This window comes from Pistacia vera, unplaced genomic scaffold (assembly GCF_008641045.1).
Source record: "Pistacia vera cultivar Batoury unplaced genomic scaffold, PisVer_v2 Contig689, whole genome shotgun sequence".
Classification (NCBI taxonomy): domain Eukaryota; kingdom Viridiplantae; phylum Streptophyta; class Magnoliopsida; order Sapindales; family Anacardiaceae; genus Pistacia; species Pistacia vera.
In genome coordinates this window covers 57,653-120,409 of record NW_022196544.1, presented here as the reverse complement: position 1 = coordinate 120,409, position 62,757 = coordinate 57,653, and the positions used below count along the sequence as shown (strand labels likewise).

General features: G+C 35.5%; 3 protein-coding genes and 1 pseudogene across 9 annotated transcripts; all 4 read left to right on the top strand.

Annotated features, from left to right (window-relative positions):
• The first annotated feature begins 16,293 nt into the window (after positions 1–16,293).
• Positions 16,294–38,959, top strand: LOC116113702. Of its 6 annotated transcripts, none has more exons than XM_031399863.1 (21): positions 16,294–16,410; positions 16,596–16,643; positions 17,135–17,299; positions 17,441–17,531; positions 17,616–17,693; positions 17,805–17,864; positions 17,990–18,094; positions 19,678–19,788; positions 21,732–21,773; positions 23,719–23,781; positions 23,901–24,055; positions 26,338–26,471; positions 26,542–26,648; positions 26,752–26,794; positions 26,886–26,977; positions 27,513–27,561; positions 28,270–28,340; positions 35,106–35,225; positions 35,760–35,845; positions 37,804–37,849; positions 38,691–38,959. In XM_031399863.1, exons 3-21 carry the CDS (start codon positions 17,235–17,237, stop codon positions 38,721–38,723), a joined length of 1,551 nt encoding a protein of 516 aa, XP_031255723.1. In that variant the 5' UTR covers positions 16,294–16,410; positions 16,596–16,643; positions 17,135–17,234; the 3' UTR covers positions 38,724–38,959. The 6 variants fall into 6 exon arrangements, with proteins under 6 accessions (XP_031255723.1, XP_031255725.1, XP_031255720.1 ...); XM_031399865.1 differs by having other exon boundaries at positions 17,132–17,299; positions 17,441–17,525; XM_031399860.1 differs by having other exon boundaries at positions 17,132–17,299.
• A 1,009-nt stretch (positions 38,960–39,968) lies between these two features.
• Positions 39,969–42,158, top strand: LOC116113706 (RING-H2 finger protein ATL52-like). Of its 2 annotated transcripts, XM_031399868.1 has the most exons (2): positions 39,969–40,946; positions 42,106–42,158. In XM_031399868.1, exons 1-2 carry the CDS (start codon positions 40,030–40,032, stop codon positions 42,143–42,145), a joined length of 957 nt encoding a protein of 318 aa, XP_031255728.1. In that variant the 5' UTR covers positions 39,969–40,029; the 3' UTR covers positions 42,146–42,158. The 2 variants fall into 2 exon arrangements, with proteins under 2 accessions (XP_031255728.1, XP_031255729.1); XM_031399869.1 differs by lacking the exon at positions 42,106–42,158 and having other exon boundaries at positions 39,969–41,131.
• A 26-nt stretch (positions 42,159–42,184) lies between these two features.
• LOC116113705 (non-specific phospholipase C3-like) lies at positions 42,185–44,638 on the top strand. Its single transcript, XM_031399867.1, has 4 exons — positions 42,185–42,839; positions 43,171–43,580; positions 43,655–43,825; positions 43,933–44,638. The coding sequence occupies exons 1-4, from the start codon at positions 42,199–42,201 to the stop codon at positions 44,271–44,273; spliced, it is 1,563 nt and encodes a 520-aa protein (XP_031255727.1). The 5' UTR covers positions 42,185–42,198; the 3' UTR covers positions 44,274–44,638.
• Positions 44,639–46,694: 2,056 nt separating this feature from the next.
• On the top strand, positions 46,695–62,625 carry LOC116113698 (annotated as a pseudogene).
• Positions 62,626–62,757: the final 132 nt, after the last annotated feature.

Genomic DNA, 62,757 nt, shown 5'->3' with positions numbered 1-62,757 from the left:
CAACCAATCAATATTAATAATTTAATGCAATGGCGTAGATGTTCGTGCACCTCAGACTCAAAAGGGAGGATTCAAATATATATATATATCTCCAACCATGGCCTATCATGACCACAGGATGGGATTCAGACTTATCCACAGAAGATTCATCTTACAAGATTATTCATGCAAGAGTAAGTCAATAATAGATGCAAGGTGTCTAAACATCTCTTAATAATGTAAAATAGATCAATAATAGATGTAATGTGTAATGTTAAGTGTAAAGGAGATTCCTTTTTTAATAAGGAAGAACCTCCTAATAGTAGTATAATAGTATTTCTCAAGATCTATATAAGGGATCCTTAGGAATGTAAAAGGGCATACTGAAATGAATGTATCCTTTATACTCCTCCTTTTGTAATAAAAGCTTTTTTTATATGTTTTTGGAACTAGATCGAGCCTCTATTACTCAAAGTAGTTGAACATGAACACCACAAAGATGATATCTATGATTTTTGGGAGGCTTGCTTCACGGCTCTGATTCGGTTAGCAAGTGGTAATTGTCTAAAAGCTTTCTGGAGAAGTTATGAAATTCTGGAAACCCAACCATATGTAATGCCATTTGAACTAAAGAATGCTCTATCAAAAAACTCATTCAATCTCATTACCAAAGTCAAAGATTGAAGCAGACTTTAAATCAGGTGGAAAAAACATCTTTAAATCAACATTGTAAAGAACAACCCCAACAGTTTTGGTGCCCTGATACAAATAAATCTTGTGTTTGCTCAAAACAAAACCGTTCAAGGAAGCCTTGGAAGCCTTACAAAGGGAAGAAATACAGATTTGGCAAAAAATGAAAAACACAAGATGTTTTCTTTGTAGGGAAAAATGACATTTCCCTATGCAATGCAAACAGAAGAAAAGAATTCCTCATCACTTTTTATAGCTTATAGTTGAACTAGGGTTCCATGATGTAGAATATATATATATATTGAAGAATGACACAGCAGAGAGAGGAAGTGCAGCAAGAGATTTGGAGTAAAATATGCGGCGTGCCCAGCCAGTGTATTACTCAACAATATATACATGAGTTACATGAAGAAAACCTAGAAGAGTTTACACACAATAGGACACTAACACATTACAAAGTGATGGACAAAAAGGACACCAACACCTTACAAAGTAATAGACAAATATACCCTATTTATTCAATACTCCCCCGTAATTGAAGCGGCAAGTCACGAAGCTGCAATTGAAAACAGAGTGATTGAAAATGCTCCCGAGAAAGACCTTTAGTGAAGAGGTCAGCAAGCTGAGCAGTGGTAGGAACATGACGAAAGTAAAGAGAACCACGGGCAACTGGCTCCCGAATAAAATGAAGGTCTATGTCAATGTGGCGAGTCCTAGCATGAAAAACAAAGTTGGTAGCCATATGCAGAGCAGACTGATTATCACAGAGCATAAGCGGAGAGGACAACAATGGAATGCCAAGCTTGCAAAAAAGATAGCAAAACCAATGAATATCAGCAGTCACATGGGTGAGAGCACGATACTCGGATTCAACACTAGAACGAGAGAAGTTAGACTGTTTCTTAACGGTCCATGAAATGAGATTTCTACTAAGAAACACATAGTCACCCATGGGTGACCGGCGAGTAGAGATGTTAGAAGCCCAATTCGCGTCAAAATATGCAACCAAGTTTAGGCTAGAGTCACGGTGGAAGGTAAGGCCACAGGTTAGAGAGCCTTTGATATACCAAAAAATGTGTTTAACTTAGCTCATATCCTGATTGGTAGGTGATTGCACCGGTTGAGCAACTTGATTCACAACAAAAGCAATTTCCGGCCGAGTGAGAGTAAGGTACTAAAGGCCACCAACCATGTTGCGGTACATCGTAGTATTAGGGAAAGAATCATCATCGTCGGACACTGTGAGCTTAGAGGCACAGATCGGAGTGGCATAGGGAGCGCATGAGTCCATCTAAAACCACTAAAGTATATCCACCATATAACGTCGTTCAGTAAGATACAGCGTACGAGGATGCTAAGTGACCTCCATCCCAAGGAAAAAACCAAGGTCGCCCAAGTCACGACAAGCAAATGTGGAACACAAAATGGTGACAAAATCAGCGATATTAGATGAGGAGGAGCCAGTAATAATGAGATCATCCACATAGGCAAGCAATATCAAGACCGAGGAGGTAGAGTGCCGAATAAACAATGACGAGCCAAAATGGTTGTTAACGAAATCTTGATCCACAAAGGAGTGCAGGTGGTGAAACCATGCTCGAGGTGCCTGTTTAAGACCATAGATAGCCTTCGCCAGGGGGCATACATGATGAGGACTATGTGGATGAATAAAGCCAAGGGGTTGAGCCATGAAAACCTCTTCCAAGAGATAACTCTAAAGAAAGGCATTCTTGACATCTAGTTGACGAAGAGGCCATCCAAGCATTATGGCAAGTGCAAGGATGGTGCGAATGGTCGTAGGCTTGACCATGGGGCTAAAAGTGTCACTGAAATCCACACCAGGTTGTTGATGAAAACCTTTGGCAACGAGACAAGCCTTGTATTGTTCAACAGAACCATCGGCACAACACTTGACTTTATAGACCCATAAGCACCCGACAACATTTTGACGAGGGGAGAGAGGAACAAGAACCCATATCTTGTTCCGGAGAAGAGCATTGTTCTCATCTAACATGGCTTGTCTCCAGTGTGGAATGGACTAAGCTTGTATGAAGGAGGTAGGCTCACACAACTGTGGATCAGAGGTGGCGACAACCAGAACATGTGGTAGCTTATGAGGAGAAGAAACCATGATAGAGTTTACGCTGCGGAACTTCTGTCAGAGAGGAAGAGTCGAAGAGTCAGCATCTGATGAACCACGGGAAGCCGGGGATGAGGCAAAGGGACCCGATGAGGAAGTAAACAACACTGGTGAAGATGGAATGTCAATAGGAGGCGGACTGGCGGGCCGTGGTGTGACCGGTGGAGAAGAAGTAGTAGAGGGGCCAAGAGGATCAATGGGCACTGGACCAAGAATGTTGGAGAGTTGCCGAGAGACGGAGTGTACAGACAAAGGACGAAAAACCGATTGAGGAACAAGAGTTGTCGGCTTGTCAGTAGAAATGGTCGCAGCAGGAAAAGTTGTCTTATGGAAAACCACATGCCAAGAAATGTACACCTTGCTAGTAGGTATGTGAAGGCAACGGTAACCACGGTGAGAGGAATCGTATCCAATGAAGGTACACACAAGAGATCGTGGAGCCAACTTGTGAGGAGATATGGTGTAAATAGCGGGAAGCAAGCACAACCGAAAGTCCGTAAGACAGTATAATCCGGCGGACGACGGAAAAGAAGCTCATAAGGAGAGCAGCCCCCAGAGAAGCGACGTTGGTAACCTGTTAATAAAAAAATAGCAATAGAAAAGGTCTCTACCCAAAAGGATGGGGGCAGGTTAGTATGGAATAACAGACAACGACCTTTTTCCACAATATCCCGATGCTTGCGCTCAACCACACCATTCTGGGCAAGGGTATAAAGACCCTAGACATCAGGATGTAGCAACTCTAACGGAGAGCGTGCAGTGTAAGTTCGCTTGGAAAAAGGCTGACGACAACCTTTGCCAAGAGGACAGACATCACATGTGGACAGGAGTGGCTGAGACCCACGAACAGGAACCTTAAGAGACGCGAGAACAGACTTGAGAACAGAAGTGGATGGATGACCAAGACGACGATGCCAGACAGCCGGAGACACACGAATCGACGAGAGAGCGGTGATGGCAGGCGAAGTTAGGTGATATAGGCCATTATGGCTGCGGCTAGAGTGGAGGATTTTGCCTAATCGTTTGTCCTTAATAACAAAACCATTGGCATTAAGAACAATTTCAGAGTCAGTATTCGAGGTAAACTTATGAATGGACAATAAATTTCTATGAAGACTTGGAACACACAAAACATTTGACAGAGTTAAGGGAGACGCAGATAATGACCCAGAAAGAGAAACCAAACCTGTATGAGTAATGGGAAGGGACGCACCATTGCCAACAACAACAGACAAAGAACCAGTGTGGGGCTGAGCATCGGTCATGGAAGAAAGGTGTGGTGTCATGTGATGAGTGGCGCCAGAGTCAAGACACCAGTTATACTCAGAAAAGTAGTAAATGGACATAGCAGCAAGTGGCTCGGTAGCAGAAGCAGCAGTATAGGCGAAGTTGCCGCGTTGCGGACAGACACGAGTAGAGTGACCAAGGCGGTCACAAATTTGGCAAGCTCCCTGTGGGAGGACACCAGCTAGGGCAGGAAGTAACGGCGGCTGGAAGGAAGGTGGTGGCCGTGGGCATGAAGCGACCATGACTACTGCGGCCGCGTGAGCCACCGCGATTGCGCCAATTGGAGGAACCCGAGGGCTAATTTTGGTGCTGAGATGCGGCCATAGCCATGGCAGGAGCAGAAGCATATGAATGTTTCTTAATCAACAATTCCTCCTGAAGAAGCAAGTCGAACAGATCGTCAAAAGTGGTGGTAGGACGAAAGTGAAGTGAAGTAATGAATTCCTTATATTCAGGCTCTAGACCATCCACCACATTGTCAACCAACTCAGAATCGGGAAGAGAAGAACCTACAGCAGCCAAGGAGTCAGAGATGGATTTCGCTGAGAGCAGATAGTCGATCATCTGAGTGTTAGATTGCTTCGGAAGAGAACGAAGCTGATCCCGCAGACTTCAAAGATGAATCTTCGAAAAAAGAGCAATTCGCTTGTCAAGAAGAGACCAAGCTTCTGCGGCAGTGTTACATGGGAGCAACATATTCTGAATTGATGGAGAAACCATGGCTTTTATCCAACTGAGCACAAGGCAATCGGTTTTCAGCCACCTATTGTGCGCTGGATTCATAGTTTCATTTTCCAGGAGTGAAGGAGGAGCTGTAGCCGTGCCATCCACTGTATGCCGCAAGTCGTGGAGAGTGAGAATATTCAGAAATTGTGATCGCCAGGCACGGTAATGAGAGCACTCCATTGGGATAGGAAAATGATTGGCAATGTTGAAGGTAAGCGGGAGAGAGACTATGGAAGCAGATGACTCGGACTGAGTCGTTGTGGAAGAAGTAGTCATCTGATGAAGCCGAGAGAAGAAGAAAGTGTTATTGGAGGCGCTGAAAATTACTCCTGCAGCTGCTAAAAAAGAGATGCTTGATACTGTGAATAAGAGACGAGAGAAAAAAGAAAAAGGAGGGTTACACAACAGGATTTTTCTGCTCTAATACCATGAAGAATGACACAGTAGAGAGAGGAAGTGCAGCAAGAGATTTGGAGTAAAATATGCGGCGTGCCTAGCCAGTGTATTACTCAACAATATATACATGAGTTACATGAAGAAAACCTAGAAGAGTTTATTTACATACAATAGGACACAACGCCTTACAAGTGATAGACAAATAGGACACTAACACCTTACAAAGTAATAGACAAATATACCCTATTTATTCAATATATATATATATATATATATATATAACCATTGTGTATATGTTTTTGTCATGTATCGATACGGCATCGGTGAATAGTTTTGTTTGGTGATCACAATTGTGTCTGTACGCATTGTATCGACTACATCTAGTTGGTGTGACATTCTCTGGCCTAGATCATATTTGGACTGTCCGATGCCTCCTAGGTTGTCGTTTAACAATTGGGGAAAGTATAATCCTATTCTTGACTTCATCTAGGACAACCCAATCATCCTCTTCACCCACTGGATAAACAGATTCTACAAATGAATGCCCAAGGTTTTTATTGATGTACTTGTCCGAACAGTGTCTGTAATAGTCACTGACGTTATTTTCTCTTAAAACATGTTTGCATGAAAGCTTATCAAGCTCATAATCAATGACTTTTGACCACAATAAACCTCAGAAATTCATATACTGTATATCGGCATAACCTGCAAGGTGGTAGATTGTCCAATCATTTCCATCATCAACTGCACGGGGGCGGGTGGGCTTTGCCCTCGAGTTTTAAAAAAAATTTATTAATATATAGACGACAAAATTGCTATTAATATATATATTTAAGACCATTTTTGAATTTTTAAAAAATGAAAAATTATTATATATATATCTAGTTCCATAAAAAACTTATTATTAATATATATATTTAAAGTCCACATCATATTAAAAGTTTAAAACTCTCTCTACTCTTCTTCCGGCTCCACATGCTTTTTATGATTTAATCCCAAAAATTATTTACTCTATCATTCTCTCTTTCTCTTTCTCATGTTATTCGATCTTAAAACTTTTGAAAACTGAAATTGTTGAAGCTTTCACTATTTAAGGTGTCACAATTAGCTTTGTTTTCGGTTTTGTCAGTTTTATGTGTATGTATTGCTAATTTCAAATTTAGTTTATTTTAGGGAATCATTTTTTTTTTTTTAAGTTTTTTATTCTAATTTGAGGGGAAAAGACATGGATCTTGTGAGTTTATTTTGGGTTTTGTGTCTAAGAATGAACTTGTTTTCCCAAATTAAAACTTTAACTATATTTTAAAAGACATTATTCTTTACCCTTTATCCACCACTTTCCTACATTTCAAACGTCACAATTTTGCTACTCAAAATAAATAAAAAAATTTGAGTTATTATCTATGTTTATATCAAGAAAATTCTTTTTTTTTTTTTATTAATTCATATTTAAAGTCAATGCAATGTTGAATTGATTTAAGTTTTAGTTGACTTTAGCTTATGTTAGGTCTCGTCAAAGTCATGAAATTTATATTATAATCTTTGGAAGCCAAAAATAAAAAAAAAAAGGTTTCGCTTAAGGTTTACTTAACACATTTACTCAAAATTTTGCTTCTCATGAATTTATTCAAGTAAGAAAGTATTGCGTTATTGTATTCTTTTCTCTCAGGTTCTTGATATTGTATTATTTTCTTTGCTTAAGATTTGATGATTTTTTAAAGTTTTTACTAGTCGTTTAGCAAATAATGACAGGGCCACGAAGGCCCCCCCTTGACAAAAATCTTGGATCTGGCACTGTATTCAACTCGTGCGCCCAGGGTGTTAATAAATGATTCACCTCAATGAATTTTCTTCGTCGCTCATAAAACCACCTTTCTGTAATAGCCCTAAACAATTCTGCAAGCAAATAGATCAGGAAGCTCCTAGCATCTCTCAAGACGAAATTCATCGACTTTGCAATGTTGGTCGTCATAACGTTATACCTCAAAGATGCACACTGTGACTATGCCCATCGTTCATTTCTAATATCTTATTCCAAATATCGCGCGCGATCCAGATTTAGTGCCCTAATCTTACGAAATAGGTTTTGGAATGATGCAACGCTATATGTATCTTGGCTGCCTTAAAGTACGACTTAAACATCGCTTCTTGTCTCTTCTATTTATCCCGCATGTTCATGGATATCTAGTGGATACACGAAACATGTACTATGTAGGGAAACACATTAGTGACTACTTTATCAATGGTTGACTGTTTGTATGACACATTAACAAGTTCTTCAACTTTTCCAATGGCACCTTTCAGCTTTGTCAAAATCAATCCAAGATTCCTCAGATTTTCCATCACCAACCATAAAAACTAAAGGGAAAATCTGCTCGTTTCCATGCCACAAACAACAACCCTAAATACTTTGCTTTAAGATGTGTAGCATCTATGACAGTTACAAGTCTTATGTATTGAAACCCTCTAATTCCAGCATCCATAGCCATAAAGAAGATCTTAAATCGATAATCTATCAACAACCACATTTGTGACTGTCTTAGGATTATTACCCTCAAGCATGTGACATATGATGGTAGCTTGGCGAATAAGTCTTCATGTGTTCCCTTAAGAAGATTGACGGCATACTCTTTAGCTTTCCATGTTTTATTATACGATATACTAATCTTCAAGTCTTCACAGACATCATCTTGGAAGGCCTCAAACCATAGTTTTGATCGACTCTTTGAAACTTAATGAGTGAATTTAGTGTCACAACTCTAGCAAAAACATTACTATTGTTATGGAGAAGTTGCTGTCTAGCATAAGTACGCATAGATACGAATTGTTTTACTTTAAAATTTAATTTATGTATCATCCTCATTGCTCGAACTCATCATTTGTAGTTGCTAGGATCCTTGCATACGACCTTAAATCAGTCCCTGGTGGACCAAGACACCTTATAGTCAAAGTTATGTCGTAATCCCTAATCCATCTTTTATCTCTTGCTTTGTATTGAATACAAGCCCAACCAAATATCACAATCTTCAATGCTAGACACAATATCTAAAGCCACTTCAGATAATCTTGGAATAGAAACCCCAAGTATGACACCATTGTATAGGCCCGTGGCAGATGGTCTATGATAATCCTACGTTTCATAGTGTTTTAGCATCATATATATTTCAATAGGATTTAGAGTACTTTTTATTCATTTTGAGCTAAATTGAATAGTAATTCCTTGTTTTGTTCACTTTGCAATCCCGAAGGGTTCTTGAAGTAAAAATAATGATTTGAAGCTTTTCAATTTAGAAATGATCCAGAAATTGAAATTTGAGAAGTTCTGAGGATGAAGGGAAGTGTTCTTATAGAATTTTTTTTTTTTTTTTTTTTATTAATAAAGAAGACTAAAGAAATGAAGATTCAAGTGATTAAGTCAAGAAAGGGCATTTTTGAAAGAAGAATAAGAAAGCATGCTTTCACCATGGTTGGAATTTGGGGTTTGTAATTTTTGACTTTCGCCACGGCAAAAATAAATCCTTGCTACGGCAAAATGCACTTTTTAGGGAAAAAAAAATGAAACAACATATTGTTTGGACTGCAGGGTTTTTCAACCACAAAAAGAAACACTATATAAAGGACAAAAGAGGAAATTTGAGGGAGTTCACTCACTTGGGAGGCAAGGAAACGTGAAGAGAAGAAGAAGGAGCAAAGATTCAACATCTTAGAGAGAGAATTTCATCATCCTTTACTTTTGTTTTCCATGATGAACTCAATTTTGTTTTGTTTGTATAGTTTTATTTTCACGTCTATGAGGAAGTAATTGTTTATCTAAGGTTTTGATGTAGCCTTGATACTATTACTCAATGTATATGATTTAATATACTCTTGTGTTCTAATTTCTTTGATTAAGTGTTTATTTATATGTTTATTGCATCTTTTGCATGATTGGCCACCATACAATTGATAGGATGGTTCATGATGAGATTGAGAAGTAATTCATGATCTTTGCATCTTGTGATAAACACCATAGGTTGCGCAAAAATTAGAGATAGACAAATGCGGTCTATGTGACCCATATAGAATCTCATTTAGCTTAATAAACTTCAAACTATTAAACTTCAATTTTTAGGTGCGAAAGGTTAATTGGAATAAGTGGGGTAGCGTAACCTGAGAAGGAGTGCTAAACAATATAGGGGATTCGGTATTCAATCAAGAAATTAGGAGTTTGAGTAGAAAAACCTACGTATTCGATAAGAATATCTTGGTTAAATCAAACACCCTAGAGTTTTGAATCATTTGTGAATCTGTATTGATATTGGATCTTGCTTTAAATTCATTTTTAAGTGTTTATAATTAGTAAATTTTTAGTGAATTGTCAATTTTGCATCTCTCCAATTGTTATTGCTTCAATTAAGACTAATTTAGATAAACTGGTAATTAATACATAGTCCTCATAGGAACAATACTCTTCATCATCACTTTATTACTTAATGCGACTATTGTACTTGCTAATATGCATATGAAGTCACGCATCAGTCTAACTCTAGTACCGATGCTCTATGGAGAACATGTTGGTGGATTAGGTGTTGGAGCAAGTATATTTTGTTGGAACATGAATATTGTTTGTTGGCGCTTCCTTTTCGATAGGGACAATTTGTATTAGCATTATTGTTCCAACATCTTGACCATTCTCCATATCTTTCATCATTGTATTAAGGTCATCCAATGTCGGCGTGTTTTCATACTCTTCTACACCCCATGTTTACATCTAGATGAAAATGTTGTGTGTAACTGGGTGCCACATGCTCTCCAACCCCACGTACCTCATTTGATGGATTAACTCCCACTTGGTTTAGTATTGAATCTTGTTGTGTATCCGACAACCCAGTGTTGATACAGTTGCTATCATAAATGAAGAATAACGGTGCATCAACCAATGACACATCTCATCGACTCTTTCAGTTGCTTGTTAATGAAGAATGCAAGATCATTGTCTTTCTCGAGCAGTATGGGATACTCTTTGGCGACTTGCACGTATTTCACAATCAAAGACAAATTATATCGACTTCTATTGATATGTAGTTCCTTATATAACAACTTCAGAAAGTCTTCATAATTCACTTCTCTAAGTATTCTAAGCGTTTTTGTGTTGAATTCTACATATATATGTGTCTTATTGCTCAAGGTCTCCCAACGTCTTTCATACTTCACAAGAACACAAGCCAAGTTCCTCATTTTCCTAAAAAACCAAGAAAAAAAGTTAAGGGTTACTCAAAACACAATTCCATAACGATCAAATTCTAGAAAAATAAAATACAAAAAAAAAAAAAAAAAAAAAAAAAAAAAAAAAAAAAAAAAAAAAAAAAAAAAAAAAAACCAATAGTGACCAATAGGGAGTGTTGTTCCTTTGGATAGAAGGCATGTTGACTGACAGTGACTGACACACTTCTATCGGTCACCTGTCAATCAATAAAGGGTTATTGACAGACAGGTGATTGATAGAAGGGTGTTGGTCACTCTTCATCTTAAACCTCTATATCGAGTTTCAACTAACTCTGACTGACAAGATATTCCTACCTTATTTTTCATGAAAAACGTCCAAAACCATCCATTTGCATCGTGTCCATTTAACACTAAGTTCATACCACATACAAAAACAACAATCTAACCCAAAAAGCCTTGATTTACTTGTTTAGGACACATACATTTTAAATCTATCAAAAAATGTGATTATTAACAACTTCCAAATGACATAACATACATTTTTCTTTTCTTTGGAGCTTTTAATAGAACAGTGTATTCAAAACAATAACACCTCCTCGGAATCAAAAGAATAAGATTTGTAAGTGATTATTAGAGATTGAGCATTTGAAGCTTGGAATTTGGTTGAAGGATTAATAAAATAACTATGAGGGCAATTTTGTCTTGAAAATTAAGGGAAATTGTTGTTGGATTAGTTAGGGTTGTTAAAAAAAGTCGAAAACTGTGTCAGTAACCGAATCGAAAAAAAATTAGTTTTTAACGAAACCGGTTCGGTTTCGATTCAAGAATTTTCCTAAACCAGTTTTTCAATTTGGTTACTGGTGATTCTTGAAATCGGTTAATCGAAACTGGTTTAAAAAACTAGTTAGCTGTAAAAAGGGTAAAATGTAATGCCCTAAAAACCAAAATCCCAAAATTCGTTCTCAAACTCTCATCTCAACTCAAGTCTCTCACTCTCAACGCCTCTTGCTTGCAAAACTCTCAAGCTGTTGTTGTCACTCTCACTGTGTCTCCTTTGTCTCTCAAGTCTCTCAACGGGCGACGCCTCTTGCTTTCATGTGACTTGCTCTTGCTCTTGTTCTCTTGCTGCTTGCCTGCTTCGGCTCCATCACCTTTAGTCTCTCACTCTGTCTGCTCCGTCAATCGATGCGAATAATGTATTCATTTATTCTGTTGCTGCTTGCCTGCTTTCGTTGAACTGTTGGAGGAGTCATTCTATGAATATAAGGTCAAGCAAGGGTCGATCCCACAGGGAATGACTCGATTAATTTCTATATTCTAAAACAATAAAAACAACAGAAATGCAAATAAACTCTAAACAAAACCTGACAACAGTAATGAAAGGGGGTTTGTAATCAAGGCAAACAAAAGTAAAATAGAATAAAATATCGGGTTAAACAATCGCTCTCGTTCAAAATCCACCTAAACATGCATTGGACATAAAGTAACCGTAACACTGTTCTATCTCATCATTATGAAACTACTGACCCTAAGAAACAACAAGCTCTTGTACCCGAATTCTCCCTTAGTTTGTCACTACCGAAACAAGCTCTTCGAGTAGATACTAACCCTTGAACAACCTAGAACAAGCTCTCTAAATTTAATTCAATGGCAGCCTTAAATTAGGAGAATAGATCAATCTAAGCAACATCACGCAAGCTCGGATTATTAACTTAGGTTATGTTATCAAGACAATAGACCGAAAACTTGTCCATAATCAGCTATCATCATGTGTCACTCATTGATAGAAAAAGGACAATTACAGATCACAATTCCTAATTCTACAGATAAAATTCCGATGAAATAATTCAGCAGGTCATTACTAAATCACCCAAACAGAAATTTATAAACAATTAAAACATAACACAAACAATTCCAATAAAAACGAGATTAAGACACATGTTACTGAAGTTAGGCTACACCAATGACATGAAATTAGGCTTCAAAATCCCCTTGAACTGAAGAAGAAAAAATCCCTCACTCTTACGTAGAAGATAAAAACTTAGAAAAATACTCTACTGCTGTTCTCCCCGTTAAACCTAATAACCCATGAATAAAACTTTTTTTCTCCTATTCTACCCCAGGAATCACGGAAAATCTTTCCTAGACGTTTCCTAAAAGATAGACTTCCAGATTTGACAAATCTTATCAGATATGGATTCCAAATTTGTCTCCAGCTTGCACGAGGATTCTCGCAATGTAAAAGATCTTTTCTGGGCTCAGTCACTTCATAAACATTGTAATCCCAGATGTGTAGATGAACTTGGCTTTTGAATCACCCGCTTTCGATATCTGATGCTCCAGTTAGGCCCGTTCGAGATTCAATGCTCAGCCAGGAAATCCTACCGCGACTAGATTCCGGTCCGGTTTTGTAATGACTACTGAAACCCAAACGAACTCGGATTTTCGCCCATAATACCTTCCTGGAAAGCTTTATTTGTCAACTTTACTTCTTCTGAGGACTTTTGCAATAGAGAAGTCGGCCTCCATGAAAAACCTGAAAAATGCAGCACTGGTCAGAATAACGAAAAATCTGGAAAATCTGAAATTTCCTAATCTTTTCTCAATTATTTCCTAAAGTCTATCCAACTATGCCAAACTCACAAATAAACTCAATACTCAAATAGGCATAAAACATGACAAAAACATAATATGGAAGGAATAAAAATATATAAATTACACTCTTATCATCCTACGTCCACTGATGTTTTTATTATGATAAGGGTTAGGTCGCTTTAGACGACTGACTTTACACTAATGATACAAGGTATCAAAGACTGTCATTCTAGAGAGAGAGAGAGAGTTTTTTTCAAGAGTAAAAGTGTGAATCCCCTTAATGAGATAGGACTCCATTTTATAGTGAGATGCCTTGAGGTAATGATCACTGAATCTGCAAGTTGGTGGGATGATCCGTGTAAATCTTTCGTTTAAGTAATTCACGTGATTTGCTGCAGGGGTTGGACACAGGATCATCACAACTCCTTTGCCTAACGTGCACCCATTACTCTGACGGAAGCAAGCTGTGGGTGCCACCATGATCCCACGAAGCGCTGCGTCAGAATGACAGTAGGCTCTTTCTGAGGTCTGACCTTGCGCACTTAACTGGGCACCATGTCAGCCCTATGTTCCCAGGCATACAATTTCTATTATCTTATTCTAAATATTGCGTGCGCTCCAGATTTAGAGCCCTAATCTTATGAAATAGGTTTTGGATGATGCAACGCTATATTGTACTTGGCTGCCTTAAAGTACGACTTAAACATCGCTTCTTGTCTCTTCTATTTATCCCGCATGTTCATGGATATCTAGTGGATACACGAAACATGTACATGTAGGGAACCACATTAGTGACTACTTTATCAATGGTTGAGTGTCTGTATGACACATTAATAAGTTCTTCAACTTCTCCAATGGCACCTTTCAGCTTTGCCAAAATCAATCCAAGATTCCTTAGATTTACCATCACCAACCATGAAAACTAAAGGGAAAATCTGCTCGTTTCCATCTTTACAGTTACCACAACAGCAACCTAAATACTTTGCTTTAAGATGTGTAGCACTATGACAGTTACAAGTCTTATGTATTGAAACCCTCTAATTCCAGCATCCATAGCCATAAAGAATCTTAAACGATAATCTATCAACAACCACATTTGTGACTGTCTTAGGATTATTACCCTCAAGCATGTGACATATGATGGTAGCTTGGCGAATAGTCTTCATGTGTTCCCTTAAGAAGATTGACGGCATACTCTTTAGCTTTCCATGTTTTTATACGATATACTAATCTTCAAGCCTTCACAGACATCATCTTGGAAGGCCTCAAACCATAGTTTTGATCGACTCTTTGAAACTTAATGATGAATTTAGTGTCACAACTCTAGCAAAACATTACTATTGTTATGGAGAGTTGCTGTCTAGCATAAGTACGCATAGATACGAATTGTTTTACTTTAAATTTAATTTATGTATCATCCTCATTGCTCGAACTCATCATTTGTAGTTGCTAGAATCCTTGCATACGACCTTAATCAGTCCCTGGTGGACCAAGACACCTTATAGTCAAAGTTATGTCGTAATCCAAGCTGGCCAATTTATCTTTTATCTCTTGCTTTGTACTGAATACACCCCACCAAATTCACAATCTTCAATGCTAGACACAATATCTAAAGCCACTTCAGATAATCTTGGAATAAAACCCCATATACACCATTGTATAGCCCGTGGCAGATGGTCTATGATAATCCTACGTTTCATAGTGTTTTAGCATCATATATATTTCATAGGATTTAGAGTACTTTTATTCATTTTGAGCTAATTGAATAGTAATTCCTTGTTTTGTTCACTTTGCATCCCGAAGGGTTCTTGAGTAAAAATAATGATTTGGCTTTTCAATTTAGAAATGATCCAGAAATTGAAATTGAGAATTCTGAGATGAAGGAAGTGTTCTTATAGATTTTTTTTTTTTTTTTTTTTTTTTATTAATAGAAGACTAAAGAAATGAAGATTCAAGTGATTAAGTCAAGAAAGGGCATTTTGAAAGAAGAATAAGAAAGCATGCTTTCACCATGGTTGGAATTTGGGGTTTGTAATTTTGACTTTCGCCACGGCAAAAAAATCCTTGCTGACGCAAATGCACTTTTTAGGGAAAAAAAATGAAACAACATATTGTTTGGACTGCGGTTTTTCAACCACAAAAAGAAACACTAATAAGGACAAAAAGGAATTTGAGGGAGTTCACTCACTTGGAGCAAGGAAACGTGAAGAGAAGAAGAAGGAGCAAAGATTCAACATCTTAAGAGAGAATTTCTCATCCTTTCTTTTGTTTCCATGTGAACTCAATTTGTTTTTTTGTATAGTTTTTTTCATGTCTATGAGGAAGTAATTGTTTATCTAAGGTTTTGAGTTAGCCTTGATACTATTACTCAATTATATGATTTAATATACTCTTGTGTTCTAATTTCTTTGATTAAGTGTTTATTTATATGTTTATGCATCTTTTGCATGATTGGCCACCATACAATTGAAGGATGGTTCATGATGAGATTGAGAAGTAATTCATGATCTTTGCCTTTGTTATACTGGGGCTACGGACGTTTCTAGAATGGCCACCATATGTGCTCATAGGGTTCTCACTATCAAGATTTGAAACACTTGATACCCTCGTCACGGTTCTACCATTCTAAGGACATATATCAATACATACTGCAATAATAATGATTTACGCGATATAGAATAGAATGCCTTTTTATTGATTAATGAACATTATTACAAATAGTCAATTCCACAATAATTGACTGGCTCTAGGGCACCTATCCAACACCTTGGTCCAAACGGTCCAGCCTTCGGTTGACCGTCTAGAGGGTATTGTCAAACCTCTCCAGGTAGCTTCTAATAACAGGGTTAAGCTGTGAACTTGACGAGATATCTCTTGCAGCATTTTGCAGGGCTGAAGGTTTTCTAGAAGAGGGTGTCCCCTTGAACTTGGGGGAGCCCCTTAACGCCTTGGTTGGTTTGCTCAGGTTTTGGTTGGCGGGCCATTTGTTGCTGTAGGACCGATAGGTTGGAGATTCTCCTGATGAAGGATGAACACTAAATCGGCCCTCCTTCTAGCGTCAAACTGTTGATGGTGATTTTTACACCAACGAAACGCACGTGTGAAATGTTGAGTTGGCCCCAAAAGACACACGTGAATGGTTTGGAAAAATGAAAATAAATGCAGTGAGGAAGGAGTTTTAAAGTGGTTCAGATGCTAAGGAAGCAAATCCTATGGTAGCGTGCCGAATGCACCAAATAAATTAACCTTACTGACCTAACTATTGAATTGTATANATATGATTCTTATAGCAGCCCCAACGACCAAACACTTGACTTTCTGAACGGACTCTCTCCCTTCCTCGTCCTCGTGGATCTGTTAGCTTTTAGATTTGGGCATCATAAAAAATCCAGGTAAATTTATATTCATTTCCAGAAGATAACAATCTTCATTCTCTGATTACAGTTATAAATGCATCAGTTTCATCATGTTTGAAAATTTTTGTGCGCTTTTATTAGTAACTGGTCTTCTTACTGTCCTCATTAAGAAATATTTTTCCATTAACAGGATACTGAGTGTTTCAAATTTCTTCTTACAGTTTGTGGTTAATAAGCGGGAACTTGCAGATTGCACAAATTGAAGACAAGTAAGTACTGAAATGCATTTATGCCTAAGCTAATTGATTCCGACTTTGGTTTCAAGTGTTACTTGATGGAAAACCTAAATTATTTGACTTGGGTAGCCTAAAAGTTGAATACCATGTTTAACTTTTGAAAGATTGAGAGATAAGGAATTTTACTGCTGAGTATGTGTGGGCATAGACTCATTGAATAAAAATTTAGGCTCCCTTCTAATTTCTAAATTCATATGATATTGCAATATGATTGTAGGGCTCTGCTTATTTGTTCAGTTTTTTAATTCCTGAAAGATACTGGCTTGAAAATTATTAAGAGCATCGTTTCTTAGAGGCATTTTCTACTTTCGTATGATCTATACTTTCTTAGTGATGCATGCTCTGTAGTTTGGTTTAATTATGTAAACACGTTTTCAAAATAATAATTCTGGCTTCACCTTTGATTATGCAATTTCTCTTCGTACTCATCAAATGATATTTCCAAGTGGAATATGGAACAGAAGATTAAAATGAGGTCAATTGCAAGATTTCATTAGTGATAATGGACATTAGCTGTCGTGCAATTAGAATTTGTCTTGAAAAGGTTCTTCAACTGCCATTGCAATGTCTTCTAGCAAGAATTCCAACAATGATGGGGTTCAGAATGAAGGCTATGATTTTGTGAAAAGGTAATACCACAAGGTTCACCAGAAAGATTTGCTTATGAAATTTTTTATTTTATGTTTATATTAAAATGGCACTTATGTGAAAGTTTAGATATTGGGTGGCTTTGCTATTGATTTGAAGTAATTATATGTTTTGTTCATTAGGCATAGTTTTGAAATGCATCTTGCTCAAAGGAAGCAGAAAAATGACAATTTCAATTATTTTCTACGTCAAGATCAAGAGGCTATGGTATTGGTACTCCCACATTTTTCATGCAATATTTTCATTAATAAAGTTATAACGAAACTTGTTGATCACTTACACAAAATTTGCGGGCAGGAACTTTATTTGCGAGCTACAACACAGAAAGAGGAGATCCAGAATCTCCGTGAACAAATTTCTATTGCCTGTGTGAAGGTTTTAACATTTCTCTATACGCCTTTGGTTGCAAGCATATTGATAATTGTATGGTCAATGCTCCTCCATATTTCTAACATAAGAAGAAATGTATTCTCTGTGTGTTTTCAGGAGTTGCAGTTGTTAAACGAGAAGTATACATTGGAGAGGAAATTCTCAGAGTTAAGGATGGTTTGTCTATCTCTTGAAAGATAATATACTTTTTCTCGCATCTCTCCTTATATTGTTGTCAACCTGGATTGATAAACCTAATTTGCATGATGTGGAGTCTAAAGTGGCATTGTTTTGAGTGATAGGCAATTGATGAAAGGAAGAATGAAGCTATTACTTCAGCCTTGAATGAATTGGCACTAAGGAAAGGAGATCTTGAAGAAAATTTAAAATTAGTTCATGATCTAAAGGTAAATAGTAGGTTCAATATCTCCTCATGCTTTTGGCGATAATATTGCATGTTTGCTTGCTATGTAAACTTTAAACGAGTAAGACCATCGTAGAACAAACAACTTAATCAAGGTTTGGAAGTAACAACAAATGGTCATTGTAAATGAAACCTTCAAAAGTTTTAGCAAAGATGTTAATTCATGGTTAGAGTTAGAATATTGTAAATATAATGTGCACATGGTAATTATTGCTGTTATATCTCATGACAGTTCCCTAGTACTTCCAAATGGTCATTGTAAATGAAACCTTCAAAAGTTTTAGCAAAGATGTTAATTCATGGTTAGAGTTAGAATATTGTAAATATAATGTGCACATGGTAATTATTGCTGTTATATCTCATGACAGTTCCCTAGCTTCATGTTTTTAATGGCAGAGGTAAATTGATTGAACAGAATGACCAGACAATATGTAAATCAATTTACATTAGCTTTGGCTTTTTCTCTTTGTTGAGTCGCTAAGAGAAGATATCTCTTTGATAAGGAAGTTGGGGGAATGCAACAACAATTGGCTTTACAACCTATTCCTTTCAAAACAGAATCAGTTCTTTCTCAATTTGTATATTTTGGCCTCATAAATTGGGTCTAAAGGCTAAAGATATCCCATTTTATGTACAGAATATGGCAGTTTTCCTATTTGATCACTGGTTCATTTTTGGACTTCTCTCGTAATTGTAGTATTTCCTGTTAACTATAATAAATAAATAAATAAAATCTAATAAAATTGTCCTCTTAATTCTTATCAAAAGAATTTTTTTCCTCTTATTTGACAAATTGCATAAAAATGATCTTATGGTTTTGTGTTTTAAGCTTTTTCTTATTATGTGTAGTGGAGCAATTGAGGCATACCCACAATATATTACAAAATTGAAAAATAAAGTAACCTTAACTTGTCAACATTATGTGTGCTTTCACATGAAGTTTTTTTTATTTTTTTTCCTATTATATTTTTAAAACCTGTTTGCTAAGTTGAGGGTATCTGGGGGCTAATACGAGAGTTGGTGTTCATGAAGTTGTTATTTCATTCTTCAGCCATTTATCTGCTTAACCAGACATGGAAAAACTATGGAAAATGTCAATGATAATATTTGTGTAGCCTACAGTATGTCAATAATGGATCCTGGTTCATCTTTAGGCTAGAAAGTGCAAATGTAAGCCAACCTTAGAAGAATTATCTGAGCTCTCTGCCCTGCTGCAAATTAGGTTTCATGAATTATGAATTTGTTAAACTTGTTTATATATAAACACCTTCTGATGTCTTCCTCATGAGCTAGATGATTTCTTGCATGTTTGAAATTAAATATCTGATGTAAAAATTTTGTTGAGTGATCATCACAGTCAGTATATTAATACATTTTTGTAAAAATTTCCGATGAACTGGTTTCTGAGTTAATTTTTATTTTTCACTGATGTCTTGAGATACTTTGCCTAGAATAGTATCAGTTTTATATGTTTTTTAATGCTCCTGATCTACCATTTTGTCTCGTCTTTTGTATGTATGTATAAAAATATGCTCTTATACAATTGTGAAAGGCATTATTTTCCAGGTTGCTGAGGATGAGAGATATGTTTTCATGTCATCAATGCTTGGACTTTTGGCAGAATATGGTCTTGGGCCTCATGTAACATCTGCCGCTTCTATATCCAACACTGTAAAGGTATTACCTGAACATGTCCTACAATTTTATAAATATAATTCTGCGCCTCATGTATGTGCTAACCTATGATCTGTATACCTGTTTTTAAAAACAAAATGCAAAGCACCAAGGTCAAATCAGGGGCTGATTTCATTATTTTTCCTCGGGTTGTTAGCTCCATTTCTTTATGTAGTATGCTATGCTACCATTTAAATGCAGTGACCTTTGTGTAACATTGTTCATTCTTGATGCTTACATGTTTTGTTGAGCATTGACTGGTCAAGGAATATTTTCTACATATTGGAGTAGAATCTTGAATACTTGTTGTGGTTTTTGAAAGTGTATTAGGAATAGGCAATGTTTCTTATTCGTCTCCAAAAATATGTCTTAACTATTTTTTATGCGATGTTAGTTATCTTTTTTGATTCTATTGTTTCTCTATGTTCTCTTAGAGGAGACAAAGGGCAACTTTATTTACATAATTATAGAGGAACTAGGCTTAAGGATGCAATAAAGTTGATTTTTGTTTGTGTTAAATTGCTCCATTGCCGTTTTAGACATTTAATTTGGATTTTTCGTTGAGGTATGCTAAAGAATATTACTATTGTTAAGTTATTACCTATTTTTAAGCTTTTAACTTTAGTGGTCACTTAACCTGGTATCGATGACAATTTGAGTCAGAGATCTTATGGTCAATAGTTGTTGTTTTATTGAAATTACTGTAAGATGTTTTTTTGTTTTTGTTTTTGTTTTTCAGTGTGTTTGGATCAATGTTGTACATGTAAGGGTATGTTAGTTTTTATTATTGAATCCCAAATTATTATCCTAAGGTTTTGAGTAATGGTTATTTCACAAGGTATGGTTAATTATTCTTATTACTTTTGTTATAAAATCACAAGAGTTAACTACAAAGAACGATTTAGGGAAAAGAGCCTTATTGGTTAGGTGGTTTGTGAAGACTTTTTGAGTGGATGCTGGTTAAATGTATTTACCATATAGTTAAGGGTCTCTCAATGAAAATGACCCTAGTGTATAAGCAAAAAAATTTTTTTTTTTTCTACTAGGAACATGACTTGGATGAGACTTCTGATGTTGGCTCTTCTTAAAAGGCTTTAATTCTTTCTAGATTCTACTAGTAGTATTAGAAACTTATGAATCAACTTTGCTTGTTTGGATAATTTTTCATTTCTTTAAAGTTGAAGTATGTTGCCTTTTCTGTTTAGTACTCTTAAATTCGGAATGTGTTCTTAACAGCCCTATCAAGTAGGGGTGCATTTACGAGTGTTGCATGCCTAACAATTCAAATGATGCCCTAAATGTATCTAAAACCTGAAAAGGGCCTTCTTGTGCTAACAAGTTGTCTCAAAATTAAAGTTTTGATTTAACTTGTTGATGTGCCTTTTGGTTTGTGATTTATGTTTGTTAGAGCATGTGCTTGTGTTTTCATTAGTTTGAGCACCGAGGCTCCTCAATAATATGGTTTGAACTTGAAGGAAAATATATTTGGTTGGATCTGAAGTATGATGGCCTAAACAACAAGCATATCAAGGCCTTTGTGGAAGAATGCCCATCCTACTAATTTATAGAGAGTTTAACAATGATTCAAGAGTCTTTCTCTCTCTCCCAAATTTTTTCCCTTCTCTTCTACTTTCTGGTTTATGTTTCTTTTTATTTCTTTCCTTTCTTATTCTTTCCACATTTGGGCCATATATGTCTAGAATACAAAAGTAGTAATAGAAAGGAAAAAAAATAAGGAAAATAAGTAACAAGACATCAAACAATATCGGATAATATCTGTATTTGGGAAAATGAGAGGCAAGCTGGTAGCGACAAATGGGGACTCATAGAGATATCTATCATGGAACACATTCATTATTTTATTTTGCAACATCTATACTAATTTTGAGTTGGATATATAATGCTATCAAATTATATTTATCTTTCCTTTTCTTAAACATTTGCAGCACCTACATGATCAATTGCAATGGAAGATTAGAAGTTCTTATGTAAGCTTGCTATACCAAACTTTCATGCCTCCTTTATTTGCTGTAATACATCATATGATTGCATGTATTGCTGTTTGCGCATACTTGTTTTACATTAATATCCTAAAGAGAATCTATTTTTTCACTTACCATGGTTTAAAATTATTTCAAAGAGAAGATTGGTTAAGTGAAATAATAGAGAAGAAGTTTCAAATTGACAAGAATGAGATAGAATAAACAGTGACTACTAAATTAAGTTGGAGTATACCAAATTCTAACCTGTTGTGACATTATGAAAATCTAATTAAGCATTGTGCAAAACCCTTATACAGCATTACAATGTTTATAATCTAAATTGAGGATAAAAAGAAATGATAATAAATAAGGAAAAGGAATCACACATTAATTGAAAATTATGAGTTAAGGAGGAATCTGTGTAGGAGAGAGAATATATCTTAATCAAAAGGAGAATATTCCTAAAACTAGGGATTAAAGGATTAACTATTATTCTAATAGATACACCTCAACAAAATAGGGTAGCCGGGAGAAAATAGGTGCATATTGGAAGTTGTGATATCATGGCTTTTCCAAATGTAAATTCCAAATAACTACCAGTGGGAGTTGTTCTCACAGGAACATATCTTAAAAATAGTGTGCCTTCTCTAGCTGCTGATTTTAAAATACCGTTGGAATGTCTAATCAGGATATTTCTTACTTCAAAGGCTTTAGGAATCTCCATCAAGAGATATTTGCATGCACTTCATTGTATACATTCATGTCCATAATCAAACCAAGTTGGACCCAAGGCCTCTCTTAAGGGTTTCTTTCTTAGCTATTCTCATACCCAGAAGACATATAATGTTACCACCCTCCTTCCAACCACACTTATATCACTATGGATGTCACAATCCTTGTAAATCAACCCTATTTGATTACCACCTTACTTTAAAGGAAACAAGAGAAAGGTATGAAGGTAGGAGGAATACTTCTACTCTACAAGTTCAACTTGTTGACCTTATTTTTAAATTCAATTCAAATCTGCTTAAGACCAGAAATTTAACCTATGATTTAGGCTTATAAACATCTTGTATGAACCTATACTAGCCAATAGGAAGAAAAAATCTCTTTGGCCTAAACTTTATTTCCTCACCTAATGGCTTGAGACTGGTTAATGAAGGGGATAATCATTCCCTACAATTACAGCTTCATTTAGGTTAGAGACAACTAACCTAAATCTCTAGTAAAGACCGATCAATTGAACTTAAAACAAGTAATGATCCAGACGTTGGTCTCACTAATCCTCTAATCTTTTTGATTTTTTTCTTAATTTTCCTGTGGCCTTAGAAAAGAAACTATAGTGTAGTCAACTCCAAATATAAATTTTTTCTCTTATAACCTGCTGCACTCATAGAAAGTTTTCATGATGCAGTTGTTCTCTATAAACATACCTATAATAGCCTATGAAGCACTTAGAGATTAACACACACACACAGGGATATATATATACTTCATGAAATATTTGGTCAGATTTCTAACCAAATATTTTTTATTTCCTTAAAGCTTTAAACGTGTTTTAAGTTTTAGGGAAGTACTTTGTTAAGATTCGAGGAGTTTTAAAGAGTAATAAATTTCTTATATATATATATATTTTTTTTTTTCTTTCTTGTTAGAAAGCAAACTTCAATATATAAATCTTGGTTAGATGACAATTTTGATTCTTATATCAAAATTATAATTACAGTAAGTCATATGAGGTTTTTCTTTTGCATTTCTTCTTTTTTTCCCTATTGTTTTTGCAGCATGATGATGTGTAATGAACTTTTCTTCTCCTAACTGTTGGTTGTACCGAGGTTTTTGATTTGCTGTTGCAAGATGGATGTCTGACTTTTTTGAGTAGTTCAATCTGTACATGGAAATATAATTTAACTGTTAATTCAGTGGTATGTTATTGATGTATTTGTCACAGGATAGAACCAGAGAGTTGACAGTAGTTGCAGGAACTCATGTTGCACCTGGATCACTTGATATGGTACTATTGATTTCCTTACATCAGTGCATCTCTTTACATGATATTTTCACAATACTATCCCTTTGATAATGTACTCTTTTTTTTTTTGGTTAATTTTTCTTTCTTTGTTGCAAGATCAGCATGGCTTTTCTCCTTATAATCCCTACGCAAATATACGTAATGAATCAACTGACAATATGCCAAGACACTATAATGACAACGGTCTTGCAGAAATCAAAAAGTTGATGCTCAATAATCAGATGCAGCAGCCATTCAATAACTATAATTCCAACCGGTTGGCTTTATTTATTTCGTTTCATATTGCAGTTTTATTTTTTTTGTCTCATCATAATTCTGTTGTCGATCTGTTGGTTTTTTTTTTTAATAATATTGTAAGAAAAAAGATTTTGTTAAAAGAAAATAACGTTCGAAGATGTGAATTAGAAGTTCACTAAATAGAAGACAAAAGTAAAAGATATAAGTACACTATAAGAACTTCCTTAATCAAGGCTAAGGGGTTGTTTGTTATTCAATTTGAAGTCTGAATGTAATTGAATATGACCCATTTAGAATTTATTCTGCTCTATTTTAATTATTATTTTTTTTTGACAGAAGTAAAAAATTCTAAGTTTTATATTTACATTTAAGTCTATGTAAGTTATTCAATTTTCTTTCTCAAATATAACCCCATTCAATACATCTATCTACTTATCCTATGGTCCAGCTTTTGTTTATATTTTTTGTCACCTATAGATTTTAGTTTTAATTTTGAGAGGATTTGACAAACCACTCCAGAGGTTTGCCTTAATATCATACGCTGACTTTGTGTAACAAACCACCTGGAGCAATATCTTTTATCCCATAAACCACCATTGTAAGGTATTTTGTGGTACAAAGTCATTATCTTTTTGTCATTTCATATTTGATTAACCTCAAGGGTGGCTTATAAAATTCTTCATTTAATTTAAACAGTGTGTGACTAATGATTCTACTCTAGACCTTATATTTAATAGAATAGAGTACATTGTTATTATTATAATTTTTTTCCTAACTTCTTAATTGAAAATAGTTAACATTATAGTTTATCTTTCTTTTAAGTATTCAAAAAAAAATTGTTTTTAGTTTTGTCAAATATTTGGTTTTTTTTTTTTTTTTTTTAAGCTGTTAAATACTTGATTTCTAAATGTTATATAATATACAAATATATATAACAATTAACATTTATAAAGGTATATATGTCAAAGTATTTGTTTTTAGATATTTTTCGTAGTGAAAACAAACAAAATTAACTCTTATATTCAGATGTTAAGAAAGAAAAACAAACATCATTTAGATCTATGTATTCAGATTTTTTAGACTTTAATTAAAATTCTGATCTATTTAGAAATTAGAAATAATACTGAGGCTAAATAAGAAAACTAAGACATGATTGTTGCCCAGTCTCTTTGAATAAGAGAAATGAAAATCCCTTTGAATTTCATTTTTATCAATGGCAAGAATAAGCAAAAGTGTGAAAATTTTCTCATAGCCTTGTATAACCATTAAAAAAAATTGCCAAACTTTGGTCAACCCTGGTTCTACCTTTCAATTTCACAATGATACATTAAACAATGATATCTAAAACCTTTTTATTCAATTGCATAATAGTATTCATTAAACGATGATATTCAATACTTTTGTGTGGACAACTTGTCCATTCTTGTATAGTTCTTTTTTTAATAGAGTATCTTTATTTCCTAGCAAAATGAAAAAAATACTTTGGTATTCTATTGCACAATGATGTTCAATACTTTGGTATAACATGATAAATATTAGCCTCTAAAAATTTGTTGATACTCAAAACTTAAACTTGCCACACGGCTCTATAAATTTTGGAAATATTGTTAAGATGTTAACGTACTCGTATTCTATCGACGGGGAATGTCTTCTCCATAGTACTTAAAATAATCGGGATTGATGGTTGTGAGCATGTTTAGTCATTGTTCTTTTAGTCCAGCCTGGACGGTGACCAGGCAAGGACGTCGGTATGGTGGATCAAATGTGCCTAATCGATAATGAAAAATCTTCAAGTTTGTTTTGCTTGTGGCATCTGTTATAAGTTGATCAGTCTAGGTTGTAACCAAAAGATTATCACTTTAGACTGGCTGATTGGCAATGCTGCTGGTTCAGAGGTCTGATTGGCTGGGCCATTCCTTTTATTATGATGATTCAATGGTTTTTTGTATTATTATGTAGTTTATCATTTTGGAGTTCTAATATGGATAAATTTATAGATAATTGTAGCAGGTGCCATTGTTTGTGAAATTTTATTGCTGAGTTATTCAAAAACATCTTTATGTTGCCACACCCTAAGTACTTATAGGTTCTGAGTAGGCCTTACTAATTTCCTAATACCTATGCTTCCTTTATAATTTGTGCTATTGTTTTAGAAACATAGGACGTTTATGCATATAACATAATGCATTGTGTTTTTTCTAAACATCCATTCTTGTAAGCTGAAAAGTTATTTTACCTAGTAAAGATTTTTCTATGTGATAATGTTCACCTTTTAACAATCTATGAATCATTATCTTACAGACAAGGTGTCAACATTATTCCTAGTAGTACATTAGATAAAGTCGTTCAGGAAAAGAGTCCAGGAGAGATGGCAGATAATGTCTTGTTTCATCCCCACAGTGCAAATGATGAGATTGCTTCCTCTGTTTCGGAAGGTGATGGATGCTTGTCTATGAAGCAAATTTTACACCTGTGGTTTAATCTAATATGCTCATTGCAATACAGAGGGTCCTGGAATTGAGGGCTTTCAAATTATTGGTGAAGCCATACCTGGAGAAAAACTTCTTGGATGTGGATATCCTGTACGGGGAACGACTCTGTGTATGTTTCAGGTGAAGTTCTTTGAAGTTAACTCATGCAAAAATTGTCATGTGAAGCATTTGTACTACATAAACAGAATAATAACCTTTTTTGTTTTAATAATTTGTGTATTAGTGGGTTCGTCATCTTCAGGATGGCACGAGGCAGTACATTGAGGGTAAGCACTGAAATCAGTTTTGACTTTGTTTTGTTGTGCTTCTTAGTAGATTATTTTGATTTATCTATCTTATTGTATATTATTGGTTCAGGAGCCACAAATCCAGAATATGTTGTCACAGCTGATGATGTTGATAAACTGATTGCTGTTGAATGCATACCGATGGATGATCAAGGCCGTCAGGTATATATATGGAATCATGAGTCTTTTAAATCATAGCTAAAATGTTTTCCAGGGTATTAAAAACCATGCATAATGTTGTCAGCTGATATAAAAGGTTGGTTTTTATAGTAATGTAGAGAACTTCTCCCATTGCAATCAGCAGTGTATGAGATAATATAGCCCTCTTAAATGAGACTAGTTCTTAGCAATCCTGCAATTAGATTTATTTCAAATTACAAATCAAAGGTCATTTTTAAAAAAAAAATTCAGTTCTTAGTTAATTAGGATGTAGATGGTTCTATATAAACTGCTTTCAGGTGCTATGTTGTTAGATGACATATATATATATGCCCAGGTGTTCAGATTTTAATTTTCATATGGAACTGAGAAAACCTTAAGATCTGATGGTTGGCTGAGATTTATTTTGTTCTAATAGGCCACAGTAGACGTCTGGGATAATTCAACAGTTATAATGAATATAGTGTGTCCATCTTTTGATGCTCTTATTCTTTAATACTTTCCTGATTATTTTTATTACAATGGTTGACATTATCAGGGGGAAATTGTGAGGCTTTTTGCTAATGATCAGAACAAAATAACTTGTGGTAAGTGTATATTAAATATTTGTTAGACCTAAGATTCTTATAAATTCTCAAACTTAGTGTAGAGATCAACAATATTAAGATTTCCATGTAAACCATGGGATTCTTTTCTTAGTCAAGCGTCAAGCACAATGTTATTTTCTTATACGAATTTTATGTTTTACGAAGAGTGGAAATAATTTTTTTTGGCACTTCACTATATTTCTTATTTCAATAAAGTTAACTGGTCTTTTCTATGGTCAAATGTTACGATTTTTGCATTAGACAAGTCTTTGAACATCCCATTATGCAGGCTTGTGTTGTAGTCATATATGACTTAACAGATATTTCTTGTGTTTCTCAAATAATTTTGGTGGGACAATTATTACCATAACACTCAGTATTTTATATTTGTCAATGTTGGGAATAATACAGTTGTTTTCCTAGTAGGTCTCTATCTTGAACAATTCAATAAAAAGAAATTTTAGCATAGAATAAATGGGTGGTATGTAAATCTTTGAATTGAAAACATCAGACTGCTCTTTATAGAACATGAATCTATCACCAGTTCCTTTGTGCACTGATTGAATTCAAACTACAAGAAGTGTTGCTGATGCGACGTAATTAATCATTTGTTGGTAGGATATTTGATATTATTTTTTTCTGTATCTATACCTTTTGCCACATAAATTTCTGTTATTTTCATAGTGCTTTGATCAAACTATTTTGCAGACCTTGATATGCAGAGAGAGATCGACACACATATCTCTCAAGGTCAAGCTGCATTTAGTGTTCTACGGCTGGTACTTTTTTTTCCCCTTCTAACATTTATAAAGAGCTTATTTCATTCATCATGATGTCTCAGAATTAGTAGAATGTGATAGCTTTCTCCTAGCAGTGGCTCAGAATGTTTCTTTACGAGGAAATGGTGCTTGGTGAATTCTGGCAAACTGATATTTGATTCCATGAATTTATCATCCTCTTGGAGTGTGTTATGGAAGAAATCTTTGTAAGTAGGCTAGAATAGGTTGGGTTACTCCTAGAAACTACAAAGATATGCTTAAGGAGTACGTTTTTGCTTTTGGGAGAGGAAAGAAAGCTGAGACCCTCTAGAACTTTTAGGCGTTCAATATACTATAGGTGATTTAGTAAGAAAGAAATGGAGGTTTTTAAGGAAAGGAATGGAAAAATCAATAATATATTGGACAAGATATAAGTTCTAGCTTCTCTATGGGCCATGGTTTCCAAGGAATCTCATCATTCTTCCCTTCTTTTCACAGGTTATCTGGGAGGGGCTAATTAGTTAGCTGCTTCTCAGGGTATTTTTATAGTGGGTGCTAGATACTCTGTCTATCTGATAATTTAGTAAGATTCACATTAACACATCTGTAGAGCTCTTATACTTGCATGGTTGTTTTGCTCTTGCTTTTATGTGCACCGGGTCCACGTTTTGAATTCCTTTTACTCGTTAATACATAGTTTATTGTTTCCTAATGAAAACAAAAAAAAAAAAGTTATTTTAGGAGAAACTTCAATGCCGAATCTAATAGTGGCAGCCAAGGTACGAGTAGAAGGAAAGCACATTAAACAAACTCTCTTAAGTCATATAATAAAACTTATGCCAATAGACCTACGGTAATGCCGTGAATGATGAATCTGACTTTGCCTAATTTGTTGGTCTAAGAGGAAAGACGTGGAAAGGCTCATCTGTTACTCTTTCCCAAGTAGTTCATATTTACTCCCTTTCTAGACGAAAGACAAGAGGAAGAAAAAAGTAGAAATAGACGAAGCACAGAAAAAGAAAGAACATTTACAAGAAAATGATAGAAACCAGGAAGTGTTGGCTTTGAGAATATGATAGAACCCCAGGACAACCACTCAACCTCGCAACACAATAAACCAAAAAGACACAGACAAACTCAATAATTATATCCAATGTAAAACTGGGTTGATTCTAATTGATATTGATTAAGAAATAAAGGACAGTTTACAAAGCAGTGCTCAACTACAATGAAGAGCCACCTTGTCCCCAAGGTGGAAGTAAGGGAATTGAAGCTTGATGATGTCTGTCAGCTTCCAGGTGGCTTCAAATGAGGCTAAGTCTTTCCACTTAATGAGGACTTCCTGAGAGCCATTCACTAATGTGCGGACTGCCAAAACAGATTCTGGTTGTACCTGCAACTCCATGTCCTCGATGAGGCATGAGGGTAGAGGTTGGATGGGAACCGAGCTGTGCAGGCTACGCTTACGCTGGGATACGTGAAAAAGGGGATGTATTTTGGCTGTTGGAGGCAACGCCAGTTTGTATGCAACCTGTCCAATTTTTTCCAAAATAGGAAATAGTCCATAAAAATGTGGGCTCAACTTTTCATTGAGTTTAGAAGCCAAGGACTTGAAGCGGTATGGCTGAAGTTTTAAAAACACTTGGTCTCCCAGCTGAAAAGTAACATCCCGACGATAGGCATCCGCCTGGGATTTCATATGGGCCTAGGCAACACTCAGGTTATGCTTCAGCATGTCCAAGATGGAGTTACGATCAGCCATCTGCTGATTCACCTCTTCAACCAGTGATGGGCAGTCAGTGAAGCATAGAAGAGTGGGTGGGTTGCGGCCATAGAGTGCTTTGAAGGGTGTCATCTTGGTTGCATTGTGATAGGTAGAATTATACCAAAATTCAGCCCATGCTAACCACCTTGGCCAGTGTTTAGGTTGGTTGCTACAAAAACAATGGAGATAGGCTTCTAAACAACGATTGACTACCTCCGTTTGGCTGTCGGTTTAAGGATGATACGCTGAACTGAATTTCAGCTTGGTACCTGTTGCCTTAAACAATTCTTGCCAAAACTGACTGATGAACACTCGTCTCTGTCAGACACAATCGACTTGGGGAAACCATGCAGTTTGATAACCTCCGAAACAAACATAATAGCCACTTCTTTGGCCGTGTAGGGGTGGCATAAGGGAAGGAAGTGACTATACATAGTTAACCAATCCAAAACTACCAATATCGTGTCCTGTCCCTTGGCCTTGGGCAGCCCCCCTATAAAGTCCATACTAATGTCGTCAAACACCTAGGTGGGAATGGGTAAAGGCTTGGGAAGTCCTGCTGGCTTAAGAGCTGACTGTTTATTCAATTGACAAATTGAACACTGCTGTACAAAAGCCTGAACATCCCTTTTAATGCCCTCCCAATAAACTAGATTTGTCACTCGTTTATATGTTCTAAAAAACCTAGAATGGCCTTCTGTTGGACTGCTGTGGAATTCATCCAACAACCGAGGAATAAATTTAGAGGATTTTGGAAGCACTAACCTGTGTTTGTAAAGAAGACACCACGGTGGAGACTATAGTTTAGGTGGCTTTGGGGATCAAACATCAGGTCTTGGATGACAGTCCGGAGCTTCGCATCTTGTTGTGCCTTAACCGCAATATCATCAAATTCTGAGAAAGTAACGACCAATACAGCAACTAACTCTGTGTCTTCTTTTCGGGATAGGGCATCAGCCACTTGGTTTGAGCTACCAGATTGATAAATGATATCAAATGAGTAACCTAGAAGCTTAGAAATCCATTTTTGTTGTTCAGGAGTCTTCACCCTCTGATCTGTCAAGAATTGCAAACTGCGCTTGTCCACTGAGGTAGTGGCTCCATTTATGAACTGCGAACACGATTGCCATCAATTCCCTTTCATATACTGACTTTTGTCGTGACTGGTGGGAAAACGCTTTGCTGAGGAAAGCTATGGGACGTTGGTTTTGAATTAAGATAGCTCCCAACCCTTGGCCAGATGCGTCGGTGTGAACTTCAAATGGGAGACTGAAATCGGGGACAGCCAACACGAGGATTGAGGACATGGCAGCTTTTAGTTTTTCAAAGGCTTGTTGAGCCTGTTCATTCCATCCGAAGGCGTCTTTCTGAAGCAGTTTAGTCAACGGTTGAGCTATCAACCCATAATCCTTAACGAATCTGCGGTGATACCCTGTCAATTCCAAGAAACCCCTTAGACCTTTGATGGTCTGTGGAACGGGCCATGATAACATTGACTTAACTTTGGCGGGATCTGCCTCAACACCTTCCAAAGAGATCAGATGTCCTAAGTACTCCAACCTCAACTGCGCAAATAGACACTTTTTGTGGTTGACAACAAGCTCATGTTCAGTCAGGATTTGGAAGGCATATCTCAGGTGATTGAGGTGAGCTTCTAGGTCAAGGCTGTAGATTAAGATGTCGTAAAAAAATACCAGTACAAATTTCCTCAAAACTGGTCTAAAAATTGTATTCATCAGGGCCCGGAAAGTGGAGGGGGCATTAGTCAACCCGAACGGCATGACCAGGAACTCGTAGTGCCCCTCATGAGTCTGGAATACGGTTTTCGGCACATCCTCTGTCCTTACTCTGATCTGGTGATATCCGGATTTCAATTCCAGTTTAGAAAATATTGCAGCACCTGCCAACTCATCTAGCAGCTCATCAATGAAAGGTATGGGAAATTTATCGGGTATGGTTATGGTGTTAAGGCGGTAATCAACACAAAAACGTCAGCTGTTGTCTTTCTTCTTAACCAACAACACTAGACTTGCAAAAGGACTAGTACTCGGTTGGATTATTCTCGACATCATCATCTCACTCGCCAACCTTTCTATCTCATTCTTTTGGGCATAGGAGTATTTGTAAGGACGTAGGTTAAGGGGTTTGGATTGATTTTGGAGAGTTATGGCATGGTCAGTCGGTCTCTTGGGGGGTAAATAATGGTGTTGTTCAAACAAATGGTGGAACTCTTTAAGTAGGGTAGCAACTTCAGGCTCCATAGGTTCAATCTTCTTCTCTCCTCTCCTTTCGATAGAGCAAAATTCTACCACATACCCTGCTTCCTCACTCTGCAGTGTCTTGAGCATTGCTTTGAGAGAGACTGTAGTCTTAACTAAGGAGGGATCACCTTGCAACACAATTTTCTTCCCGTTGTTGTCGAACGCCATGGTCAGGTTTTTCCAGTTGCAGCACACATCTCCCAACGTGCTCAATCAAGATATCCCAACACCACATCAGCTCCTCCTAAATCAAAGGGGAAAAAATCATGTGTCAACTCAACCTCCTAAATCCTTATACTCAAATTTCTGCAAATCCCTTCTCCTCTGACTGTGAAACCATTCCCTACCATCATTCCAAATTGTTTTCCCTTCTTAATGTCCAGGCCTAGCTTCCGCACTAATTCCTTTAGGATGAAATTGTTGAATGCCCCACTATCCACCAACACAATTATTGTCTCATCTCTAATCGACCCCCTAAGCTTCAGAGTTTTGTCCATTGTCATCCCTACAATAGAGTTCATTGACAATGCCAAGGGGTTACTTGCCATGTTGACGTCATCGTCGGCTTTAGAGTTGGGCTCCTCCTTTTACGGTGCGTCATCATCGGTGACTAACTAAATCTGTAGTGACCTTGCTTTATACCGATGAGTTTGACTGTACTTTTCGTCGCATCTGAAGCATATCCCACGTTCCTTCTTGCTTTGAATCTCGGTGTCAGTCATGCGCCGAAATCCCTCTCCGCGAAATCCTGGCATGGGTGTATCGATGGATCTCTCTCGTCGTTCACCTATTCTGTTTGGAGTAAAGTCTGAATTGCGTGAAAAGGGGTTGGGGCTCGACACGTTTGTGCACCATGTTTCTGGGTTGGGAGTGACCCAGTTGTAGTGCTCCATTTTATTAGTTTGGGCTCTAAATGGTTTGGGCCTACTTTTCTCCAAGACCCAATTCTTCTCCTCTACTCTATGGTGTTCAATGAGTGAAAAGAGTGTAGTTGGTTGGGCCAAACACAATTCGGCCTGGATCTCTTCTTTGAGTCCATTAAGAAAAATACCCATCAGCAATTCTTCCCCTACCTCGCGCAAGGGAGCAGAATGTTCTTCAAAATTCCAGTTTGCTTTAATGCTACTAAGGCTTCATATGCCGAGGCTTTGAAGGATGGACAAAATCTTGCAACCACAACAGCCTTAAAGGCTTCCCATGAACTGATTGGTGCCCTTGATTCAACCCACTGATGCCAATTTAGTGCACGTCCCCCCATACAAACTGCAACAGCTTCTACTTTTTCTCCCTCTGCATAACGATTGACTAAGAAATAGCGATCTACTTTGAAGGTCCATCCATAGGGATCTTCCCCATTAAACATTGGTAACTCTAATTTTTTACTCTTCCTCTCCTCCTTAGAGCTCTCGGTTTTTTTACTCTGATCAACTCCGCCATTGTCACCACTATTTGAGCTCTCCCCCAGATTTGTTTTGCCCCGATCACGACTAGTATTGGCCTCCTTCTCCTCCTTCAACCTCATCCATTCTCGCAGCTCAAGGAGATATCCCTTGATGCTTCCTAACTCTTCCTTCATCCTTCCTAGCTCCTTCTCCATATTACCCATTTCCTTCTCCAATCCCTCAACCTTCTGTTCCATTCTTGATTTAGTCATTACCCACACAAGGCTCTGATACCAATTGATAGAACCCCAGGACAACCACGTAACACAGTAAACCAAAAAGACACAGACAAACTCAAGAATTATATCCAATGAAACTGGGTTGATTCTAATTGATATTGATTAAGAAATAAAGGACAGTTTACAGAGTAGTGCTAAACTACAATGAAATGAAAATGAGTAACAGATAGTCTCAACAGTTTGAGGAGCTGGGGACCACCTTGATTCACTATTGATAATAATCTGCCTTTTTAACAAATGACTCTCCCTTTTATACATAAATCAGCTAACAGAATTATTCTCTTCTAACTAATTGGTTCTTCACACGCCACATGCCTCAAGCGATCCTCCACTAACGCATGCCTCTTCAATTCAGTTAATGGCCTTTTACCCTTGTGCCCTCTATGTTGGTATACCTTCTTGATGGGAGGTCTATCAGAATATTGTGTATTTCTTTAAATCACCAACATTCTACATTCTGCCTAAATACAAAGCCTATTTTAGGCTTAACATGACAATTTAAACACTATAGTAAAATAAATATAATTCTAAAGATAAGCCTATTGTAAAGAGATAATGAAATCTAATCAAAATCTGGTGGTGATCTCTAAAATATGTTTAGAAAAATAATTACCATTTCATAGGTTAGAAACTGAATTGTTTTTAGTTGGATAAGATTGGTATAATTTATTGGAGGGTTTAGATGCATTAGTACAGTTCTTTTTTATACCATGTTTTAGGAAGCTAATTCTCTGCAGTTGTTGGTAGGCTCTTCTCCCCTTTGGATCATTGGCTCTTCTAATTCTTCCTTGGCTAGCTGAATTTTATCTTTTGTCAAATTTTCCTGGAAATTAAATATAGAGCCGCTGCGACAACAGTTTCTTTTCTGTCTTTCTTTCTTTCTTTCTTTTTTTCTTTTTTTTTTTTTTGGCTTGCTGTAAATTATACCTTTCCCCTTGTGTATGATTATTCTAATAGTGAATAGTGATTAATGATTATAGATGGATGAAATCCCTTTCGAAATCCATCAATTTGACTCAGAAGTAAATCAGTATTGGAATTGTGTTTTAACACAGCTTTTCTATAACTTCCTTTAACAGATGGATTCTTCGGAGAATTGGGAGCCAGCAATACTAATCTTAGGACGATCAAGTTACCAAGTAAGGATAAATACCACAGAAGCTGTGGTTATTGAAGAGAAATTTTCGAAGGATTTATCGGTAAGCTATTTAAATTTGATGCACCAGCATGAAAAAAAAGATGTTTCCTTTTTCATATCGAATGTGTGCATTATGTGGCAATTAAACTAATTCAACATGTTTGAACACATTTTGACTAAGATATCATATATTTAATGCGCTCATAAATTAACATTTATATCAGACTCGAAAAGCACTTCAAACCAATACAATTATCCATATGTATTTTGGTAAATAAAGTTTCCATTACAGGCAAAAGTGCTGTGTTGATATCATTTATCCCTCTTTTTGACATGCAAGATACTCTATATTGTTACCTTGATGTTTTCTAGAAAGTGCTACATTGGTGAGGAATCTTAGATGTACATGGTTAAAAGATAGCACCTAAGCATTAGATTTCTGACCAGATCTTCTTGGGATAAAAAAATGCTTATGTATAATTTTCAGGAACTTTTAGGACTAGTCAAGGACAAATTTGTTGGTTCGACAACAAAAGGTTCATCAATTATTTGTAGGGCGGACACTGACAATTATTTTTATCTTATTGGTGTGCAGATCAAGATACCTTGTGGACTCTCAACACAATTTGTTTTAACATGCTCTGATGGTTCTTCACATCCTTTCAGCACATACAATGTTCGGTAAATGCTTTACTTTTCTTAAGTTGAAATTTGGAGGGAATGAATTTTGATCTCTTTTAATTTTTTGTTCTTTAAGAAATCTTCATTTATTTTGGTTATACCTTCCTGTTTGTTTTCCCAAGTGGGCTAATAAGTTGGGAAAAACATGGGCCTTGATGTCAACATACATTATGTATGTTAGGAAATTAATCTTGTGTCTTATACTTTGTGCTTTACTTCCATTAACTTGTATATGGAGTTGAAATTTTCTTTTATGCAGAAATGCATTATTTACAACTAGAACTTTCCGCATTTTATCATTTATGTACAATTCAAATTGGTCTTTATTAACGAGAACTCTTGATGTAGGAGGAATAGGATTATTTTTAGAATTAGAATGATTAGAATTCATGTTTTATTAGTATTTGTTTTGAATTATTAGAACTCAAGTTTGAAGTTCGAATGTTACAAGAGGTTGTTGATGAAATAGACATTGAAGTTGAAGATGAAGTGGGCCATAATGAAATTGAAGCCAAGCAAGAGGACAAAAAATAAAATCTTGAGATTGTGCAAGATCAAAGCAATTTTGTGGATTCATTCTTGGTTGTTATAGATCCTATAAGAGTTAGCGTTGCATCAAGATTGCTCTCTCTGCCTAAGCTAGATGATTTTCATGTTGCTATGTAGGCTGATTTTATCCTATGCTTATGCAAGATCAGCTATTGTGTTATCTTTGATAGAATTTGAGGTGAGTCTGACTCCTTACCCAATAAGACCTTGTTGAATGAGAGGATTACCCCCTTTTATAATCCAGTAGGCTCGAGCGTGTCTAGTTGATGTGAGACTCCAACACTCTCCTTCGGTCAAGCTCATATGTTGGGTCATGCCTGTTATTATAAGTAGTTGTCGACTCTAACTCTTCACCCGCTGGTCAAGCACTCAGCTCAACTGAACCTGGGCTCTGATACCATGATAGAATTTGAGGTGGGCTTGACTCTTCACCCAATAAAACTTTGTTGAATGAGAGGATTACCCCCTCTTATAACCCAGTAGGTTGGAGCGTGTCTAATCGGTATGGGACTCCAACAATCTTATTCATTGGAAGCATGCGTTGGATTTAGCCTTTTCTCTAACCAACTCATTGAGAGTCGAGTTCTTTTCAACGGAGGAGAATTGATGTTGGAGGAATAGGAGTAGTTTTAGAATTAGAATTTATGTTTCATTAGTATTTATTTTGTCAAGCTTATAAATACATCTTCTATTTGTGGGAATTGTCAGAGTTGATTAATTAAATATCGTTGACAGTTGTTTCCTTTCGATCTTTTCTTTGATTTCTCCTCTTAACCTATCTTATTCTTCCCTGTTTCTTTTCTCTATCTGATTCTTGACTATCTATCTGTCTCTTCTTTTCTCCCTTCATCAACTCTACTTATTTTACTATGTGAAATGTTTCATTGCAACATAACCGTTGTGGGTGCTCTTCACACTTATGCTCAAAGTGAATGGAACCATATTTGTGGTTTTATGATTTTTTTTAGACACCTATAAAAAGAATCTCAATTAGCTGAAGCATCTTTGTAATTCCAACTCTGCTTCCATTAGGGCTGAAGAGGGTAAGGTTTTGATAACAGTCCTTCATTGTAGCATATGTATGGACACTGCATTCTTTCTTTATTTACAGGAGATTGTTATGAAAGATTTCAAATGTTAAACCTTTAACACGGTTATGTGGACACTGTCAATTGCTGAAACCCTTAAAAATGTTTCTTCTCTTTGTTTGTAAATGCGTATGCTTATATAGCTTAGTCTTCTTTTCCACTCTCTATAATATTATAAAATGAATTTCATCTGTTTTGAACCTTGTTTTAGTTGCTCTGTTAATAGAATTGGAAAAGAATTGTTATCTGATGCAAGTAGAAGTTTTTGTATTCTAGTCTAATGTTTAATAAGATGATTGATTTTATATGTTTTTTTTGTAGAATACGTGATTCTCTTGTGCTTTCCATGAGGATGTTCCAAGCCAAGGTATTGTTTCTCTTTATCATATGCTTAGAAAAATTTTGAACATCTTTTTCAGTTTTCTAGAATCTCTCTTTTTCTCCCCTTGCTAAATCCCCTTCTTGTCTTCTTTTTCTTTTGTTCTTCTCTTGTGTATGCTATTGTATGGAGGAAACTATTATGGTTTTCTTATTATTTCTTAGAAACTAGAATACAACTATAAATAGTCAAGAGTTGTAGATATAATTCCAATATTTTACACGTTGTACAAGCTAATTTAGGGTGAGTTTGGGGTTGTTGTATCTCTTCCATAATCGCTTGTTCCATACGCTATCCAACCTGGCCATTGTCAATTTCTAAACTGGATTGGTTGGTTTGCTCGTGAGCAAATTGTCTGGTTTGGCTCAGCATGATGGCTATTATGCCTATGCCTATGCCTATTTCATATTTCCTTGAATTTGGCATTGAGATAACGACTCTTTTAGAGTAAGAGATTGTACTTATTTTTAAACAATTGTATTTGTTATCATGGAAATTCTGACCAATATGTGGCTAAGGTCGACTGTTTGATATAATACAATGCTATATTCTGAACACCATTAGTTTTAAGTATTTATTTGGCGTTTCCCACAGCAGAACAATGCTCTTATTTTTATACAAGGTTTGAAGGATTGAGCAAGATGAACGGTTCAGGCTTCAAGGTTTAGGGTTTGAGCAAGATAAAACTCATCTGTTTGAAAATATCTGATTTCGATTTCATTTGTTTGCCATGAACATAGATTCTTACGTTTTTTGTTGTTTCAACTTAAACATGTTTTAGTTTGATAGCCTATTTGATTATATTTAGAACATTTTATCTTTGGAGCAGGCGTTGGACAACAAGAGAAAAGGAAGAGCGTAGCATACGCCCCGTTTCTTCAGGTTTAGTAGATATAATCATTATTTATTCATCTTATAAAATAAATGAAAAACACAAGAATTGCATATTATGTTGAATTTAGTAATAGGAAGCATTCATTTTCATTTCTCATTTTGTTTGTAATATTGATTTACACGAATATGTAACATGTAGATAACAATTGGTACATATTGTAACAATAAGTTATACCAAATTTTTCTTTCAAAAACATTATCAAACCCTTATTTCATAATATTTATAATTTTGTGACATGAAAAACTGATATCAAACCTCTTATAATCTTGCAAAAATTGAATTAGCATTTTGGCCTCCTCCTAGGTATTATGAAAGGAAATGTACCTCAGATTTTAAAATGAATCACCTTTGGTATTAGTTTTGTTCATATCGTTTTCCATTTGACTAGTTAAATTCCAATATTACCTTGATAAATTATTATTAGAATAATGAGTAATTGTATAAATCTTCATATTAGCTCCAAGATAATTTATTATAAATTAACTTATTAAGGGGTTATGTTGTAAGCCTCCATGGTTACCACGAGTTTCACTTTGCACCCCTTAGTTTTGAAAAATTAAACCCGAGCCCCCATTTTGTTAAATCCGTTACAAAAATTCCTTAAATATTGAGAAGACACTCTTACCCCACAGTCAAAATCTTATAAACAAATTTTACACAACAAACTTTATGAAATTATCTTATTCATAAATGAATTATCATTTAGTGTTTTGGATGCCAAATTATGGAAGGAAAAGTTTTGAGTATTTTCTCAGTCAACTAGGTCCCTAAACCTAGAGTAAAGCTAAATTGAGATTTTAGCGTAGAAGTAGGAGAGCAACAACTATAAACTCAACCCGGCAATGGGCCATGAACATACATTTCTTTTTTTGTTAGCTTACCTTACAATCTTAAATCCAACCAACAAAATTATGTTTTTGTTAACATGTTAATGTATTTATATCCATCTCTACTTAGAAATTTGAAAATGCTAGAGTCCCTTCACCTACATTTCACCAACCAAGTGCAATTAGAACTTGGAAGGTACTTCAACAACTAATAAAACACTTTTCATCATAAAAAATAATGACCAAATAAGTCAAGAAACCATGATCCTCAAAAACAACAAAAGAACTAAGTAGAAGATAAGAGAGAGACACATCAACTTCCTTTCTCCTCTACTTTGCTTCTCTTCCCATCTAAGCCCTCTCTTTTTCTCCAACCCCTTTGCTCATATTGGAGAAAAGAAAAAAAAAGTATATATTTCAAGATTTACAAGAATTTGAGATTGAACATGAGTGTTTCTAATCACAATTCTCCAAATCCTTGGGCTCCCAATGATTCCTATAAAGATTGCTCTCAAGGAATTTGTAGCATTTATTGTCCCCAATGGTGCTACATCATTTTTCCTCCTCCTCCTCCTCCTCCTCTTCAAGATGATTCCGGAACTGATTTCTCTCCTGTCATTATCGCACTTATTGGCATTCTGGCGAGTGCTTTTATCCTGCTAAGTTACTATGCCATAATTTCTAAGTTCTTCCGGCGACGACGGCATGGCGGGAATGCCACAGCATTGAATGATCATATGATCAATAATGAAACTTCTCATCAAGCTGCTAATATAGGATTAGATGAGGGTTTTATTAAGTCCATTACAGTATGTAAGTACAAGAGAGGTGAGGGATTAGTTGAAGGCACAGATTGTTCAGTTTGTTTAAGTGAATTTCAAGAAGATGAGAGCTTAAGGTTATTGCCAAAGTGTAATCATGCTTTTCATCTTCCCTGTATTGACACTTGGTTGAAGTCTCACTCAAGTTGTCCTCTCTGTCGTGCAAATATTACTGCATCTACTAATATTTTGCCCACCCAAGAAACGTCTCCACGTGTAAATGATGGTGATATCAATGTTTCTGTGAATCAATTGCAATACCAACAGAGAGATGAGGCTGTTTTAGTGATCCATGACCCAGAAGAAGCTGTTATTTCAAGAGAAAACGTAATTGAAGATGGGATACAGCCAATTAGAAGGTCAGTTTCAATGAATTCTTGTGTTTCTCGAGGCCCTATTTTGGTTGCTGATATATTACGCAGTACTGAAGATGATGACGAGTTTCAAATGGAAAGAAGCATAGAGAAGAATAGTACAACAGTTGTTAGGAGTCATATTTCATTGAAAAGATGTGTTTCAACAGGGAGATTTGTGTTTACAAGGTATGCAAAAACTGGGAATTATATTATCCCCAATTAGAATTAATTTTTTTTTTTCTTTTTTCAATTTTTACACAAATTATAATACAAATTTTCCTTAAATTATGTTACAATTTCTTAGCCGTTAGATTTAAGTATTTGAATATAGGACACACAAAATCTTGGATTTGACCAAATTGACAAGTAAGATAAACTTAATTATTACATTTTCTGTTTGCTTAAACTATAATGCAGTTATATCATGTGGATCCTCATTGATTACAATTAAGAAAGTTTCTTTAATGAAATATTAAAACAGATGATTAGTTGGCTGTTTTTGTTTATGAATGTTGTTTAAAGTTTTGTCTAAACTTACGTGGACAGGCCCAGCTAATTAAAGAAATAAACAAAGGTTAAGTAAAGTCTATGATGAGATATTCTTGCCAACCACCACCACTTTTTTATTTTTTATTTTTATAGAATTTTTCGTGTAGAACTTTAAATTAATAAAATAGAATAGGAGTATTTTTGAAATAAGCTTAAGAAAGAACTTATTAAATGGACTCTTAAAATGCTCAAATTATGTTTCACACGTTGAGAATAGAATCGAATCCAACTCATTTAAGAATCCTATCCTCTCCTATCCTTAACAAAGTTAGTGATTTAGTAGGTGTACACTTGCAACATTAAAAAGCCCTATTGTGAAACTTCTCCATCATCATTTTTGCTGCTTAAGTAACAAGTTACAAGTAAAAAGAAACGATGCCGCTGTTGAAAGATTATTTGAGAAAAATGGGATTTGATTTCTTAAAAGAAAATCAAATCTCCTCATTCATTACAAAAACTGCCATATCCATTTAAAAATAAAGTCAGTTGCTATTTTAAATCATTTGCGATGTTAGCTTCCTTGGGGAAAACTGTTACTTGGAAACAATTTTAAAAAGGCTCCACGCCCACACGCATGGTATATGCTTTATTCGTTAGAATATTATCATGTTAAAGAATGATATATCCACATGGTTATGTTCATTATCAATCCAAACATATATACAACTTATTCCATTTAACAATTATAAGAAGAAGTGAAGAACATGATTTCTCCATAAACCATAAAATAACTTACATTTATTAAATCCTTTTGAAATACACGCCCTCCATCTAACCAAACATATTCTTTTGCAAGGAAACCTGCCGTCATTAAACCATTCCCATACGAATCATAATATTCATGCTACTATATAAACTCAGTTTTTCCTTTTGCATCCTCTAATTAAAAATGGCAATAGAAACCACTAGTTCAACTTCTCCTTATCCCATCAAAACCATAGTTGTTCTTGTTCAAGAAAACCGCTCATTCGACCACATGCTTGGATGGATGAAATCTTTAAACCCTGAAATAAACGGAGTTACAGGCTCTGAATCCAATCCCATTTCCACATCTGACCCAAACTCATCCCGTATATTCTTCACTGACACAGCTGGTTACATTGATCCTGATCCTGGCCACTCCATTCAAGCCATTTTCGAGCAAGTTTTTGGAATCACATGGACTGCATCTCAATCCGAGTCTTCTTCTCAATCCCGTCCTTTAATGCAGGGGTTTGCGCAGAACGCGGAAAGCATAGAAAAGGGGATGTCAGAGACAGTGATGAGTGGATTTAAACCAGAAATGTTGCCAGTTTATAAGGAGTTAGTGATGGAGTTTGGTGTTTGTGATAGATGGTTTGCATCGGTTCCGGCGTCAACTCAACCGAATAGATTGTTTGTGCATTCAGCTACATCTCATGGAGCTACAAGTAATGATACAAACAAGTTGATTGAAGGTTATCCCCAGAAGACTATATTTGAATCATTGGATGAAAGTGGGTTTAGCTTTGGGATTTATTATCAATATCCTCCAGCCACTCTTTTCTACAGGTAATACATAGTTCCTTTTTATCTTTTTCTATTTAAGTTGTTGTCATGGCTAGGTTCATCTAATTTTCTTTATTTTTATTGTTTTTATCATTGGAGTTTGGAAAGAGATTTTTAAGGAGAGCTAACAACTTTCTCAAAGAAATAACTATTATTATTATTATTTAAAAAGAAAAAGACATACATAATAAATTGAACATTCTTTAAAAAGAAAAGTAATATATTTTAATCTAAGAATTTAAAGAAGTTGAGAAAAAGAGGTGACGAAATGAAATAACATAGGGCATATAGATGAATTCTAATAAAAAAAAAGTGTCGTCAATTTCCATGCCAGAAACCTGAGGAAAATAAAGTACTTGAAAAACTTGCACCAATTTGATTTACACTTCGAGAATCACTGCAAAGAAGGGAAGCTACCAAACTATGTGGTTGTTGAGCAAAGATATTTTGATTTGCTGTCTATACCTGCAAATGACGACCATCCATCTCACGACGTTTCAGAAGGACAGAAATTTGTGAAACAAGTTTATGAGGCATTAAGAAATAGTCCCCAATGGACTGAAATGTTGTTCATCATAACATACGATGAACATGGTGGTTTTTATGATCATGTTCCAACGCCTCTAACTGGAGTCCCTACCCCAGATGATATAATTGGCCCTGAACCTTATTACTTTAAGTTTGATCGTCTCGGCGTTCGTATTCCAACCATCTTCATTTCTCCTTGGATTGAGCGTGGGACAGGTCAGTATTTTCAGTTTTGGAAAATATCCAAGTTGTTTAGAAGTAATTAAAGCCTTTTTCTGATAAAAATACAGTGTTGCACAGGCCCTCGGGGCCATATCCTACATCGGAGTTTGAGCACTCTTCAATTGCAGCAACTGTGAAAAAGATTTTCAATCTAAAAGAGTTTTTGACGAAGCGTGATGAGTGGGCTGGCACTTTTGAAAGTGTTCTCAGTAGAAAATCCCCAAGAACAGATTGCCCTGGTAAATATACGTCGAAGCTTTTCTTTATCACGTATATTTTTTTTAAAGAATTTAAGATAGTTTCTTATTTTAGAGCTCACTAATTCTTCACTCTATATATATTACAGTTGCATTACCTGAACCTCCAAAAATGCGGGAAGGCGATGCAAAAGAAGATGCAAAACTGACTGACTTCCAGAAAGAATTAGTACTGATGGCGGCAATGTTAAATGGTGATCATCGAAAGGATATTTATCCCCACAAACTAGTGGAGAATATGCTAGTTTCAGAAGGAGCCAAGTATGTTGAAGATGCATTTAAGATATTCTGCCATGAGTGTGAGAAAGCCAAGGAAAGAGGAGTTGACGAGTCTACGATTATTGATATAGATATAGTAAACCAACCAACAGAGAGACCATTCAAATCTTTTGCTCAAAAGATTTTATCCTGTTTGGTGTGTGATAATTGAACCAAAGTTGATATCTCTTTTAGTTGCAATATTGGACATGCTTGTATATGAAGTATGTAAATTGCTTTACGGTCTAAATTGCTATATTGTTTTTTCCTATCTAAATTGCTTCCCAGGGCACACACAAACACTTATGAATTATTTGAATAAAAGATTGTTGTGTATAAATGTATAATCCAAGGCATAAACTCCTCGGTGTGATATATATCTTTCATGACCTGGAATGTTGATTCTAGTTGGTCGTTGGCACCTAGTTTGTCTAACTTAAATCAAGTAAATTAACCATTGAAATGATTTGTTTCCCCTTTTCTTGCTTTTAATTAATTGGTAGTCTACTCTTGTTTGGTTATGTTGGTTGAAATTTATAAATTGATACATGTTCCATTTTCAGCAATTTCTTTCATCTTTATAGAAAGGTTAATGTTGATTTCTTCATAAAAATTGGGAATTCTTATTTGTTTAAAATTTTCTTAACTTTGCTAGTCGGATTTGTCTTCCATCTTTTTTTTTTTTTTTTCTTAACTAGTGTGATGTATTTTGCCTATGAATCACTTCTTGATTTTTTATTTTTTATTTTATTTTCTAATTAGTTATACCCTCACCTTTTACAATTTATGCAAATCTAAATCAAACTAGTTACCCTTATAACAAGTTGTTTATGGTCTTAGGAGAGATTTTTGTGTTGGTATTTTTATTATTTATGATGACAGATTGATTCAATGGTGGTGTGGATAGTTTGTTTTGTTTATCTACTCTTTCTCCTATACTATTATTTGACACCGATTAATTCCCTCCTCTCCCTGCTCTCTTCTTTTCCTCTCTTACTTTTTTGTTTCACTTCGACGTAGATAAAAGGTATTCACCTCTCTTTCGTTGATTATTTGATGTTAATTCTTTCTTCTTTATTTCCTTTTTCAGGTGTCAAATTAATAAAATTTGAGTATTACTCAGTTGTTTTTTATTTATTTCTACATGAATAATAGTATAATAGTAAACATTTTGTTATAACTTCGACATACAGTAGTTGAATTGATTTTTGTGTTAATTAGTTGTAATGCATTATCCTTGAAGAATGTCTTATATGCTTGAGATCAGAATATATGGGATGGTTCACCATGAAATATTTGATACATTTGGTGGGCAAATGAATTCCCATTCTTGATTCTTTGAAGTTTATATAAGGTAACCTTCAAAGAGGCAATCATTTACTATTAGGGAGGCCAAGGCTTCACATATTGGTCAGCTCTTAAGGGTATCAAGCATTATAACTCCGTTAAAATGTTAAGCCACTTATGTAGGTTGCAATATATACATGTGAAGATTGTCGTTTTGAAATCTACCAAGTAACTGATTACAAGACCCCTAATTTCACAAAACTTGGATATGGTTTGTCTGTTCTTCTACACCTATTTGTCTTTCACTTAATATATGTCAAATAGAAAGAAACTGCCTACGTTTTAGTGCCCGTCCAGACATTGTTAGATCAATATAATAAATGGGAAGTTGATTCGTAAACTCAGAGCATCAAAGTTTCAGGAAGTTTTCAATTTAGTTTGGTTTTAGTCTTAGAATGGACTAATAGCAAGCATGATTATGTAATATTAGATGATGTTTCTGGCTAAGAAAGAGTTGGTTGCACATGTTCCAAAAGGTCATGTCTCTCAAACTATGGCTTGTCATTTGAGTGGGGAACTTATAGGAAAGGTTAGCAGTTGTGTCTGATTTCCAAGAAACTTTGGAAGCTACATCATGTATTTCATTTTGGGTGTGAGAAGAGCACTTAAATCTCAGTAGGCAATGTTAATATCCACCAAATTGTTACTAATCAATTTTATTGTAGTCTGATTCTTATAAAAACTTTGATAAAGTTGTGAACTCAAATTTGATGAAAAAAGGGCATTACAAAACTAATTCACCCCTTCGCTTATAAATCTGTCTTAGCTAAAAGAGAACTGGAAGAGAATGTCATTACATGGGTTTAAAGTAATTGCTGAGTGGTGTGAATAATTGCAACTAGCAACTAGTTCTTACAATACTTTGTTTAAAAAATTGCATTCTTTCAGATAGTTCATCATTTTGTCCCTACCAGAGTTGTAACTCTTCATCTTAGCTTTTACCTCTCTGCTTTTTTGTTCACAAGTAGCTCCAGGTGATGTCGTTGAATTAGTAGGAATCCTTCTTCCTTATCCTTACTTTGGTTTTACAGCACTTCATGCCAGCTTAGTTGTAGATACATACTTGGAGGCCATGTCTGTCACTCATTTCAAGAAAAATATGATGAGTAAACCATCTCCAATACTTAGTCACTGTTAGTGAGCAATTTCATGCATCACAATACCATTTCATTGTTTTTAAATGTGAACAACTTGAGAAATAATGCTTGTTTCCTGAATTTAGTTTGAAGAAACATGCACACTTTTTTATTGGTCAGCTGTTGGGAATTTTTAATGAAGTTATATGATGTTACACTAATAATTTTCGTGGTATAGGAATTTTACCGCAATCCAAGTAATGGAACTTTTCTACATCAGCCACAAGGTTCGTTAAATGATACAATCGGCTTCAGCTGCTGCATCGTTCTAGTGTTCTCAACTTTATCGGAAGATTACTAGTATGAATTTTGAGTAAATTTTTGCTAGTTGTCTAAAATAAGACTAGATCTCAGTAGGTGAAAATTAATATTTTAATGGAGACATTTTTCTCGATTTTCTCATATGAAAGACTTCAATGATTGAACAACAACAGGTTGTATATAAAGTACTTCAATGATTGAACAACAACAGATTGTATATAAAGTCCTTAGAGAGCGATTTGTCATACCCAGAAGATTGTTGATGAGTGGCACACCTATCTAAAATAATCTTTATGAACCTTGGGCTTTGATGCGATTTTGTATGCCTTTGGCATTTGGGACATTGGAAGAGTTCCTTTCTACTTTTGATGAAGTAGGACATTGTTTATCAGGTTATTTTCTATTTCTTGAATAGCTTGCAATATTGATGAAAATTGTCCTTTACTTTTATCTGATTGTAATTCAATTATGGTTATTTCACTAGTGGTGCTTCAAAAAAAAAAAAAAAAAAAAAAAAAAAAAAAAAAAAAAAAAAAAAAAACTCTATGACCCCATGATGAAATTGTAATTACAATCAGAAACAAGACATCTTAGACATGAACTTATTGACAAAAATAATATTAGGTATTGGATACTAAAATTAGGGTTCTATTACATTGTTCATTTTGTATTTATGTACCTTCATTTTGAAGCTCAAATTGGTAGATTGATGCATATGCTTTTTAATTACTCTTCTTTCCTAAATTAGATCAATGAACCTACAACCATGTATTTTTCCCACCATATCCATTACACCTCTTTCTTGGTATTGAGCCCAAACCATTTGTAGAAGGTGAACACCTGGTTCAAGTAGCCTTCTCATCTAGGTTTCTGTAGACAAAGGATGATGAATGTGGAATTGTAATCTATTTACTACTTTTGAGTCTGCAATTTTTATCTTCCTTCTACCATATCATATTGTTTCCTTTCAACCAAAATGTTGTTTTTATGGCCTCTTCATCAAGCTAGATTCACTACCATCTGGCTGAAAATGGCCAAATCGATGCACGGTTGGCCAAATCCAACCAATTGTGCGTCATTCTGGTGACTGCCGGCATTGGTGGTCAGTAGTTGTCTGTAGTGGTTGAGGTTTTTGGGTGGTATTCATATAAATAATGAAGGACATTTCTATCCAAAAAAATTAACTTATGAGGTCAATGTAGTAATTTTGTCCAATTTGGGTAAATTGTTATTCGATGGATTATTGAGGGCAATGTGTCCGAAATCATTTTTATTTAAGGGCAAAATTGGTATAAAATATGGATTCCCCTTGTAATAAAAGAATAATAAGCTTTGAGGTGGTAATTTGATTACCCTCTATATTACCAACAGTAAACACTATTGGCTTTATAATTTTTCCAAAATCTTTTATTACTTCAAAACCAAACATAGGAATGTTCAGAATCTAAGATTAATAACCAGTGTTATCTTCCTACAGCCCTAACCAGATGCACCCTCTCAGTAATACAACATTCATTGAACCAAACAATGAAACACACCCTAAGAACCATTCTCACATTCACTTATACATAGACCTGCCAAAATGGGTGGGTGGCCCAAGAAAACGGGTTAGTTCTAAATGGGTCTAATATTTTGGACTCAGACCCTACCCTATGTGTGTACTAATGGACTTGCGGGTACCTATACTGTTTACACAAGTTTTCAGTTTTTCTAATATTTTAATTATACGTTACATGGTTAATCAAATTCCCAGCACCCCAAAAGCCCACTCACTCACGCCACTCATCTTTAAGGTTATTTTTGACTAAATCATTCATCTCCCCAACTGGTGAAGTCAAGATCAATGCGGTATGACTCTTTTTTTAGCTAATAAATATAGACTTCACAAAGACTCATTGATAATATTAACAACAGTTAACAAAAAGAACAAGAATGACAATAATGTGGAAACTGTAGAAAGGCAAAATGCCGATACAAAGCGGTGGTGGACTTTGAGTATTAAATATATTTAAAAAATGACCTCTAGTTAAAAAACATTGATTCACAAGACTCGATAAAGAAGCTGGTAAAGCTGAGGCTTCCTTTGTTTGGCGCGTCTGTTGCATAACAACCATTTTCATTTCATGGGTCCATTCTAAATATCCAAAGCTAAGGCTTCCTTTGTTTTAATATTCTAATACTATCCTATCCTACTATCTTATCTAATCCAATAAAATAATTATTTTCCTATTCAACTTAAAATTTAATCTTATTCTACTAAACTCAAAACATTTAACAATTACTTTTCTCAATAAAAATTTATAAATTAATAAAAATACTCCCATCTACTCAACTATTATCGACAGTCGACCACCATCAGACAATGACCGAAAGTTACCGAAATGATACACGATTAACTAGATCTGACTGTTCGTGCACCAATATGGCCATTTTCGACAAGATCCATCATAGATATAGTCAGAAACGACCAAAGATCAGGCTAGATCTAGCCGAAAAAGGCTAGATCGATGCACTATCGACTAAATCCAGTCGATCGTGCGCCATTCCTGTAGCTTCCGGCCACCATTTGACGGTGGTGGCCGGCTGCTAGCAATAGTTGGGTGGGTGGGGTGTTTTTGTTAATTTATAAACTTTTATTGCGGAGGGTATTTAGTTAAATTAACAAATATTGAGGGTTGAAATAATCTAAATATTTTCCAAAACACGTGTTTGTTTTATTATTTTGAGTAGTATTTTTGAAATATTATTGTTAAGTTGAGTTGGGTTATTATTACGAGATAGGATTTGAAAATTACAAAAAAAAAAAAAAAAAAAAAAAACCTTAGGTTTGTTAATTACTAAACACCCCAATAATAAAAAATTTATAAATTGACAAAAACACCTCCACTCACCCACAGTTGCTAAATTCCGGCTACCACAGCAGGAAGCTGGCCGAAATCTTGTTTTATTGTGCACGATCGGTCAGATCTGGTCGGCATGCATCGCTGTGGCCTTTTCTTGCTAGATCCACCCACGGATCTGGCTAGAAAAGGCCAAACTACAATCAGATATGGCCATAACTACGGCCGGATCTAGCCGGTGATGGCCATATCTAGCCGTCAATAATGGCCAAAGATATGGTCGTCGTTGACAGTCAACGACGGCCATATATTAACCGTCATTGACAGCCAAATGTGGCCAAAGATCTGGCCGTCAATGGCCAAATCCATGGTGGATCTGACCAGAAAAGTCAGATCGACGCACTACCGACCAAATCCAACTGATAGTGCATCATTACGCCAGATTCTAGTCACCTTCCTACGATGATTACCGGAATCTGACAAATGTGGGTGGGTGGGGTGTTTTTGTCAATTTATAAAAAAAAAATATTTGAGGTGTTTAATTAAATTAGCAAACCTATGGAGGTTTAAAATAGTTGAATATTATAGGATATGATTTTGAGAATACAGAACAAACATGCATTTTTTTCATAATAGGAATAGAGTACTTTGAAAATAGCCAAACAAAGCAGCCTAAATATCTAGCACAAGAACACACAACAATCCATGCATAACAAATTAACAATAAAATTTTAGGGTGCGTTTCGTTTATTATTTTAGATAGGATTTTGGAAATAATATTAGGTAGTTGGATAGGGGAGTATTAAGAGGTAAAATTTAAAAATTTTTGAAAAACCCCCTAGGTTTGTTAATTTAATTAAACACCCCAATATATAAAAATTTTGTAAATGACAAAACCACCTTCACCACCCGCAGTGCCAGATTCCAGCCACCACCGCCATAATCTAGGCGAAAAATTGTGTTATAACACAGACCGATCGATGTCGTAACGCGTAGATCTGGCCTTTTCCAGCCAGATACCACAGATCTGGCCGGAAAATACCAGATCTACGGCTAGATGTGGCCGTCGACGGCCGCAAAAGCCCGTCGCTGATATGGCTGTCGTTGACGGCCATATCGGTGAATTATCGGTCAGTTCCGATCGAGATGTAAGCCATTATGACAGATTCCGGCTACCACCAACAGTGGTTGCTGAAACTGGCAAAAATGGGTGGATGGGGGTGTTTTTGCTAATTTTTAAACTTTTTTTCTTTTTTGGGTGTTATGAAACTACAATTAATTAAAACATATAATAATATTTCTAAAATAATGTGTCAAACAATATTTGGGAGACGGTGGTTGCCGAAATCTGACAAGAATGCGTGGATAGGGGTGTTTTTGCTAATTTTTAAACTTTTTTTTGGGTGTTATGAAATTAATATACTTAAAAGGCTTAAAAGTAGTTAAAAAATATAGTAATATTTCTGAAATAATGTGCCAAACAATATTTGGGGGATAGGATTGAAAATATGGATAGAAATAGGTAACCAAACCCTTAATCCCATGTTCCACAAAATTCTTTCAGTTCTTGTATTTTTTTTCTTGGGAGCCAAACAAAAACAAGAAACCCAAAGCTAAATGCCCAGCACAGGAACAAAAATCGTAAGAAATGAACCAGCCAAAATCATCAAATTGTGAGGATTTTCACTTTCCTGAAAGCTATTAAACTCAAAAGGGGTGTCTTGTTCTCTGCTTTGGACTTCTCACTTTCTTCCCACGCTCTAATCAGAGAAATCTTCTTCTGTTTCAACTCTTGCAAGCAAGCAGTGATGGAGAATGAGGAAGGGTTGAATCGAAAAGAGGAGAGATGATCTATTGCAATGGAGGGAGATCAGAGATGGTATTGGTAGGAAAAGTTGAACATCGAAGTCGAAGGTGGAGAGAAAAGAGGTGTTTAGAGTTAAATTAGGAATTTTGAGTTTATAATTTTGTTTTTGGGTTTTTTTTTTTTAATAATATTCAGGGTACCTGCAGGTTTACCCAGCTCACCTGTCAAAAAACAGGTCGGACCGGGTTAACAAAATATGGACCTAAATTGATGGATCGTGCCCTATATTTTTTTTTACGAGTACAAGTCCACCCATGGGTACGACCCGTTTTACCAAGTCTACTTATATATTGTATCATCTTCTTTTTCGTCTCCACAAAATTTATTACCATTATCGCTCCTTATAGAGTTTGTGTTGGCCCCTCCATTAATTTGAGCATCAGAAAGCCCACGCTTGTAACGACAGTAGCCAGGTTGAGCCTCTAACCTCCTATCTCCTTCCTTTGTAAAGATTCAATGAGTATTTAAGGAGATAACCACCATCAAGACACCATTTCTTCACCTACACTTCCTAGTTAACATTGAACGACATTTTTGGCGTTAACACATTATAAATTTTTAGACAACATTACTACCTAAATAATAAAAATATTACCATTTATTATTCATCAAGTTGTGTTTCCTCTTGTATGATTCAACATAAAAGGAAAAAAGAAGGTTAGCCTACTTAAATTGAATTCATGAGGATGTTTAGAGATTTCTTTCTTTCTTTCATAGTAAATGTTTGGAATTTACCACAACTTACTTGATTTCGACAGCTTTGAGGGAGTCTATTGGAATATAATTCTTTGAACTGAGAATTTTTTAAGAAACATCATAGGGCATAGTTCCAGGACGATGGATTATTGAGGGCAATGTGTCCGAAATCATTTTTATTTAAGGGCAAAATTGTATAAAATAGGGATTCCCTTGTAATAAAGAATAATAAGCTTGAGGTGGTAATTTGATTACCCTCTATATTACCAACAGTAAACACTATTGGCTTTATAATTTCCAAAATCTTTTATTACTTCAAAACCAAACATAGGAATGTTCAGAATCTAAGATTAATAACCAGTGTTATCTTCCTACACCCTAACCAGATGCACCCTCTCAGTAATACAACATTCATTGAACCAAACAATGAACACCACCCTAAGAACCATTCTCCATTCACTTATACATAGACCTGCCAAAATGGGTGGGTGCCCAAGAAACGGGTTAGTTCTAAATGGGTCTAAATTTTGGACTCAGACCCTACCTAGGTGTGGACTAATGGACTTGCGGGTACCTATACTGTTTACACAAGTTTTCAGTTTTTCTAATATTTTAATTATACGTTACATGGATCAATCAAATTCCAAAAGCCCACTCACTCACGCCACTCATCTTTGGTTATTTTTGACTAATCATTCATCTCCCCAACTGTGAAGTCAAGATCAATGCGGTATGACTCTTTTTTTAGCTAATAAATATGACTTCACAAAAAGACTCATTGATAATATTAAACAGTTACAAAAAGAACAAGAATGACAATAATGTGGAAACTGTAGAAAGGCAAAATGCCGATACAAGCGTGGTGGACTTTGAGTATTAAATATATTTAAAAATGACCTCTAGTTAAAAAACATTGATTCACAAGACTCGATAAAGAAGCTGGTAAGCTGAGCTTCCTTGTTTGCGCGTCTGTTGCATAACAACCATTTTCATTTCATGGTCCATTCTAAATATCCAAAGCTAAGGCTTCCTTTGTTTAATATTCTAATACTATCCTATCCTCTACTTTATCTAATCCAATAAAATTTATTTTCCTATTCAACTTAAAATTTATCTTATTCTACTAAACTCAAACATTTAACAATACTTTTCTCAATAAAAATTTATAAATTAATAAAAATACTCCCCTCTACCAACTATTATCGACAGTCGACCACCATCAGACAATGACCGAAAGTTACCGAAATGATACACGATTAACTAGATCTGACTGTTCGTGCACCAATATGGCCATTTTCGACAAGATCCATCATGATATGTCGAAACGACCAAAATCAGGCTAGATCTACCGAAAAAGGCTAGATCGATGCACTATCGACTAAATCCAGTCGATCGTGCGCCATTCTGTAGCTTCCGACCACCATTTGACGGTGGTGGCCGGCTGCTAGCAATAGTTGGGTGGGTGGGTGTTTTTGTTAATTATAAACTTTTATTGCGGAGGGTATTTAGTTAAATTACAAATATGGAGGTTGAAATAATCTAAATATTTTCCAAAACACTTGTTTGTTTTATTATTTTGAGTAGTATTTTTGAAATATATTGTTAAGTTGATGTGGGTTATATTACGAGATAGGATTTGAAAATTAACAAAAAAAAAAAAAAAAAAAAAAACCTAGGTTTGTTAATTACTAAACACCCCCAATAATAAAAATTTATAAATTGACAAAAACACCTCCACTCACCCCACAGTTGCTAAATTCCGGCTACCACACGGAAGCTGGCCGAATCTTGTTTTGATGTGCACGATCGGTCAGATCTGGTCGGTCATGCATCGCGTGTGCCTTTCTTGCTAGATCCACCACGGATCTGGCTAGAAAAGGCCAAACTACAATCAGATATGGCCTCAACTACGCGGATCTAGCCGTTGATAGAAAGAAACTGCCTACGTTTTATTGCCCGTCCAGACATTGTTAGATCAATATAATAAATGGGAAGTTGATTCGTAAACTAAAAGCATCAAAGTTTCAGGAAATTTTCAATTTAGTTTGGTTTTAGTCTTAGAATGGATTAATAGCAAGCATGATTATGTTATATTAGATGATGTTTCTGGCTAAGAAAGAGTTGGTTGCGCATGTTCCAAAAGGTCATGTCTCTCAAACTATGGCTTGTCATTTGAGAGGAGAACTTATAGGAAAGGTTAGCAGTTGTGTCTGATTTCCAAGAAACTTTGGAGGCTACATCATGTATTTCATTTTGGGTGTGAGAAGAGCACCTAAATCTCAGTAGGTAATGTTAGTATCCACCAAATTGTTACTAATCAATTTTACTGTAGTCTGATTCTTATAAAAACTTTGATAAAGCCGTGAACTCAAATTTGATGAAAAAAGGGCATTACAAAACTAATTCACCCCTTCGCTTATAAATCTGTCTTAGCTAAAAGAGAACTGGAAGAGAATGTCATTACATGGGTTTAAAGTAATTGCTGAGTGGTGTGAATAATTGCAACTAGCAACTAGTTCTTACAATACTTTGTTTAAAAAATTGCATTCTTTCAGATAGTTCATCATTTTGTCCCTACCAGAGTTGTAACTCTTCATCTTAGCTTTTACCTCTCTGCTTTTTTGTTCACAGGTAGCTCCAAGTGATGTCGTTGAATTAGTAGGAATCCTTCTTCCTTATCCTTACTTTGGTTTTACAGCACTTCATGCCAGCTTAGTTGCAGATACATACTTGGAGGCCATGTCTGTCACTCATTTCAAGAAAAATATGATGAGTAAGCCATCTCCAATACTTAGTTACTGTTAGTGAGCAATTTCATGCATCACAATACCATTTCATTGTTTTTAAATGTGAACAATTTGAGAAATAATGCTTGTTTCCTGAATTTAGTTTGAAGAAACATGCACACTTTTTTATTGGTCAGCTGTTGGGAATTTTTAATGAAGTAAATGATGATTTGGTTGATCTGCTCAATTCTATTGCAGGTATGAACTAAGAGGAGATGAAGAAGAATACATAGCTTGTTTAATTAGCAAAGGAGGGTGATATCTACAACAAGTTGGCAGTCATTGACTTTTTTTACTCACTCTCATTACATATGATTTGAATTTCTTTCTTTTTATTTAATGAAAAATTATATGATGCTACACTAATAATTTTCGTGGTAAAGGAATTTTACTGCAATCCAAGTAATGGAACTTTTCTACATCGACCACAAGGTTCGTTAAATGATACCATCAGCTTCAGCTGCTGCATCGTTCTAGTGTTCCCAAGTTTATCGGGTGATTACTAGTGTGAATTTTGAGTAAATTTTTACTAGCTGTCTAAAATAAGACTAGATCTGAGTAGGTGAAAATTAATATTTTAATGGAAACATGTTTCTCGATTTTCTCATATGAAAGACTTCAATGATTGAACAACAACAGGTTGTATATAAAGTCCTTAGAGAGCGATTTGTCATGCCCAGAAGATTGTTGATGAGTGGCACACCTATCTAAAATAATCTTTATGAACCTTGGGCTTTGATGCGATTTTGTATGCCTTTGGCGTTTGGGACATTGGAAGAGTTCCTTTCTACTTTTAATGAAGCAGGACATTGTTTATCAGGTTATTTTCTTATTTCTTGAATAGGCTGTGCAATATTGATGAAAAATGTCCTTTACTTTTATCTGATTGTAATTCCATTATGGTTATTTCACTAGTGGTGCTTCAAAAAAAAAAAAAAAAGACACTCTATGACCCCATGATGAAATTGTAATTACAATCGGAAACAAGACATCTTAGACATGAACTTATTGACAAAAATAATATTAGGTATTGGATACTTAAATTAGGGTTCTATTTCATTGTTCATTTTGTATTTATGTACCTTCATTTTGAAGCTCAAATTGGTAGATTGATGCATATGCTTTTTAATTACTCTTCTTTCCTAAATTAGATCAATGAACCTACCAACCATGTATTTTTCCCACCATATCCATTACACCTCTTTCTTGGTATTGAGCCCAAACCATTTGTAGAAGGTGAACACCTGGTTCAGGTAGCCTTCTCATCTAGGTTTTTGTAGACAAAGGATGATGAATGTGGAATTGTAATCTATTTACTACTTTTGAGTCTGCAATTTTTATCTTCGTTCTACCATATCATATTGTTTCCTTTCAACCAAAATGTTGTTTTTATGGCCTCTTCATCAGGCTAGATTCACTGTCATCTGGCTAAAAACGGCTAAATCGATGCACGGTTGGCCAGATCCGACCAATTGTGCGTCGTTCTGGTAACTGCCGGCATTGGTGGTCAGTAGTTGTCTGTAGTGGTTGGGGTTTTTGGGTGGTATTCATATAAATAGTGAGGGACATTTCTATCCAAAAAAAATTAACTTATGAGGTCAATGTAGTCATTTTGTCCAATTTGGGTAAATTGTTATTCGATGGATTATTGAGGGCAATGTGTCTGAAATCATTTTTATTTAAGGGCAAAATTGGTATAAAATATAGATTCCCCTTGTAATAAAAGAACAATAAGTTCTAAGGTGGTAATCTGATTACCCTCTATATTACCAACAGTAAACACTATTGGCTTTACAATTTTTCCAAAATCTTTTATTACTTCGAAACCAAACATGAAAATGTTCAGAATCTAAGATTAATAACCAGTGTTATCTTCCTACAGCCCTAACTAGATGTACATTCTCAGTAATACAACATTCATTGAACCAAACACACCCTAGGAACCATTCTCACATTCACTTATACATAGACCTGTCAAAACAGGTGGGTGGCTTGAGAAAACAGGTTAGTTCTAAACGGGTCCAATATTTTGGAGGTGTTTGTCTAAGCTTATAAGCTGGTCAAACTTACTTATAAACTCTAAAATTAGAGTAATACTACACTTACAAAGAAACTTTACAAAGATCTCCATACAAAGTGATGTGGCAAAAAATGAATGGAAGAGTAAATTTAATGAGTTTGACTTTTTGTTTCACTCCTCCATTCATTTTTTGCCACCTCACTTTGTATAAAAATCTTTGTAAGATTTCTTTGTAAGTATAGTATTATTGCTAAAATTAAGCTGACCTGTTTGTTTATAATTTTTTTGAGCTTATAAGTTGAGCTTATAAGCTAAAAAAAATAAGTTGGGGGGGAGGTACTTTTTTTTTTTTGGCTTATAAGCATTTTGCTTATAAGCTAGTTTGACCAAGTATATTACCACATTATCCTTGTTTAATTTTAAAATTCCATAGTATGCTCTTGTTTAATGTAGTACCTTTTTTTAGTAATTTTATAATAAAATGTACTTATAAGCCACATTTTACCAAACACGTCAATTACTTATCAGTCACTTATAAGTACTTTAACTAAACACGTAATTGCTTAAAATTTCAAATGCTTATAAGTTAATTTTAGCTTATAAGCTAATTTTCATAAGCTCAGACAAACACTCCCTTAGTCCCTACCCTATGTGTGTACTAATGGACCTGCAGGTACCCATACTGTTTACACAAGTTTTCAGTTTTTCTAATATTTTAATTATACGTTACATGGTTAATCAAATTCCCAGCACCCCAAAAGCCCACTCACTCACGCCACTCATCTTTAAGGTTATTTTTGACTAAATCATTCATCTCCCCAACTGGTGAAGTCAAGATCAATGCGGTATGACTCTTTTTTTAGCCAATAAATATAGACTTCACAAAGACTCATTGATAATATTAATAACAGTTAACAAAAAGAAACAAGAATAACAATAATGTGGAAACTGTAGAAAGGCAAAATGTCGATATAAAGCGGTGGTGGACTTGAGTATTAAATATATTTAAAAAATGACCTCTAGTTAAAAAACATTGATTCACAAGACTCGATAAAGAAGCTTGGATAAAGTTTGGCGCATCTGTTACATAACAAGCATTTTCATTTCATGGGTCCAATCTAAATATCCAAAGCTGAGGCTTCCTTTGTTTTAATAGTCTAATACTATCTATCCTACTATATCTTCTCTAATCCAATTAATAATTACTTTTCTATTCAACTTAAAATTCAATCTTATTCTACTTAATTCAAATATTTAACAATTACTTTTCTCAATAAAAATTTATAAATTAATAAAACATCCCCACCCACCCACTATTGCGACAGTCGACACCACCGGACGATGATCGAAAGTCACCGAATGGTACACGATCAACTGAATCTGGCCATTCGTGCGCTAATATGGCCGTTTCCGACAAAATCCACTATGATATAGCCAGAAACGACCAAGATCGGGCTAGATCTGGTCGAAAAAGGCTAGATCGAGCACTATCGACTAAATCCAGTCGATCGTGCACCATTCTTGTAGCTCCGACCACCATCTAACGGTGTGGGCCAACTGCTGGCAATAATTGGGCAGATGGGGTTTGTTTTGTTAATTTTAAACTTTTATTATGGGGGGTATTTAGTTAAATTAACAAATATAGAGAGTTGAATAATCTACATATTTTCATAAATTATTTTCCAAACACTTGTTTGTTTTATATTTTTGAGTAGTATTTTTGAAATATTATTGTTAAGTTGAGTTGAGTTATTATACAACATAGGATTTGAAAATTAACCAAAAAAAAAAAAAAAAAAAAAACTTAGGTTTGTTAATTTACTAAACACTCCCAATAATAAAAAATTTATAAATTGACAAAAACACCTCCACTCACCCACAGTTGCTAGATTTCGGCCACCACCGCAAGAAGCTAGTCGGAATCTTGTTTCATTGCGCACGATCGGTCGTGCACCACTATGGCCTTTTCTTGCTAGATCCACCACGGATCTTGTCAGAAAAGGCCAAATTACGATAAGATATGGCCATCAACAACGGTCGGATCTAGCCGTTGATGGCCACATCTAGCCGTCAATAATGGCCAAAGATATGGTCGTCGTTGACAGTCAACAACGGCCATATATTAACCGTCATTGACAGCCAGATGTGGCCAAAGAACGGCCAGATCCATGGTGGATCTGATCAGAAAAAGCTAGATTGACGCACTACCGGCCAGATCCAGCTGATAGTGCACCATTACGCCAGATTCCGATCACCTTCCTGCGATGGTTGTCGGAATCTGACAAATGTGGGTGGGTGGAGTGTTTTTGTCAATTTATAAAAAAAAATTATTGGAGTTGTTTAATTAAATTAGCAAACCTATGGAGGTTTAAAATAATTGAATATTATAGGATATGATTTTGAGAATACGGAACAAACATGCATTTTTTTCATAATAGGAATAGAGTACTTTGAAAATAGCCAAACAAAGCAGCCTAAATATCTAGCACAAGAACACACAACAATCTATACATAACAAATTAACAATAAAATCTTAGGGTGCATTTGGTTTATTATTTTGGATAGGATTTTGGGAATAATATTGGGTAGTTGGATAGGGGATTATTACGAGGTAAAATTTGAAAATTTCTAAAAAAAACCCCATAAGTTTGCTAATTTAATTAAACACCTCAATATATAAAATTTTTGTAAAATGACAAAAACACCCCCACCACCCGCAATGCCAGATTCTAGCCACCACCGTCGGAATCTGACTGAAAAATTACGTTACAATACAGACCGGTCGGTGTTGTAACACGTAGATCTACGGCCAGATGTGGCCGTCGACGGCCACAAAAGCCAAAGATATGGTCGTCGTTGACCGTCATTTCTTTGGCCGTGACTGATGGCCAGATTTGACCTTTTTTGGTCAGATCCAATCCACTGTGGATTTGGCCAAAAAAGGCCAGATCAATGAATTATCGATCAGTTCTAGTCGAGATGTAAGCCGTTGTAACAGATTCCAACTACCACCAATGGTGGTTGCCAAAATCTGACAAGAATGAGTGAATGAGGGTATTTTTGCTAATTTTTAATTTTTTTTGGGGTGTTATGAAATTAATAAATTTAAAAAGTCTAAAAATAATTAAAAAAATATAGTAATATTTTTGGAACCATGTGTCAAACAATATTTAGGGAATAAGATTTGGGACGTGGATAGAAATAGGGATAAAACGCACCCTTAATCCCATGTTCCACAAAATTCTTCAGTTCTTGTATTTTTTTTCTTGGGAACCAAACAAAAACAAGAAACCCAAAGCTAAATACCCAGCACAGGAACAAAAATCGTAAGAAATGAACCAGCCAAAATCATCAGATTGTGAGGATTTTCACTCTCCTGAAAGCTATTAAACTCAAATGGGGTGTCTTGTTCTCTGCTTTGGACTTCTCACTTTCTTCCCACGCTCTAATCAGAGAAATCTTCTTCTGTTTCAACTCTTGCAAGCAAGCAGTGATGGAGAATGAGGAAGGGTCGAATCGAAAAGAGGAGAGAGATCAGAGATGGTATTGGTAGGAAAGGTTGAACATCATCGAAGTCGAAGGTGGAGAGAGAAGAGGTGTTAAGAATTAAATTTTGAGTTTATAATTTTTTTTTTGGGTTTTTTTTTTTTTTTTTAATCGTCGGGCTTCAGGGGACCTGCGGGTTTACCCAGCCCACCTGTCAAAAAACGGGTCGGTCCGGGTTAACAAAATAGGACCTAAATTTAGGATCGTGCCCTATATTTGTTTTTTACGAGTACAAGTCCACATGGGTACGACCCGTTTGCCAAGTCTGCTTATGTACTGTATATCTTCTTTTTCGTCTCCACAAAATTTATTACCATTATCGCTCCTTATAGAGTTTGTGTTGGCCCCTCCATTAATTTGAGCATCAGAAAGACCGCTTGTAACGACAGTCGCCAGGTTGAGCCTCTAACCTCATCTCCTTCCTTTGTAAAGATTCAATGAGTATTAAGGAGATCACACCATCAAGACACCATTCTTCACCTACACTTCCTAGTTAACATTGAACGACATTTTTGGCGTTAACACATTATAAATTTTAGACAACATTACTACCTAATAATAAAAATATTACCATTTATTTCATCAAGTTGTGTTCCTCTTGTATGATTCAACATAAAGGACAAAATAAGGTTAGCCTACTTAAATTGAATTCATGAGGATGTTTAGAGGATTCTTTCTTTCTTTCATAGTAAATGTTTGGAATTTACCACAACTTACTTGATTTCGACAGCTTTGAGGGAGTCTATTGGAATATAATTCTTTGAACTGAGAATTTTTTAAGAAACATCATAGGGCATAGTTCCAGGATATTATTATTGTTTTTCATAATTTTAGTTCTACGGTTGTGATGACTCAAGGATAGGGATAGTTTTAATGATGTCAATGGTTTCTTTTTCCTCCTGTATTAATTTTTTTCCTTATAAAAGTCGTTCATTGTATCTGTTAGAAATGCATCCTGAATCTGTTATTTTCATTTTGAATGTTTATCTGAATTTTTTAGTCAGTAGCAAAACGTAATTGAGTTCATTGAATTTAATAAGATTTTCCGTTGAGGTATTAGTTAATTAGCTTCCCGCTTAATCGACCATTTTTTTCTTGGCGAATACTTACATTTATTGGTTGGCAATTAGAATTAGAAATTTTTTTGAATATCATATACGATGTATAAGATTTTCCGTTGATTAGCTTCCTGCTTAATCGACCTTTTTGTTCTTGGCCTGTACTTACATCTATTGGTTGGCAATTATAATTAGAAAAAAATTTGAATATCATATACAATGTATATGGAAACAAATTTTTAATGTTTTACACAATTAATATTAAAATGCCCGTATCAGTGTTGCTGACTTTGGTCCCAATATGCACTAGGGATATATACAACTGGTGATGGAAAAGTGATCCATTTCACTAGGGGAGCAGGACAGGTAATCAGCACCGGAACTTTCTTTGACCGAATCATTTGTAGCTCATCTCCTGCTCACCCTTCTGATAGTCCATGTCCACAGTGTGGTGATTATTCAAGGCTTGATGGTGTCATCATCTCCTGCATTGACTGTTTTCTTGCTGGTGGCGATCTCTATCTCTTTGAGTATGGTGTCTCACCAGCTTTATTTATTGTCAAAGCTCCAGGAGGGACTAGCACCCTTGCCACTTCCTATCCCCCAGAAGATGTTCTCCATCGTGCCACTTTTCTTCTCCAGAATGGTTTTGGTGTCTACCATGTTTTCAAGAAAAATTGTGAGGATTTTGCAAAACGGTACTAGCATCAGTATGGATTGCAGTGGCCAGGGTGCATCATATCATTGGCAGCTGCTGTTAGTGCTATTGTTTCTTCACCCCTTAGATACTTGACTACAAGCTTTAGTGGGTTATGGTATTTATTGCGTCAACCGATTGGTTTCTGATCTTGGAGTACAACGTGATGTAGAAAAAGTCCCAGTTAAGAGTCTTGTTGCCAATACTAGCTTAGACGAGTCAAGTGCTGCAACTGACATTGCCAGAGAATGATTTATGTAAATCAATTCATTTCCGATACAAGATGTTGCCTCATTTTTCATGAGCATAAATGTAAAAGAACTTCCCCCTTGGACGGAACCCTATTTGTTAAAAAAAAAAAAGAAAAATTGTACATTCTATTGTTTATGGTCGACTGATCTG

Bases quoted from the DNA above. Each gene is read 5' to 3' on its own strand.
- LOC116113702 (XM_031399863.1), top strand. From the start codon at position 17,235: ATGTCTTCTAGCAAGAATTCCAACAATGATGGGGTTCAGAATGAAGGC. The intron at 24,056-26,337 runs GTTGGCTTTATT...ATTATCTTACAG, and splicing joins AATAACTATAATTCCAACCG to ACAAGGTGTCAACATTATTC. The intron at 26,978-27,512 runs GTATATATATGG...TGACATTATCAG, and splicing joins TGGATGATCAAGGCCGTCAG to GGGGAAATTGTGAGGCTTTT.
- LOC116113705 (XM_031399867.1), top strand. From the start codon at position 42,199: ATGGCAATAGAAACCACTAGTTCAACTTCTCCTTATCCCATCAAAACC. The intron at 42,840-43,170 runs GTAATACATAGT...TTTCCATGCCAG, and splicing joins CCAGCCACTCTTTTCTACAG to AAACCTGAGGAAAATAAAGT. The intron at 43,581-43,654 runs GTCAGTATTTTC...ATAAAAATACAG, and splicing joins TTGGATTGAGCGTGGGACAG to TGTTGCACAGGCCCTCGGGG.
- LOC116113706 (XM_031399868.1), top strand. From the start codon at position 40,030: ATGAGTGTTTCTAATCACAATTCTCCAAATCCTTGGGCTCCCAATGAT. The intron at 40,947-42,105 runs GTATGCAAAAAC...TTCTTTTGCAAG, and splicing joins GGGAGATTTGTGTTTACAAG to GAAACCTGCCGTCATTAAAC.